Raw genomic sequence first — 72,089 nt, forward strand, 5'->3', positions numbered from 1 at the left:
ATGTATATGATGATAGTTTTCTCAAAATAAGTAAAATGCACATGAAATGACACAGAGCAGTTCTAGAAATTATGTTTATGTGCTCGTGTACTCATATATTGAGATGGCAGAGGTTGAAAACACTGCGAGCTTTAGTAGGCCTATGTGTAGTAAATGAAACCATGTCTTTGCCATTAATTTACAGGAGGGGCGGACTGGGAAAAAAATTCAGACTGGAAAATTCAAACTCATACAAACAAATTCATGGACAAAACTATTTTTTGTATGGACCTGACATAAAAAAGGTTTAAATCTTTAATTTGGGGACATGCAAAATAATTAAAAGTTCTCTCCTGAACTGCACCTTCACTTCCATTTTTCTCTTCAGTCTCTTTATTTTGCCCCTGTTATCCATCTCTCTCATGACTTTAATACTCAAGATTGAACAAAACTATACTTTACAATACAATACTCTACAATACTACAATATATTTATAGAAAAATCCTAATACTGTACACGAGTCATGTTTTTCCCTTACAAAAAATTACCATGCTTTTATTAGCCTATATAAAAGTAAAACAACCTTGTTTTTTTTTTTTTTTTTTTTTTTTTTTTGCAAATGGATTTGTATTTATTTTTAAATAAATACATTTGTAAAATAATTTTACATTTTTGGTTATCACAGTTAAACAATAGTAACCATTTTCTCTGGATTTATAGTTAAATATTAAAATGTAAATTTTCGTAAGGGTTGTGTTGTTGTCTGTCGTAGCTCCCCCTAAACCTATAAAAAACAAATCTGAATTTTTTTCAGATAAATTACTACTCTAACATTACAACAGATAATAATGATGTCCTTTATATAGTATTTTGAGTGATGACTGATGAGCAACGTGCTGCTGCTTGATTAAATAAATAAAAAAACAAAGACAAAAAAGCGTCTTTACAGATGAAACTGACCTGAAGTTGACCTGAGTTCTGCTTCTCTGCTCCAGCAGTCCACTCTATTCTCTCTCTCTCTCTCTCTCTCTCTCTCTCTCTCTCTCTCTCTCTCTCTCTCTCTCTCTCTCTCTCTCTCTCGCATTGATTACTTGGAGTCTGTTCCAAACCGTTTGGCGGAGGCGCGGAGAGCGCGCGAGTCATGACTTACAATTCATGACTTATTAGAGATTTAATTATCAAATGGCGGATTCGCAAATGATCGCTTTAGTACATTCGGCAGGCAAGTATACAATAATGATATTAAATAGTGGGGCAAAATCGGCTGCCAGGACACCGGGAATTGTCCCGGTTCTCCCGATGTCCAGTCCGCACCTGATTTCCACAGACACGCAGAATGTGCAAGTCATATATTGCATTTTTGGGGCTTTATATTCACAGACACTAGTCGATGTCATGTTTTGATTCAAGTGTACTGACCTACTTTTGATTTAGTCATCCAAAATGTGGCATATTCCGTCCGTGTTAGGCATTTCGTTTTTATGACTGGATTCTACGAACCAGACTGTATTTCCGCATCCCGGAAATTATTAGGGCGGTATGTCTCAGAATAGTCAGTGCAATTTGGGAAAGAAATCAGTTAAATCTGTATGTGGATGTGTGTAAATATTCAAATGTAATCCCCTTTGTAATCTAAAAAATTTCATAAGTAACTGTAATTTAATTACTCATTTTTTCTTAGTAACTGTAACTAATTACAGTTACAATAATTTTGTAATTAAATTACATAACGCCGTTACATGTAACTAGTTACTCCCCAACACTGGAAATAAACCTAGATGTACTATTTGATGGGGGCTGCAAAAGGGTTCTGGGAGATCTAAGCAAAGGAAACTAGTGTAAAAATGTAAGAGAAATGAATAGGTTTTTACATATCAAAGGTCTTTGAGAACTGACACAGGTCTGAGTCCTGATCCACTGGCTCTGCATTGAAGACACTTGAAATTCACAAGCCAGCTTATTAGGGGGCTGTTTTAGCACTCGCCTTCAGACATGCAACACCAAGGATGAACCACACTAGCGCTTGCATGACAGGCTACATTAGGATCTACATCTACATCACTTTTGAAGCAATTCTGCCTCATGAAATTCTGTCTCACAATCCACATCTGAACTCAAAGATAAAACAGTGTTAATTCCAGTCGACTTGACGGAAGCGAGCGAACAAGCTTCTTTATTCCAGACCCAATTTAAAAAGGCGATGGCTCTGTGGTTGAGGAACAAGTCTAACAATGAAACTTCCATGCTTACTTTCTGCAGGAAAAGAGGCTTTTTAAAGAAGACCAGACAGCAATCTTCTCTGCCCCCAGTGAGCAGTAGAGTACAGGATCAGACTTTATATAGATTGTAATTGTTTCTCCACCTTCCATCTCTTTTTTCTTTTTGGGCCGGATTCAACGGCACAAGGTCATTGCTCTTAGGCAGCTCCAAACCTGCTTTATTGTTTCCCCAGGTCACAGGGACTGACATGTATCACAGCTATTATTCCTCTCTAACAAATGGCTGTCTGCCGCTTTGATGTATGGCTCCCTTTTTGAGCCGCTTCCATAATACCCTTGACAGATTTTTTCTTCTCTTTTCGTGATGATCCATCTTCTATTTTCACTTTCTTTTCTTTTCTGTCCGCTTCCTTTTAAATCTGGAAATTTTATGATGGCATCGTGATGGATAATTGCAGTTTTGACAAAGAGTCCATTTCAGATAGCGACCGAAATGCACATTGATCTTGAGCCCGGATAATCTGTTTTGGACAAGTAAACAATCTTGTTAGACATCTCATTGCCATTAATAAGTGTAGAGATGCTATTCTGTGGGCATTACCCAGAGATGTATTGGCACATTTCTGAAGCCTGGAAACTTGGCTTTCGATGTGCTACCATTGGGTAAAATGTTCCATTCATTAAAGGGCTGTTTCACCTCTGGCTAGGATTTGAGACCAGACCAAATTGCCACCGTAAGGGACATTGTGTGGCAGGCTTTTCTAATGAGCTCCGTGCGGCGAGGTTGAGAGTGCCGTTGTCAGACTTTCGCTGCTGCAGTTGAGTCTACTCAGAGTATTACATAAGAATTAGGGCTTTATCGCCAGCTGCACTGCAGGTAACAGGGGTTTCGCATGGCTTACATGGTGGGACAAACATTTGGAATCCTGCGCCGACCATGCCAAGGTTGGGCCTCTCAGATGAAGCACTCGGACGAATTTGTTTAGCTCCCTGCGGCTAGCTTTCAGCTCATTACAGAAAGCCCAAAACCATACCTCAGCCTGTGAATTATTTATGCAGGCTGTTGCGTGGTCGTGCTTCACCGTGTGTGTGTGGGTTTTAATTAAACGGAGCCAGTCACCCTTAGAAGGGCCACTAGGACGGGCTGATCTACTAAAATGCTACACACATATCCAGGGCACAGCTGACAACAGAGGAATACCGCTGGCTGAGGGCATGCATTGCATCCTAAAAATGATCGAGATGGGTTAGTGTACGGCATATGGATGTTTAAATGTAAATGCGCTAGAACAACATCCTTCACCAGTCAAGGATCTCCATCTCAAAATATTTAAATAAGCAAATGAGAATTGCGCATAAGTCGTAAGGTTTGATAGTCACCATCATTTACTCCATCCAGAGTACTGCATTTCCTCATTAGAAGCCAACGAAAAGCCATTCGTGGAGCTAACTATATAAATAAATGTAAAAGGAGCAACAAGTGATTAAATATTTATTGCCACAGTAATTGGCAAACATCTGAGACACTCAGATGGAAAAGCACGAAGACTTGTTTTACATTCCTAAACTATCATCGGGTAAATTGTCTTAAGTCACCGCACTTGCTTGACAAATAAGGATTAATAGAAATTCACAAAGAACAACCGTTTTACCAGAGCTGAGAGCAAATCAGCAAAATGTGTTTACGCTGCATTCAGAATTGAATTATTTTAAATTGGATAAAATAAGTGAATTTCTTGTAAACTACAGTTTAGTTCTTGAGGTAACTGTAATTTTTCATTAGTAAAAGCCAAGACAAATTCTGTGTGTTGACTCAACAACAACAAAAAAAAAGTTTTAAAGTTTTAAAACTCGTTTTAAGGTTTCTAGGTCTTATGAATAGAGAAAATGATAGATAGATTGGGGTTCAATTGAATTCAAATTTCTACTCATGAATTTTCCATAGCCCTCAGTTGAAAAACGTGACTATACGATAATCCATGCCATAACAGTGAGCTCTCCGAGCTCATTTCCACACATTTAAAAGCACTGAAAGTCACCAGAGAGGTTGTAACATTTGTTTAGCACAGGATGACGCCGAAGCCCATTTGAAACTACTACAGACCTTATCACCAGTCGCTCCCTTCACTCCCACTTCACAGTCCTCTAAGCATCTTTAATTCCATCTCCAGTCCAGACAAAATATGCACACCATTACCCTACCACAGATAAGTGCTTTAGAGACACTTCCATCTAAATTATTGCTGATCATTTTTTCATAGCAAGGCATGCCATGTGGCAGAAGGGTCACTTTCAAGTGTGGATGATGAGTTTAAACGGCATGTGCCCAAAAGAGCCTGGTTTGAACCCAGCCTTCATTAAAATTCTCCTGACATCTGTCATGCTGCTCAGGGGCTGGACAGAGGGAAGGAGGCCAAAAAAGTGGCGATTATTATAAATTATCATAAATTTCCATTATGACTTTATTTACTCAATTAATATGCTTACAAAATGAGCAACAAATCTAAATCACGATAAAATTATGACACAGTTCCTAAATTTGAACTGGATGCAAATTTTGAATCTGAATAAGAAAGCGGAATTCAAATGGCATGAAATAAAAAAAAGGAATTAAAAAAATATGTAACTAATTGTATTTTTATTATACATATAGATTCATATATTGAATATTCTATATTTTAATTGTATATAATGTTATATAAATATATTTTATTTAAAATTGTTTAAATTTTTTTAACAAACATAAAATACTGTAATACATGTATATACATACATGAACACAAAATATATAGTATTAAACATATTGCAATTACATTATTTTATTTTATTAAAATACAATTAACTTTTTTTTAAATCTTTTTTTTATGTGTGAAACTTACCCTATTAACAGAATTAACTGAGAACTGAATTTCTACTGAGAACTAAGAAAACTAATTCCAATTCAGCATCATGTGAATGTGTCCAATTCACTTTAAATTGAATATTTAAATGAATGATTATTAAATTCAGACTTTTGGTCACCCCTGAAACACATCATAGCGCTACCACTCAAGTGTGTGTCGAGCGAGTCAGTGCAAGCAAACTCACCCAAGGTTAACACTCTACACCCGCAATTCCAAGCCCATAAAGGAGGGTAAATAGAGATCAGGAGTCAAATGCTCATAAGCGTGCTAAATTATCTGTGGAAATCAACACAGTCCTCATTAATTACACAAAAGCCGTTCATCATTTTACCACTCCCTTTCCGCCGCCTCCCCCGCCACGTGGCGTGATGAAGAGGCCCTCGGGATAAAGGGAGGATGCGTCTTTGCCTCTGACATTGCTGTCAAACAAGCTCTGATAATGTAGGAGAGTGACTCACATTCACCTTCAGCTCTTCTGATCTCAAACGGAGGGAGCCAAAGTCACACACATACACGAACGCAGGGATATTTGTTGCTGTCACCTTCCTCTTGATCATCGCAATAATTTTTAACGGTTAAAGGAAAACGATGCACCGCGCACTTAATTGTGTGAGCACCTGCCGATGCCCTTTTCAGTTCCCCACACTGCCTGTGACATTCCCATTGATGCTGTTTTATGCCTAGGGGATTATGACACTTCATCCATCTCATCTGTGAACTCTTTGTTATATTTCCCTGCTCGAGAGAGAGAGAGGTACACTGGAAGGAAGTATGCAAATGCTAAGGTAGATTTATAGTGTAATCTCTGACTCTAAAGATTGATCTAACATTACCGCTGCAGCAATATAAAGTTGGCTTTTGTCTCGTACTCCAGTGGAATACGCTGAAATAAGCCCCGAGACTATCCATTATTTCCCAGCAGAGGTGGATTACTCCTGGTCTGCCTCTGTTTGACATTTACAATATGCATTTTATTATTGGAACTGATCTGTGAATTAATGCTGGTATTGCAAGCCCCGCGCAAACCTTCACAATCGAGTCGAGTATCCACCCTTTCTGCAACTCCTCTGACCTTTCTTCACTGCATTATTTAACACACACAAAACCGGCACACCAGCGCATGATGCTAGCAAATGGAATTGACAGTGACACATGGCACCGGGTGGCTACTGTGGCTACCATGGCCTGGCCTCTCCTATTGCATGGTTCTCACCCTGATGAAAAGACCAGCATATCTGGTTACCAGCATTCTGGATGTTGAGTTTTGAATGCCGGTACCCATGCTTCTTACAGTAACTGGGTTAAACCAGTGGTTTTCAGTGTTTTTGTAATGCCCTACCACATACAATGCAGAAAAACTTTTATTTAAAGGGATAGTTCACCAAAAAATAAAAATTCTGTACCCCAGAACGTAATTAACATAATCAGTGTTGTTTACGTTCAGAATACGCATGCTTTCACTGAATGTAAACACAGCGTTGTTTACATTACAAACAGTAGGTGCATGCTGAACATAAACAAAGCTTATTATGTTGATTACTTTCTGGGTATTCTCAAAAATGGCGGAAGACGGTAACTTGGGGAGAAGAACTGCTGAATAAATTATGTTATTATTGTTGTTTTTTTGCGCACAAAATGTATTCTCGTAGCTTCGCAAAATTACTGTTGAACCCCTGATGTCAAATGGGCTATTTTACCAATGTCTTTACTACGTTTCTGTGCATTAATCATGGTAATATCATTATTTTCTATTGAGGATCAGAGAGGTCTCAGATTCCATCAAAAACATCTTAATTTGTGTTCCAAAGATATAAGAAGGCATTACAGGTTTGGAATGACATGAGGGTGAGAAATTAATGACAGAATTTTCATTTTTGGGTGAACTAACCCTTGAATAATAATAAAAAAAATTATATTAATTAATTTAGATTATACACTTGAATCATACATTAAATACAATGTTATCACTTATTTATTTTCTGATAATTAACAAACATTTTAATTAGTTTAAACAAAAAAAATGTTATTAACTTTTTCTAGTCGAGCTGAACTATTTTTTGGCATACTGTTTGCTTCAAAAAAAAATTTATATATAAAATATATAATAAAAAAATCTAAATATTTATATCTTAATTGATAACTTATTTTATGATTTTCTTAAATGATCTTAATTGTCTTTTAGCTTTTGTCTAATAATAATAATACAAAAAATCATTTTTTATAAAAGTATGTTATATATACATATACTACACACATGCAGATTTTTAAATACATACACACATATGCTTTTTTATGTATTTATCGGACTCTTGACGAGTTAGCTCTTACAATATCCCAAAATAAATAAATAAATAGTGATTGCAAGACCAAATGGAAAGGAATACTTCAGCTAAAATTAACTGATTTGAACCAATTAACTGATATGGCTTCCTTGGTCAGTCAATATCATGAGAAAGACCATGTTGGTGTTTCTAGTCCACCAGGCTGACCAACACCAGGCATGTCTAAATAGATTAGTCCAAATTCTTCAATCAGAGGAGAATGCATATTGAAGATCAGGTTCATCTCAGTTATATTAGTACTGTGACATCCTTTCAATAGAGGTGGAAAAATGAGGAAAGGAGCAATTCAAAAAGGCCCCTGTGGTCTATAGCAGGACAGTTTTGGCGATAAGATTTCACTTTTTATTGCTGCAGAGCAAAAAAAGCAATCAAATTCAAGGCAGGTGGTGGTACTCAATCAATGCATTACAAGGCAGCACATTTAATGTTCACAATGAAAAAAGTGTCAAACTTTTCCAAACTTGTTCTACTACTTAAGCTGTATTTACAGCATCAACCCATTCCAATTTTTTCATCTAATTCCAAAGATCAGATCTTATTGTTTTGCTGTTTACACACATGGAACAAGATAGGATTTTTCACATTTGATTCAGCCTGTAATTTCAATAGGTATCCAATATGTAATACGGTATATATCACCATCTGACATATTAAACACTTTTCCTCTTAATTTGGTCTCTTGCTATTGTTACACCAGAAACAATTGAGATCTGGTATGAAATCCTCTTTGGTAAGGTTTGTAAATGCATTTAAAACATGAAATCAATTAAATAGACTAACAGTAAATGTGTGTACAATATATAACCTAGTTAGAAAATAAAATATTCATAAAATACATTTGCATCTTAAGTATGAAAGCCCATTTCTGCCACAGAATTAAAAAAAAAAAGAAAGAAAAAAAGAAAACTGTAACTGCAACTTTTTTTTCCTCGCAATTCTGAATTGCTGAGAAGTCAAGTCACCTTTATTTATATAGCGCTTTAAACAAAATACATTGCGTCAAAGCAACTGAACAACATTCATTAGGAAAACAGTGTGTCAATAATGCAAAATGATAATTAAAGGCAGTTCATCTTTGAATTCAGTGATGTCATCTCTGTTCAGTTAAATAGTGTCTGTGCATTTATTTGCAATCAAGTCAACGATATCGTTGTAGATGAAGTGACCCCAACTAAGCAAGCCAGAGGCGACAGCGGCAAGGAACCGAAACTCCATCGGTGACAATATGGAGAAAAAAAACCTTGGGAGAAACCAGGCTCAGCTGGGGGGCCAGTTCTCCTCTGACCAGACGAAACCAGTAGTTCAATTCCAGGCTGCAGCAAAGTCAGATTGTGCAGAAGAATCATCTGTTTCCTGTGGTCTTGTCCTGGTGGTCCTCTGAGACAAGGTCTTTACAGGGGATCTGTTTCTGGGGCTCTAGTTGTCCTGGTCTCCGCTGTCTTTCAGGGATGTAGAGGTCCTTTCTAGGTGCTGATCCACCATCTGGTCTGGATACGTACTGGATCCGGGTGACTGCAGGTGACCCTCTGATCTGGATACAGACTGGATCTGGTGGCTACGGTGACCCCGGAATAAGAGAGAAACAGACAAATATTAGCGTAGATGCCATTCTTCTAATGATATAGCAAGTACATAGGGTGTTATGGGAAGTGTTCCCAGTTCCGGTTTACCTAATTAATGCAGCCTAAAAATCCTTTAACGGATTTGGATATTAAAAGCATATTACGTAGTATGTTATGTGTAAGCAAGGTTAAAGAGATGGGTCTTTAATCTAGATTTAAACTGCATGAGTGTGTCTGCCTCCCGAACAATGTTAGGTAGGTTATTCCAGAGTTTAGGGGCCAAATAGGAAAAGGATCTGCCGCCCGTAGTTGATTTTGATATTCTAGGTATTATCAAATTGCCTGAGTTTTGAGAACGTAGCGGATGTAGAGGATTATAATGTAAAAGGAGCTCGTTCAAGAGAAGAAACTGAGAAGAAAGGTCTGAATTGCATGATATAAACTCAGAATTAAAAGATATTAAAATATAAATTCAGAACTGCCAGACATAAATTCTGAATTCTGAACAAATGTCAATGTAAACAGATAGAACAAACAATTAGATGTGTTTCAAAATACTGGATCTGTGCATAAAGTCTTGCAGTGCAGATGCAGGAAATTGGTTACCAATGCAAATTCCCACCACCCAGGCAATTTGGTAATGAATTGTTTATAAAGTACAAGAAACTAATGTGATTGTTTACCTAATAAGCTTTACAACAAATCTAGCATGCAAGCTGATGCAATAGAAGGCAAACTCCACCGCTTAATTAGTCTCTTCATACCCTGTAATTCCAGAGCTTTCCAAAGAAACTTCTGCTCCCCCTACAGCCATGATTAGTTTTCTAGGCTAACCAGCATGATCATAGTCCAGTCAGTTCCTCTCAAACTTAGCTTGTGCTCAAACACCAGGCTGATGTCATCAGAAGCAACGTCCTCTCAAGCAGAGAATGCTCTATGAACATTTCGATCCATTGTAGCACATCAATTTTGAAATTCGAGTACAGAAAAACAGAACACTGTTGAAATTTAATTTCCCAGCATGTAATGCTGTTCAAATGCTGAATGCTGTAATCCTTGCAGTGGTGCAGTGTAAAAGGAATCTTATATGTAACTGCGGGTAATATTTCTGGTTACTCCCCTGAGTCCTGCCCTCTTCCAGTTGCTGAATACTTTGTGTGTAATGATTATATATAATAAACTTGGAGTCAGCCTAAGAATATAAAAGTTAGATAAAAAAAAAATTCGTTAGAGGAATCTACTGCCCACTGGTGCTCTGGAGTAACATATCAAATATACACTATCAAAAATAAACGTTCCAAATGGAGTTTTTCATGGCGATGCCATAGAAGAAGATTTTTTGTTTAACAGAAAACCTTACTGTGTATGCTTTTTTTTGTGCGTGTTATCGTGAAAATCCACAATAATTCAGTTTTTCAGTAATTGAGATTAATCGCATCCAAAATAAACATTTTTGCACATGATATATGTGTGTATAGTAGACTGTGTATATTTATTATGTATAAATAAATACAAACACATGCATGTATATATTTAAAAAAAATATTTTGTTGATATAATAAATATATTTATAATATAAAATATAAGAATTTGAATATATAAATGTATAAACGTAAATATGTTCAAAATATATACTGAATGTGTGTGTATTTATATATACATATTAAATATACACAGTGCATGTACATATATAATGTAAACAAAAACTTATTTTGGATATGATTAATCGTTTGACAGCACTAGTATATATGTGTTGATGGATGGATGTATGTATAGATAGATAGATAGATAGATAGATAGATAGATAGATAGATAGATGGTACTTTGTATGGATCCGATGGGCAAGATCAATAAATAAAAAAATAAATAAGTAAATAAATACATTTTACAACCATAATTTTCAACATTTCTAATTCACATTAATTTCCTAGAATTTAGAATTTTTATATATATATATATATATATATATATATATATATACAGTACAGACCAAAAGTTTGGAAACATTACTATTTTTAATGTTTTTGAAAGAAGTTTCTTCTGCTCATCAAGCCTGCATTTATTTGATCAAAAATACAGAAAAAATGTAATATTGTGATATTTTATGACAATTTAAAATAATTGTTTTTAAATTTATTATACTTTAAATTATCATTTAATTGTGATGAAAAGCTGAATTTTTAGGATCATTATCACATAGAAATCATTCTAATATGATGATTCATTATCAAAGTTGGAAATAGTTCTACTGCTTAATATTTTTTCAGAACATGTGATACTTTTTTAGGATACTTTGATGAATAAAAAGGAAAAAAAAAAGAAAAAAAAAGCTATGTTTTTAAAATATAAATATTTTGTAATAACAATATACACTACTGGTCAGTAATTTGGAGTCAGTATTTTTTTTCTTTCTTTTTTTAAAATAAAATCAATACTTTTATTCAACAAGGATGTGTTAAATTGATAAAAAGTGATAGTAAAGAAAATATATTAGAATTATTATTAGAATATATATTATTAGAATTTTTTTATTTTTGAATAAATTCTGTTCTTTTTAACCTTTTATTCATCAAATATATTAGACAGCAGAACAGCAGTTTCCAACACTCATAATATTTCAGAATATAAGAATGATTTCTAAATGATCATGTGATGTTACTGGATGTCACTGGATGTTACATGTGACACTGAAGGCTGGAGTAATGATGCTGAAAATTCAGCTTTGCATCACAGGAATATATATATATATATATATTTTTTTTAAGTATATTCAAATAGAAAACTATTATTTTAAGTTGTAATAATATTTCACAATATTATTTTTTTCTGTATTTTTGATCAAATAAATGCAGGCTTGATGAGCAGAAGAAACTTCTTTCAAAAACATTAAAAATAGTAATGTTTCCAAACTTTTGGTCTGTACTGTATATATATATATATATATATACAGACCAAAAGTTTGGACAAACCTTCTCATTCAAAGAGTTTTCTTTATTTTCATGACTATGAAAATTGTAGATTCACACTGAAGGCATCAAAACTATGAATTAACACATGTGGAATTATATATGGAATTATATACATAACAAAAAAGTGTGAAACAACTGAAAATACGTCATATTCTAGGTTCTTCAAAGTAGCCACCTTTTGCTTTGATTACTGCTTTGCACACTCTTGGCATTCTCTTGATGAGCTTCAAGAGGTAGTCACCTGAAATGGTCTTCCAACAGTCTTGAAGGAGTTCCCCGAGAGATGCTTAGCACTTGTTGGACCTTTTGCCTTCTGTCTGTGGTCCAGCTCACCCCTAAACCATCTCGATTGGGTTCAGGTCCGGTATATATATATATATATTGAGTTGAATTATGCATACTTTAAACAAGAAGCTATTAATGTGATTTGCTGAATAAATGGGTGCACCCAATCTACTGTGTATTTACAGATGTATCCAGGCGGCAGTTTTAATTTGAGTCATGAATGGATGAGGGCAGAAACAGAAGTGGTACAGTATATATATAGAAATCAATGTTCTGCTTGCTATTCATTGCCCTCAGGACCGCAGCTCCCTGTCCACGCCTGTGAAACCACTCAGATAGTTATCCACAAAGTGTCATCGAGGACAAAAAAAGAAGACATTTAATAATTAACAGGAGTATACACGAACAGCAAAGAAAATAAATGATAGCTGTGAAAAGGAGGACAATGAGTCGACATTAACAATCAGGTCTGTGGGTGACTAACGAGCGAGCCCCACAACGTTTTAATTAGCAGCCTACTGGACGGCAGAGTGATTAATGAACACAATTTTATTTAAGCTTTGCTCTGAATTAATACCAAATTGACATTTAATGAAAATTACTTACCACCATCAGAATTAAAGCTGTTTTCAGCCTTGAAAACAATACCCTGCAAGGTAAACGATCTCACCACCATTAAATCGGGTAAAGAAATATACTAATGCACGTTAACCATGACAAACGTTTCCGGCTGGTTCTTATTCACATTAGTTAACTTTTTGTTATTACAGCTACTTTTTTTTCTCCCTGCATATGCATGATTTTTTTGAATATGTAAATGACTACATGCCCTGAATGACAAAAAAATCAGCATAATTTTAATTGACACTGCACACACTTTTTTGCACGTGGTTTATAGAGTAATCAAACATTGCAATTTCAGAGAGGTAGAACAGACTAGAATGAGATTTAGATATTCAGATGCTGCCGTCATGTCCTGCTTCTCTGTTTCATCTTGCTGTTATTATTCAAGCTCGAGACCGTTTGAAGATAAAACACTTGATTTGTCTCGGTGGGGGTCGTTGGCGTCCTCCAGAGCATGTGGGGCTGAAATGTACCTCAACACACCTGGGCCACCTGTTGCTTCTACTGCAGTCTCAGGGAATTTTCCCTACAGTTCTCAGTTTCCATGTGAACTGATGCCTTATGGCTCGTGCTTATCATGAATCAGTCTTAGCTTATTATGAGAGTAAAGGCAGGCCAGAGGAAGCCCATGCTCTGGGGTTTTGTTCTAATCAGTAGCTTGATTACTCTTCCCAACTGTCCTACATTATGATCATAGTGTTAGTTAAAGCATGCTGTGTGCAATTTTTCGACATTAAGACACTTTCTTCAATCCCAGTCTAATATGCAGAGACAACTATAAGTCATCCGTAGATTGATTTCCCTGAAGAATCCAACACTGTGGCTCCGTAGCCCTTACAAAACACTGCGGTTTGCTTGCGTGTCAACAATCAAGCAACAAATTGACGAATGTCTTCTTATGCACCAACTGAAGCTTTTTATTTTATTATCTGGTTCAACAACTGTATAAAATAATATAGAAAATAAAATATTTGTCTGCTTTAAAAAAAATGAGTTGAAAAAAGTTTAGTATTTGTAACAGAAATATTTATGAAGCAAAAACATACATAATAGTGTAATAAAATAATATAGAACAAGTTTGTTTGTATACATATTTATATGTGTGTATATATATATGTAAATTAACACACACAATATATAGTGAACTGTCTGAGATTAAAATGTTCACCGTCATAACACTTGCCCAAAGTTTGTATGTTGCTTGTGTGATATCCATTGGCTCGCCTTCATGATTTAAAACAGAAATATTTCCAACATCCCGACATAAGAAATTACCCCCCCCCCCCATATTATATTATACGATATGATAGTATATGATAGTGTAAGATAGTATATATATGATACGATATATGATACGATACGATACTATATATTTATAAGGATATAAGTTTATGACTGTGTATATATATACATAATCATATTTAATAGAATTCTAATAGTATCATAGAAGAGTTTGTTATGTATACACTATTACAAACTTTTAACTGGAAGTGAGGAAATAAATTATTTTACCTGCTCTGAATAACAAATGAGATGCACACACAGGATTGTGGGATATCATAGGTAGAAAATGATAAATCTATGCTGCCTTCAAACACACAATGGGGAATCTCATTATGTAACCATTCAAATCTGACTTACATTGCTGTCTTCCTCCCTCTAAATCATGTCTGATAAGGAGGTTTTACCATTTCAGACAAATTCTTGTTGTTAAATCTCTCCAAACTGTCCTGTCTGTGGTGCATTCAAAAAGAGTGAATATTTTAGTGTGGATTTAACCGCTCTGTTTATGACCGCATTACACCCATTACACGCTGATGACAACACCAGGAGCAGCACTTAGCCCTCACATGTGCTTATCACCCCTCTCTCTGTAATCAATACAGATCTGTGGGGCAGAGTGGATGGAGGGAGAGGGCATCGGGAGATGGAAGCAACAAATCACGAGTGTTTATTCAGCTGCTGTGTATGTGAGAGTGTGTGCATGTGATAAAGCCTCTCGAGATGCTCGTTGATGACTGTGACCACAGGGTCATCCACACGCTCAGCTAAAGGATTGTAAACGCTCATTATATTTGCTCTGGAGAACTCTATTTGTGAGACTGACTGACAATATGAGCACATCAAACACTGGCTAGCTCATTATTTGGTCTCAACCATTTAAGACGAAAAAAGCTTGAGGTTAGAAACAAAAATAAAAAGTATAAATAGATAAATAAATATATAAAAATATTTTCCTCATCCCAAGTTATTATGCAAGGAAAGTAAGACATTCGAACGTTCTGACTTGCTGATAATGAAAAACCCACCTCAAGAACAAATAGAAATGTAATATATACAATTACATTTATGCATTTGGCAAACGCTTTTATCCAAAGACACTTTCAATGCATTCAGGCTGACATTTTTTTATTTTACCTAACATGTGTTCCCTGGGAATCAAACCCACAACCTTTTGCGCCACAACACAATGCTCTACCGCTGAGCCACAGGAACACAATTAATATTATACATTTTTTGTAGGATGCATACATGCATTAAATCAATTATAAGTGAAAATAATGACATACATAATATTAACAAATATTTATATTTAATATAAATGTTGTTTTGGAGTTTCAAAGAATCCTGAAACCTCTAAAAGTACGTGATCTGCTTACTGCCATTTAATTTTAACAGTTCTAGTTCCAGAAGATTAACAAACTGCTACACCAGCGGAAAAAAATTACGTTTTACTACAAAATATTTTTCACAATACTGAAAAAAGGAATGATTAGTAGCTAACCAAAGTGTATCCATACGTGTGAATGAGCTCTACCATTTTAAAATGTTCCAGTTGGGTAATTTCACTGAACCCATTTAGGCTCCAAGCTATTTTTTTTTTTAATTCCTTAATAAAAACACAAACAAAGGCTTTAATTAATTCCTAGCGAGGAGATGGAAAAAAAGAGGCCAGCTGGGATGCTACCTTCTCTAGTAAAATATCTAGAGACTTGATGACTTGATCTTAGCATGTTGAATGTAGCTCTCTTTCTGCCCGTCAAACCAAACCACCTTCTTTTGAACCTCAAATCTCCCCATTTTTATTAATCACTTGTGTCTTTCATCTCGCATTGTAAACATTACCCCTTTCACTGTCATTTGTGACAAAACCATGCTAGGTTTTTGTGATATGCTATTTAACAGTGAATCAGGCCACCATATGCAAAAACGCCAACATCAGTAGTGGCCCTGGGGAGATATGTTCCACAGAATAACAAATTAGCCATTGAAATAAGACAACTCAATAATACCACAGACTAATTGCATACGCCAGGCAATGCCCATTAATTCCCTCACTGTAGAATCTTTAGCTTCATTGATCATCTCCTCCATTTGTTTAAATAAATGTGAATGGAAGAGGAGAAGCGATGGTGGCTATATTAGCCTGTCCCTCGTCACTAACCTGAGGCTAGCATGGCTGCATACAAATCAACAGAAATGAGATAAACTGCTGTGTAACAGCCTATGTTGAATTTGTGCTTTTACAGAGAGGAACAGCTGAATTACGCAAGCCATGTCTGATCAATATGGGCAGTGTTTACAAGTGTTAATCGTGACTCACGTATATGTGTACATCCATGAAATTGGATGCTTAATTAGAATCTGTGCCACTAACACAGGAGGAGGAATATATAAAGAAATGCAACTGCCTCAGGTGTAATACTATCTAGATAGCTAGCTGCCTTCTTAGATAACACTGTAACTAGGGACTGATTTGGAACACTCTACATAGGCAACAACTCTTCATACCACACAAATACATGAATATCAACAGAGTTTGACGATAGCATGTTGCTATTGCTAAAGGCATAGGCTACAAATACACAACTCCCAGAAAAACGGAGTAGAATAATATCAGTTCTGAAGTATAATGCATAAGTGAACAATTTTGAGATATTTACAGACAGCAACTCTTAATAGACAAATAGAGATTCACCTCACAATTAATTTTACTAGATTTTGAGGATAGCATGTAGCATGCCACAAAACTCTAATAGGCAACTTACATAAATACTGATTAGAATAATCAATTTTTCATTACACTTACAAGTATTAAATGAAATAAAATTAATAGGTGAATAATTCTGAGTGCACTACAGTCAACAGCTCTGCATGAATAAGCTCCACATGAGAAACATACCTCATAATTGGTTTTAAAAAAAGTTTGAGGATTCATACAGTATGTGAACAATTTTGAGCTTTATACATGGATAACAACTGTGCCGCAGGAAAGATGGACCTCACAAATAATTTCAGTAGAGTTTGACAATATCATAAGCTAATAACAATTGTAAAAATAACTACGTGCCACACATGATAGCATGTTGCTACGCTAATGTCACTGTAATAAACATGAAAATGCATTACTTAAACAATGAATAGAATAATCTTTTTTTAATTTAAATAAACAGCTTTTTTTATTAGTATTGTTTTTTAATATTGTATTAGAATAATATTGTTATTTATAGTTATTAGTATAGATAATGTTATTAGTAATAGCACCTCCTAATGTAAGTTATACCAAAGTCCTTTTATGCAAGTCGTGCTACTCGGCCGCCATCTTGGCAACACCTCCGGGCAGCTATTTCAGACTAACAAGACCAGCTCCTATCTAAATGAATGGGCAGAGAGTCAGAACTGCACTTTCACTGGTCACCGGGACATAAAAACTGCATGATTAGAAACAGCAGTAAAATATGATAAAAATCGCTGACAATTTTTTATGACTTTGCCCCAAAATAAGGTTTAAAACGCTTTTTTCCCCACAGGTTATACTTTTACTACCCATGCGCAAGGGTTCCTCAACTGTGCGCATGGGTCAGTGGAACCAGACGATAGGCTTAAATGTTTCCCGGCTTGACTGTTAAAAGCAGATGATTGGCTTTCCAGCGGGAGGGGTGGGACATGTGCATACAACCGCCATCTTTGCCGTTATGGGTTTTCCTTATGTACTGTAGTTGTATTGAGGATTGAGGAAGTGGTATGTCTCTTTTAAATTGTCTCTGGTTATACTTATTAGAAGTAACTAAAAAATAGGTTAAAACAAGGTTTTTGAATAGATATGTTTTTGTACACACACACACAAACTCACACACACACACACATATATATATATATATATATATATATATATATATATATATATATATATATATATATATTTAATCAAATGAATTAATGACATTTAATTAAGAACATTTCTATTCTCTGTGCTGGATAGCCTCGCCCACAATAAAATCTCATTGGCCCAAAATCCCACTTCACACAGCTTTAAATTAAACATCAAGCATCTTCTGATAGGCTGTTATTGTGTCACATAACATAACAGTTTCACTTTCAGTGTGAGAGACAAATTGCTTGTCGTCAGAACAGTCACATCATGCCTGGTTAGGACATGGTGCAAGTCTGCTGCATTTTGTGTACATAAGTGAGAAAGAGAGAGAAGATGAGAGAGCAACACCTCTGACAGTAATTTATTTGGAGCGAGATCTGCCAGCGGCAGTAACGCCCCCCCCCTGCATGCCTGGCATCTGTGCTGCCACCCAAAATGTCAGCACACAGAAGCGGGCACTCACGGGTCATTAGGGAAAGCTGTCACAGCCCACTGTCACCCTACAGAGGGAAAGAGACAGAAAGAGCCACACTTGTTAGAGTGAGCGGCATCCAAACACAGCCTCCTCCACCTCAACTATTCATAATGGAAACAAACTCAGGGAAAACTGCGCCCACCAGACACCTGCCATAAAACATAAGGAACTGAGCACAAAGACAAACTGTTGAGGGGTGTTTCTTTCCCTACAGAGATCAATGTAGATAATGTATGTGTTTTATGATGATCCGAGTATCCTGTGCAGACAGGTAGGTGTGTAACAAATCGCATCCAAACCCAAGTGAGCTGCCTCGTTACATTCCTTCCATAGCTAAAATGAAACATTATAAGTGACAGAACTGATTGCTGTATATAGACAGTGACTTTTTACACAAATAGTACTCCACACACAAAGCACACAGGAGCACAGATTCCAACATGAGAGTTTAATGAGCAAAAGTATATATAGCACACTGAATTGTGGAGTAAAACTGATTTGTATTGTATTGAACTGCATTTAATCGCTAATTATTATTATCTTTTTTAAATTACATTAAGTACATTTATAATTATTTTTTTTTCTTGGTTCGTCCACCATATAAGATTTATTCATTGATGCCTTTTTCCCAAATAGGTAAAACAGTCTGTATTAGTTTATACTAAATACATTTATATTTATATATATTTTTATAGTCCTGCATGAATCATAAGTACTTTTGTAATGAATATTTCTTTTGCATTGCAATCTTTTTTTATTCATTAATTGGCATGGCGCACTATAGGGTTTTGGATAAAATAGTTTAATAATTAAGCTATTTTTAATTCATATGATTTTAGTGTGGTCACAGTGCAATGTAGGATTTCTCTCTTCAATATAGCCAAATAAATGAATAAATAAAAATAATCAAATAATGTATTATTCATATTAAACATTTATACATGTTTTTATAGTTCTGAATGATTCGTTACTTTTTTTAATCAATATCTATTTTGCATTGTTCAACATCTTTTTAGGTATTCATTGGCACAGTGCATGATGATTGATAATTAAACTTTTTAATCAGTACTTTTCATATTGTATTAATTAAATCAGTATACAAATCAACATTTCTCTTGTATCACCCACAAATTTGGATTTACTTATTCACTGTCACAGCACATTATGGAATTCAATTGGTCTTCAATTGGCCAAATAAAATTTTGTGTAAAATAATTTTTACCAAATAATATTTAATCGGTACTCCTCCAGTATTGAACATATTTAAAACATTTATTCTTCCACATCTTTCACCATATTGGATTTTTTTTTTTTTCATTGTCAGTTCTTTGTGGGATTGTTCTCTTCAATTTAGCAAGCAAATTAATATTGCTGTCAAAAGATTAATCGATTATCCAAAATAAAAGTTTTCATTTACGTAATATATGTCCGTGTACTATGTATATTTATTATGTATATATAAATACACACATATACATGTATATCTATATTAAAGAAAAATATATTAAATTTATATATTAAATATATTTATATATGATATCATTTATATGGATATAAATATATACAGTACATGTAAATACATGTTAATATTTTCAAACTATATGCTGTATGTGTGTGTTTTTTATATACACACAATAAATATACAGAATACAAATACTTAAATTATGTAAACAAAAACTTATTTTGGATGCCGATTAATCGTTTGACAGAACTACAAATTAATAAATATGAATAAAGGCCTGCTTATTTGTAAGCAATACATTTCAGCATCGAATGAAGTAAGTACATATAGACTAGATTTCTCTTGCATAGTCTACAATCTTGAATTTATGTTCACATTGTCACAGTCAGTTATTATCTAGTCTTCTTTTATGGCTTAAAGAAAGTACAGTACATATGAGGAAGCATAATGCTCATCTTTTGGAACAGGCTTCACACTGTGAGCATGCCAGTGATATCTTAAAATGTTGCATAAAGAGACAGCTTACTGCTCATGTGTTTTTGTGTGCATGTGTGTGAAAGTGCAGAGAAAGATATACAGTACCTGCTGAATAGGTAGAGAGAACATCTGCAGAGAGAGAGAGAGAGAAAGACAGAACGCTATGGTGCCTGGTATCCGACATGCGCGCTGACGGCCGATTTGTCGCTTCAAACGCAGAGGGCTGACCTGGGGGAGGAGACACACACAGCGCACAGTGAGACAGCAACTGAGTCTGAAAAGCTGTGACACTTCAAAGAGAAAGTCTCTCTCACACACACACACACACGCACATACACCCACAAACAAAACAAGCTGTCATCTCCTGAGAAAAGATACACACCATGCTAACCTGTTTACTGTGTGTGAGAGAGGGAGGTGAGCAACACATAGGTGCTATGCTAAGGGTGCAACTGAAATCCAACTCCATAAAATAAGTAACCCAGATTAAACGTGAATTTATCTGTGGCCTAAAAACACTCATCTTTAAAAGTGTGCATTCTCAATGACTGCAAACCTGTTCATGCTTCAGTTTCAATTTACGCTCCACTAAGCTCCACCCACACAGCTGGTAATAAATGCAAATGCATGTAACATTGGCTGCATCCGGAATCATATACTTCCCTAGTAAATAGTAAATAAATAAAAAATTGTGGGAAGAGTAGTATGTCAGAATTAATTTATATTAAATAGAGAATACAGAGTATTCATATATAGTACAGAGTACAGAGAATATATATATATATATATATATTGCCATTTTAGATTTATTTATTAAGTGTCACAGATCGTTGTGGGACTGTCCTTTTAAATTTGTCAAAAAAAAGTTAATAAAAATTTAAAAGGTAATAGTTATATTAAACAGGTAATATTATATTAAACAGTTTTGCAATGCAACCTGTAGTTTTAACGTCATCATTTTTTTTTTTTTTTTGCCTTCTCCATTATTTAATTTATTTATTTATGGATAGAGACAGGTTATAATAGATATCAGAAAATTTCATTTGCCCACATGAGAGCCACAGCTCGATGCATCAGAAAATATTGTACCTGCTAGGCCAAAGCTCCTACAAGAATCTGTAATAAAGATTCTGTTTTTCCACTTCTGGGATTTAACGGCACTATTGAGCAGGGGCGGACTGGGACCAAAAAGTGGCCCTGGACTTTCTGGCCCACAGCAGCCCACCACATCAAAACGCAAACGCCCCTGTTTTGATGTAATTTATTTATTTGATATTTAAGTATAATGTTTGAGGATTTTAACCAATAGGGCAACTGATCCTCCATTGAAAAAAAAAAAAAAAAAAAAAAAGATAACCTGCGTGCTGCAGCTGTTCATTTAGCGACTCCTAGTGAGCGATACATGTTCATCACGAGACAAACATTCTCCTAGAACTCACACTTTGCATTCAGTTAACAGATGCATGAATATGCGGTAATATAAGTTCATGATCCGATTCGTGAACAGATTATTCTCTTGAGTAAATCTTTTAAAATAATCATTTATTTTGTTTAACGAAAACATTGTGGAAACCAGTGGTTCACAAACTGGATAGATCTGAGGTGCAGGGCTCGCAAAATCGCTAGCCCGACGTCCAGGGGCTATTGTGTTTTGCAGTCGGGCTCCAAAATGTATCACTGCTCTTCCCGACGGGCTATCGTGAATAGCGATTTAAAATTCGCGTTGTTCACTCGCTTGGAGGGGTGAAATGTATCGTAGTTGATCGTTTTCACTTGTTTCTAAATCTTGCTGATTCAACTTTTTTAAACAATTTGCGCGCGTTCGAAGCTTGCGCGCACTCGTTCAAAGCACGCGCTGTGAGCAGCATTTCAGACAATGCGCGTACAAAGAATTAATTCATCTTTTGGGTATCCTAACTTCTGAATGAACAAATACCAGTGTTGGGAAGGTTACTTTGGAAATGTAATAGGTTACAGATTACAAGTTACCCTGTTTAAAATGTAATAGTAGTGTAACTTTTTCAATTACTTTATTAAAGTAATGTAACTAATTACTTTTGAGTACTTTTTGATTACTTTTGTAAATTTGTGAAAATTAAAGAATTATAAATAAAAGCATATACATCAACTGAAATACAGTTATCTAATAAGCATGTGACGTATTCTGTGTAATAAAATCCTAAACATTGGTGTTTCTTTTAAACTGCTGTCTCTTTGTATATGATGATAGTTTTCTCAAAATAAGTAAAATGCACATGAAGTGACACAGAGCAGTTTTAGGAATTATGTTTATGTGCTCATGTACTCCTATATTGAGGCAGCAGAGGTTGAAAACATTGCGAGCTTCAGTAGGCCTATGTGTAGTAAATGAAACCATGTCTTTGCCATTAATTTACAGGAGGGGCGGACTGGGAAAAAAAATCAGACTGGAAAATTCAAACTCATACAAACAAATTCATGGACAAAACTATTTTTTATCTATTTTAAATCTTTAATTTGGGGACATGCAAAATAATTAAAAGATCTCTCCTGAACTGCACCTTCACTTCCATTTTTCTCTTCAGTTTCTTTATTTTGCCCTGTTATCCATCTCTCTCATGACTTTAATACTCAAGATTGAACAAAACTATACTTTACAATACAATACTCTCTACAATACTACAGTATCTTTATAGAAAAATCCTATATATAATCCATATTTTTCCCTTACAAAAATTAACCATGCTTTTATTAGCCTATATAAAAGTAAAATAACCTTGAGTAATTTTTTTTTTTTTTGCAAATGGATTTGTATTTATTTTTAAATAAATACATTTGTAAAATAATTTTACATTTTTGGTTATCACAGTTAAACAATAGTAACCATTTTCTCTGGATTTATAGTTAAATATTAAAACGTTAATTTTCGTAAGGGTTGTGTTGTTGTCTGTCGTAGCTCCCCCTAAACCTATAAAAAAAATCTGAATTTTTTTCAGCTAAATTACTACTGTATCATTACAACAGATAATAATGATGTCCTTTATATAGTATTTTGAGTGATGACTGATGAGCAACGTGCTGCTGCTTGATTAAATAAATAAAAAACAAAGACAAAAAAGCATCTTTACAGATGAAACTGACCTGAAACACTGAACAGTAGTTTTGCTTCTCTGCTCCAGCTGTCCACTCTATTCTTTCTTTCTTTCTCTTTCTTTGATTGATTACTCTGAGTCTGATCCAAACCGTTTGGCGGAGGCGCGGAGAGCGCGCGAGTCATGACTAACACTTCATGATTTATTAGAGATTTAATTATCAAATGGCGGATTCGCGGTTATAACCCTAACCCTAACCCTAACCCATTCGGCAGGCAATTATACAACAATGATATTAAATAGTGGGGCAAAATCGTCTGCCAGGCCACCGGGAATTGTCCCGTTTCTCCCGGTGTCCAGTCCGCGCCTGGTTTCCACAGACACGCAGAATGTGCAAGTCATATATTGCATTTTTGGGGCTTAATATTCACAGACACTAGTCCATGTCATGTTTTGATTCAAGTGTACTGACTTACTTTTGATTTAGTCATCCAAAATGTGGCATATTCCGTCCGCGTTAGGCATTCCGTTTTTATGACTGGATTCTACGAACCAGACTGTGTTTCCGCATCCTGGAAATTATTAGGGCGGTATGTCTCAGAATAGTCAGTGCAATTTGGGAAAGAAATCAGTTAAATCTGTATGTGGATGTGTGTAAATATTCAAATGTAATCCCCTTTGTAATCGTAAAAAATTTCATAAGTAACTGTAATTTAATTACTCATTTTTTCGTAGTAACTGTAACTAATTACAGTTACAATAATTTTGTAATTAAATTACGTAACGCCGTTACATGTAACTAGTTACTCCCCAACACTGACAAATACACACACAATTATTTCAAAATAATTGTCTCTGCAAGTATTCTCGTAAACACAGTCGGTTATGTTTTAAGTGAACGTATACAGTGGCCTGCTGCTCAGAGAAATTCGCTGTACCAGATGAATCTGTCTCTCTCTAAATTAGACGAAAACGCGCTTGTTGGCTGCGCGATCGACTCACTCATCCATTTGCGTAGAAAAGAGATGTAATATTATGATTTCCGTCAATTAAAAAAAAAAAAAAAAAAATTATATATATATATATATATATATATATATATATATATATATATATATATTTGTGTACCGGGTGGGCCGGCCCACATTGGCTAGCGGCCCACCGGGAAAAGTCCCGGTGCTCCAGATGGCCAGTCCGCCCCTGCTATTGAGCACCACATGTAACATTTAGACATGCTTCTTTGCATGTGAACCTGCTCGGTGTGTGTGTGTGTGTGTGTGTGTGTGTGTGTGTGTGTGTGTGTGTGTATGTGTGTATGGTCAGTGTTATGCTCCACTAGTGTCTCCATTCCCTCAGGGTTCACCTGTGACTCATTCTACTGCTGTAATCACGCTGCTTGCTGCCCGCTGCCTGCTTTCTAAACTTGATTTCCACATTGCGTGTGTGTGTTTGTGTGTGTTTCCTGGACTAATGTCAGCTGATTGATGGAGTTTGTTTGGGTTTAATTACACTGTAGGTGACTGACTATGCCTGTGCACTTCACTGAAGCAGAAAACTCAACTTGGTTAGGCCAGAAATTGGATTTCCGAGAAAGAAACAACATTGAATGGGAGGTTCTCTGGACAATATCAATGTCTTTCTCTTTCTTTCCATAGTTCCGCAATGAAAACAGACTTGTAACATAATTACTATGATACAATGATCAATTCCCACCATAGAACAAAAGATGTGCTTGACCGAAACACCAGAATCTATATTGTTGAGACAATAATTATGATGTGTTCATCTTCCACATGATAAGAGAAAGATGATAACAAGTTATACCCTTCCTCTATAGATTTAGATATCGATGACACCCAGACTCTATAAAATGGCCAACAATGCATGTAAATGTATCGACTTACAAATACGCCCTCTAGGTAGGTGTCAATCATTACTTTGAGCAAAATAACCAGAACTGGAATAAGAAATGAAATTTAGAGCAGTTAACATCCGAGGAAGACTTGGAGAGTAAGATATATGTGAAGGTCAGTTCTGTGGAGAGGTTTAATAATACAGGGCAAATTCTGCAGGGAATAAACGTTCAATTGAGGCACACGGCTGCTGGACTGCTGGAGGTCTCTCATCTGTCAGCTTTCCTAAATCAATTTAATTTCTTTGCCTATTTCCACAGGGGAAAATTGCAGTGCTTAAGCGAACACAGTGTCCACAACATAAAGAATCGTCAAAGATCGGCCTTTAACACAACAGGTCTTTTTGCATATATATCAGTGTAGGAAGTGGATGCTATACAGGTTAAACCGATAAACCTGTAAAAACTTGTCAACGGGTATAAAACACTGCTTTGTAGGGAATGAGCATTCCAATCAGTTTACATTGAACCAACACATAAAAATAAAGAAGGCAGAGCAAATAGAGTATAGCTAAATCTAAGCCCTGCCCCCTTAGTGCAGTTGCTAATACTCTCAAGCTTTCTTCTAATGCTTTGTTTTGTATCCAGTAATCCACAGAAAAAAAGAAAAAAAATCAGATTGTGTGAGTTATCTCAGAAATACCAGAAACATTGTCCATGATAAGAAAGGCCCAAAAAATGCTTCTTATTACTCTCGAAAGATGAAATTTTGGATGCCAAAAAAAGGGTTCGATACTGCTATTAGATCTAGTAGCATCTTATGATTATTTTATACGGTTTACAATAAAATAAAATGAAATACAATAATAAATTAAATTCCCTACTGTGTGCTAGGCTAGTTACAGTCGTTTTTAAGTACTTTCAAATACAACAAAAAATGTAAATAAAATAAAAATGTGCATCTTGTGATTTACACAGAACATTGTTATACAAACGTCTTTGAGCACGCTGAAAATGTTTACAGTTGGTATAAAAAAAAAAATTATAAAAAAAACAAATTACTATTTAAAAGACAAATGTGGATTAAAGAAAACTATTTAAAAAAATACCTAAAAACATGTAGAATGTGAAATGATTGTCACTAATGAAATAATCAAAATTGTGACATTGATTACACAGAAGGTCAAATTTTCTTGCTTCCATTGCTGAATAACAGTTCTTGCAGCTTGAGTTTGCGTATTTCAGTTGTCATGCTGACAATAGAATTTCTAATGAATGAAAATCTATTCAATTAGAAAAATGCTAAATTAGAAGCAGTTATGTAAGATTTTGGATCCCACTGTATATTGATGCCTGCCAAAATCAAGAAAATTGTGATTGAGAAAATATCTGCTTGTATCTCCCACCACATGGCACTCATTAGGTGTAGATTGTGAGTGGTGTTCAGCTCTTGTTCTGGGTGGGGGTTTATTGCAGATGTGTCTGTATGGCAGGGCTGGGCTTTCTGGAGTGCTGAATCGTGTTGTGCTGTGGTACGGTCAGATCCGATCAGATGCAGGGGAGGTGATGAGCTCTGCAGAAAGGAAACAGGCTTTTCCAGATGGCAGGACTATGATGATCAGCTCAACTGCCACAGTCCTGCTCCAGCTTCAGCATTAGTCCGGCCTGCCACCCTGTCATTACCTTACCTCTGCCTCTCTGCTATGCCATCCCTGACCCACTCACAGTTTCTCTCTCTCTCTCTCTCTCTCTCTGCTTGCCAAACCCATCATTCTGCATTCAGTTCTTCCTTCTTTTCCACACTCCTCTGCTTAAAAAAAATACTATGGAAGTACCACGCTGCTAATGACAGTACTTTGTTGCCATGAAAACGTATTATTACCATATTCATATATCATAATAGTTACATCTGGATTAGATATTGTAGATATTTTAAAATATTATATACATGTAGTTTTATAAATAATTTTTTTTTATGAATGATCATTTATATTATTTTAACAGCACTTAAAATATTTTCTCTCACGAACATTCACGGATATAATCTTTAAAAATTTTCAAAATAATGAAAATTACATAATTTACATTTTAATATTTCTTTACAATGTACATATATATATAAATATAATACAGGCAATTCAACACCACAACAATGCAACACTGTTTGATAACTGGCTGCCAACAGAAGAACAGCTAATGCTGTGAGCTGTGCAATGCGCACTTGAAAACAAAGCCCACTAGACAGTGACCATGTGCTGATTCTGAATGTGTCTCTCAGAGACTAACAAATTAGTATACTTTAAAGGCTTGTGCACTCAACTGTTTGTGAAATGGAGCTTTGTGCTCATGTATCCTACCTCTCTCATTCGGCACAAATCCACATATTCCATAATATTTCCATATTTGTGAATGCTAAACTATTATTTATTATGTAAATTATAGGCTTTGTACTTCAGTCGCGTTCCAACGGTGACACAGAGGCTGGCACGCTGATGTTTGGTTCACTGTATTTTATTTTGATAAAGTACCGACTGTGCTGTCAAGTTAGCAATGCTGGAACTGATGTGCTTTGTGTGTGAGTGAGAGGGTGCGTGCACGTGCAGCCGTGATAACTTCAACTGTTTCCTTATACCAGCAGAATCAAGTTATTGTCTTATTAATAATGCATCACTGTATAAAGGTCTGTTTTTATCTGTGTACACTCACAATGAAGACAAAACATTGTGCTTTTGTAAAATAAAGAAAACAAACAGGATGTTGAACTGTGTGTATATAGGCTACGTTACGTTTTCCCCCCTTGTTTATCTGTAAACTAAATCAAATATATTTCAATAATTTATTCCTTCCCATTTATTCCTATGTATATATGTACTGCAGATTATATATATATATGTGTGTGTGTGTGTGTGTAACAATGTAATAATATTTAGTATTTTTTAATTTGTACTATACTGTCTGTTCAAAGTAAATGAAAACAAACAGAGCATAGTGGATTTTTTCCCCCTGTTGTACTGAAATCGTATTGAACCGTGACCCCACACTGAGGTATGTACTGAGATACATGTACTGTAGACACATCATTTATTATGCCTATTTACAGTCAAAATAACCCAAATATTAGATGGATTACAATTAAAATGAAATATCTTGTGCAACTGAAAAGAAGTCTCTGAAAAACATGGTAACAGTACTTTTGGTAAGTGTGTCTTTTCCACTCTCTTTTCCACATCTCTGATCCTTTTCTCACTTCTCTTTCTCACTTTTCTGGATCTACATTTCCTTGGGTCACCGATAGAGACTGTTAATGAATTCTGAAGCCGTGTCCACCTGACTGTCTTTGCTGTGCACTGAGAGGTGTTGGGAGGGGGGGGGGGGTGCTGCCAATACAAGTGACAGCCCTTAATGCTCACCCTGCCTGGTGTGCTTCATTATGTCCTAGCTGCTGGATCCAGCCTTTCCCCAGCACTTCTCTCTCTCTCTCTCTCTCTCTCTCTCTCTCTCTATCTCTCTCTCTCTAGTCACCTCCGTCCCCCCCCTGCCACCCGTGTCGAGACAGCCCCTGCCGCTGATGCATTTACCTCATTCGGTGGGTTTTACCCTGAGCAAAGACAGTCAGGCCGGATTTCTCCAGCTCCTATCAAAGCCACATTTCTTTGTCAGCTTTCCCCCTCAGCCTGTGGCATGTTTGGGGAGGTAAACTACTTGATGAAATTTAAAAGTATAAATGTGGATGTGAATTATCACACCTCTGCTGGGCTCGGGCTGTCACTTTGGCTGGCTTGTGATTTTCTGTGTCCCGGGGTGGGAGTGAGCAACGGGCGTTCATTATTGATGACATCCATCAGGTTGAAGGGGCATCTAGAGGGGGCTGGGGTGGGCAGGAGGGGCCTTCTGCCATGTAACCGTACTGCCTGTAGTAGAAGAGCAGAGTCATGTGGTTTGCTCAGTGACAACTAAATGCCCATTGTGCCAGGCATCAATTCTAAGTGAATGTTGGAATGGACCCGGGGGTGAAAGAATGACCTAAAAAGTTAGGGGTGGGGGAAATTATAAACCTCATTAGCAGCATTTCCAAATACAACATGGTTTTAAATGCCCAGTTTCAGAGCATGAAATATTATTTAAAAATGCAAAAAAAACTCAACTTTAAAGAAATGCCAGTTGTTCTACTATTCTGAATGTTTGAACAGCATTAAACTACATGACTGTTGATCAAAGGTGGACTTTATTATTGCGCTAGACATAGTGGGCTATGGTTCATCGCTTGAGCATACATTCAGCCCACTGCATAGATAGATAGATAGATAGATAGATAGATAGATAGATAGATAGATAGATAGATAGATAGATAGATAGATAGATAGATAGATAGATAGATAGATAGATAGATAGATAGATAGATAGATAGATAGATAGATAGATAGATAGATAGAACGACATGACAGACAGATAGATGGAGGGTTAGAATTCAGTAGATACAAAGAACAATAGATAGAACGATAGAACAATAGAACGATAGATAGATAGATAGATAGATAGATAGATAGATAGATAGATAGATAGATAGATAGATAGATAGATAGATAGATAGATAGATAGATAGATAGATAGATAGATAGATAGATAGATAGATAGATAGATAGACAGACAAACAGGACACTAGATTGATAGACGGATGGACGGACAGAGGCATGGATGGATGGATGGATGATAGAATTGATAGAATGCCAGAGTGACAGAACAATAGAGCAATGGAACAATAGATACAAAGACATAAATATAGATAGAATGATAGAAAGAACAATAGACAGACAGACAGATAGACAAACAATATTGTTTATTATTGTACAGTAACCCAAAATGTTAACTCCATTATAATGTTGCCATTTTGAATACGTGTGCTGAGCATGTTATTCAGTTTATTGTGCACAAATGTTGAGGTTGGCGCCAATTAATCAATGTCTTTCAAATTGTGAGTGATCAATGCTCGACATTTGTGATCACTTTCTCTCAGCTCCTCCTGAGTCTTTTGGGAATCACACCGAGTAAACAACACACACTATCAATGATGTTTGATTTATCTTCATTTACACCACTGACAGCTGCTCATCCTTTTCAATTGTTACACACACACATGTACGTCATGTGTGTCACAGCATGAGCTGAGACATAGCAGCGGGTTGCAGGAACATACACAAACAAACACATACACAAGGGCATGCACACACACACACTGACAGCACTGGAACGATCATGTCTAATTTTTATTAGTGAGTTGATGATCAACCAAAGCATTGTTTTCACATTGAACGGCAGGAGTCTGGTGGCGAGGGATATGCTCACTGTCCCCGGGGTGATGGAGAAAGAGAGGGGGGGGGGGTATAAGGGAGCCAGGAAATCAATGGCAACACACTGAAAGATGCGGGCTGGAGGGTAATTATTGGTCATTCTGTGTCTTCGGCATGGGATAGCAGAAATTGTGACAGATAATTAGGAGGTGGTGATTTCAGAGTAAAAAAAACACGTTCCCGCCGCCGGCTACACACTCAATGGACAGGATTAAATAAATCATTGACATAAACAAAGCAGACATGCATTGAGTGCATATGCAGCGCTGAAATGCGGCCTGCACGAAATGATTTAAATGTTATGGCAAGTCTCCATTAACATTTGAAAAGACAACACTAACTTGACTTTTTTTTTTTCAGTAGATATTATGTGGGTGTTTATTAATATTTTGAATTGGCTTTATTTTTATTTTAAATTTTTTTATTTATATTACAATTTTAGTTGATTTCTGTAATTTAGATTAGTATTAGAATTTTATTTCTAAAATAGCAAATTATGCTTTGTTTTTTATTTCAATTTTAGTGATTTTAGTACTTTAAATGTAAACTACATCTAAAGTTTCTAAGCTTCAATTTCAATTGCCAAAGATGTCAGTAATAGTGATAGTTCAATTGTTTTAGTTAGCAATCTAATCTGGTAACAGTGTTGCTCAATGTTACCAGATTGAAAAAAAAGCCTTCCGGATGCAACATACTGCCATAATCCTTTTGGAAATCTAGATTAAGGTGGTACAGTAACTGGTTTACAGCTGGTAAAACCTAGTCATTTTCCCCTATGCTTGTGTAGGTGGTTTGCTAGATTACCAGATGCTTAGATAAACCAGGAGGCCCATCCTGGTGAAGCTACAGTGGTAAGGATGGGTAGACAGCCTCAGTTAAACTTTTAGGGACATGGATGGGCACCTTAACCTGGAAAGTTTGTCTTAACCAGAAGGGAGTAAAGCAAAACCGAGTGGAAAACAGAGAGAGAACAAGTTTTTCAATGCTTTTTCCATCTCTATAGGATACAGAAGTTCTGTTAACAGTGTAACTCATATATTTCTACTCTGCAGACTTGATCTACACTGTAGTCAGGTTAGCTTCACTCTTGAGACCAGGATAGCCTTGCAGCCCTGGACAGATTTACATAATAATTTACACGTCGCGCATCTCACTTCACCAGCACGTTCGTAAATTCTGCTTTCTACCGCGGTAGATCTTACGGGGGTCATACTGCATTTCCCAACATGCAGCACTTCCATCAGAATTCTGAACAACATTTTTACACAAGAAACCAAATCTAGCCGGGCACGTTTTCCTTTAATAATGTAGTTTGCATGGTTATTGTGTTGGGAATAGCGCTGAATGGTCTTCGGTATGACTGAAGCGTCTCTCCGTCTCTCATATTTACACGTGCCGCCTCTCTTCCAGGTGATTAAGCGAGAACGGGCTGAGAGAGAAATTGATTTGAAGTGGCCTCCAAGTCAATAAAAGATGGATGCTGGGTGCCGAGCGAACCGCCTTCCCTCATTCACAGAGATAAAAAGCAGAGAGATTACTGGACATAGTGAGGAGCGTTAGCATGATGGAGCGGGAGAGGTTAGCAGCTAGCAGGGCAGCCGGCGCGAGACAGGTATCTGAGTGGCTTTAGATAAAGATTTGTGTTATATTTTAGAGTCCATATAGCTGGCTAGTCACACACCTATTAGAGAGAGAAGCTATTACAGCGCTGCACTGACAGACCCCCAGGAGAGAACCGCACTGTTCCTGGGTAATTCCAGGCAAATAGAAAAAGCCAACAGCAAAATTATTTAATGGTAGGGTGGTGGGAAGGAGGGAGACGGAATCAAAGGACGGATGGGAGAGAAAGACAGGGACAGAGGATGAAGGACTGCAATGCTAACACGGTATCTCTCACACTGTGCTAGTTAGAACTGCTTTGTCTTACATGCTTGTCTAAATTATTCTGTGCTTTTCCTTTAGATCATAGTATAAAACATTTTTTCCCAACCTTAAAAAAATGACACTAAAAAGCAAAAATGAAACTGCCACTACCTCAGAAACTGAGGTAGTGGCAGGTTTTTTGAATCTGTATTGTTGCATACATCATAAATATAAAGGAAATCTGGCACATGTCACCAGAGAAAAGTCTGTTATTTCAGTGGAAGATCCAAGTTATGATGTCTTGAATTTGTATTATATAGATATATATATATATATATATGACAAAGGCAAATACTGTAGCTGAATCAAACTAAAAATCTTTTCGCAAAAACTTTAGGGACGGCCTAGTGCCGCTGAAAATCTTAACAGAAAATTAATGGGTGATTATTTCCGCCTGAAAATCACAGCAACACAGTTGAGCACAATGCAATCAACCCGTCTTTCTGATGACATTTGAGACAAGCCCAACCTTTTCCTCAACAGTTTTTACCCTGAATGCACAAATCATCTTGACTTGTTTGGACTGCCATTTCATAGAAGATATCAAATTAGCCCAGTGGAATTTGACTTGGAAATGAAAGGCAAATGAATAAATAACAACAGGGGTGATATTTCTTACGAGGTTTTTCTGATTGCTCCAATTTGCATCAGGGAAAGTGAAATGGGCGCTGGCTAACTCGTCAGCCTCCTATTCATGTTTGAAATGCGCTTTGCCTCATCTTCCCATTAGCAGGCGGTGGAGGGGCGGAGAAGAAGTCCTTCATTTTAACTTTGAAGATAATTAAACACATAATGGATATCACTGTCACCGAGAAACTCCAAAGCTCATTTATCGGAAGCAGTATTTTGTATGCTAGCCAAATTAAAAGGCTAGAAATGTGCTTGTTACTAATTCATTCGGCCATTTAGAGGATGGGGAGTGTTGCGCTGGAGTGGGTGAGCCAATCTGTTAGACAAAAAGTGAAGCATTTCCTCCCTGATTTATGAGCTCTGTTTTCTTTTTCCTTTCTGAATGGGCAAAACAACTCCCTCTGTGATTTGACTTGATGGAAAAAGTCAGAGGTGCGTGTCTTATTCACTCTCACCGTCTCTTTTTTTCTTACATTTTATTTCGCAGGAAAACTTCGGCTTCATAAACGTTGTCACTTACTGTCTTTTTGATACGATAATGGCCAAAAACACTGCGGTGCTAATGCTAATGATAGAAATATTTACAAATACTTCATATTTAATTTGTACTATACAGAATTCAAAGCATCATTTATGCTTCAATAATAAATGATGCTGTCCATTTTATAGCTTTTACCACAACAGCATTAGCCTGTACTTCATGCTATGCATTAGCATGCCCTGTTTTTATTTACATGTCAAATTTTTTTGCTGATTTGTTTAATGTGCTTCTGAACTTGACAGGATGGGCCTCCAACACGGTAATGATCTCCATCATGGACTAGTAAAACTTTACTATCCTCATAACATGCCTTTCAGCGAGAGTAAGATAGTGTTCAGCACAGTGGTCTTAATGGTAGCGTAAAAGCTTCACATTTGTCTGTTGATGTATGGCTTGCCTCCAACTCTCTTTTACTAGTACTCTAATTTAATGTGTGAAAACTAATGGAAAAACAGTCTGTTTTTTCACCCCCTCCCCTTACCTTTGGTGAAAAAAAACTTTTCAGACTTTAACTCACAATATTTGACAAATGGATCACAAGAGGTGCGATTCAAATAGCTATTATAAGAATTTTACAATGATAGATGAACTGTTAAAAATGACAACTATATCAACTAAAATTGACAAAATCAGAAATAAAAACTGAAAAATTACAAAAATTGTAAAGACAGTCAGACATATTTAACTGTCCAAAAATGTCCAGATACTTTAACAAAAATTCAAAAATAAAATAAAACAATACCTTATAAATACCTTATACATAAGTACATATACACAGGGCAAATATATAAATACATAAATACATATATACATGAATGGACACTTAGGCCTCATTTTAAAATGCATGAGTCTTATCCATTATGTATAAATACTGTATATCAAACTAACTGGCATTTATTAAAATTTATTTGATTTTATTGTAATTAGTTTTCTTCTTCAAAAAGTAGTTAAACAATTGTAAAACTATATATATCTATTAGTGCTGTCAAACAATTAATCATGATTCATCGCAACCAAAATAAAAGTTTTTGTTTTCATAATATATATGTGTGTGTGTGTGTGTGCTGTGTATATTTATTATGTATATATAAATACAACCACATGCATGCATATATTTAAGAAATATATGTTATGTTTATATGAAATATATTTATGTATAATATAAATAATATTAATATATAAATGTATAAACGTAAATATTTCCAAAATATATGCATGTGTATTTATAGATACATAAATATACACAGTAAACATACATATATAAGGTAAACAAAAACTTATTTTGGATGTGATTAATCGTGAATAATAATTGACAGCATATATATATATATAAAACAACATCAGTAGAACTGTTCAAATTAAAAATGTAAAAAAAAAAAAGAAAAAAAAGACAATTACAAAATAATGAAATGCAGACATATTAACTGTCCAAAAGTGTTCAATACCAATAAAATAAAATAAAATATTTATTGAGAATGCTCTTTTATTCAAGGAACTGCTGAATCAAGTCTCTGGAGAGGTGGTGCCACACCATCAACTACGAAATGGCCATTACATTGTCACATGCCAGTGCATTACGCAGTTAGAGCAATGATGTTCTTGTCATCACATATCGAAGAGAACAATGTCTCGTACTGCTAATGTCAGTTGCTCCACTTGCCAATTACATGGTATGGTGGTTCACGTGTTTGACTAATATAGATGCATAGTTCTTTGAAGAAGGATTGAAACATCCCCAACTACACACTCGTACACACAGCACACCATTTTTAGACAATTATGTGCAGGTATATCAATAAATGCTATTATGATGCTGCCTGTAATTATTCATAATTATTGTGACAAATTGTTATGCAGGCATTTTTGCAGGATGGTTCAGTCAGACTCCCTCTCCTCATTGTCCTCTTAATTGCACATTGTCATTTACCCTTGACTTCTTCCATAACGTCTGTGGCGGGGTGAAGACTGCCACATGCCTTATTAGATCCTTATGAAATCATCCACACACACACACACAGAGAGAGAGAGAGAGAGAGAGAGAGAGAATGAGAACACTGATCCTCTTTCAGTCATCTGGACTTTATAATTTTAATTTATTCTAAATACATTGGGTCATCAAGAAAACATTGAATTTTGTGGGAGGAGGGGGGGGGGACCTACCACATATGCATTACACGTGCAGAGCATTACCTGCCAAATTCGTCCACACTTTTATGTAACTTAACTGAGGATTTACTGAGACATTTAATAATGTTATCAGGAGATGACACGCAATAACATGTCTATGAAACCCCTGTAAATGGGCTGTTAAGAAATGGACTTAGTCTATGTATATGGAAGGGGCTTAACATTTCTAATGGTGAGAAGCTTAGCATATCTAATTAATCAGTGTCTCAGCTCCTTGTCTCACAGAAACAGATCATACATGGCCTTTTAGGCAAAAGGAGCAACATAATGGAAATGTAATCACATCAATCAACTCATTTTCTCTTCATTTTTGCACTGTTTTAATAGGATTTAAACCTTTACATTTCAAAAGTGCTTATCCCTGATGCCCTTTATTATATTTTAAACGCTCCAGTCACTGTTAAAGGTGGAAAAAAGTGCAGGTGTTACCTTAAAAACTCGACGAGTTGATAAGTAAAGACGAGTAAAGAAACAGAAAGAGAGGGTGGGACCAAGGACTCATCCCTTTAAAATTAAAGTCTACTGAATTCTATTAATCTTTTATTTATATCACTGCTATGAACCATTATTTACTATTTGCTTTTGATAGTTAGAAACTGGTATTTAGAGGTGGGCAATTTTACAGGAACAAAATTTGGACATGATGTTTTAAATAGTGTTAGTCCTTGGTTAGTGAAATCAAATAAAATATTATCCATCAAGGACATGTTAATATGTAAAAAAAAATTACCTTTGCATTGTTAATAATAAAAAAGTAATAATAATAATAATAATAAAAAAATATATATATATATATTAAGCATCACCCGTTTTCAATATTAGTGATAATAAGAAGTGTTTATTTAGCAGCAAATCAGCATATTAGAATGATTTCTGAAGGATCATGTGACATTATTGAACATTCAGCTTTGCCATTTCAAGTATACACAAGTATTACACTTAATTTAAATAGACTTGTTATTAACATTTTTATAATATTTCGCAATATTACCATTTTCACTGTATCAAATAAACAAGCATAAAGTTCTTTCAAAAAAAAAAATCTTACTCAGCCCCAATGTTTGAATACACACACTTCTATTTCATCCCATTACTGTACATTATACAAATCTTAGCCACCCACTAGCTGTTATTATATTTGTGACTTGTGTGATTGTTTCGCTTGCATTGATTTGCTTCAAATGCTGCAGGGGTAAGCAACACAAGCCTGCTGATCCATTCATCAGGGCACCGACTGCCGACATGGAGCATCCAAAAGGTAAATATTGTTTCAGTGGCACCAATTTTAATGTGGAAGAAAAGTTCTTAATTATGTTCTGCACGGATAAATCGATCACCATCCCACAAAGCTTTCTCTCCTCCTTTGCCTCCTGTCTGGTCATTTCTCTCCGGTCCCACTTCTCTGCCCCTCCACGCCTGGAGGAGCAGGGAGATGCGAGCCTCAATGTGTCTGACTGATTACTGTAATTCATACACTTTAATTAGCTGCACAAACCATTAGCCACAATTAGACTATTACAGAATGCTTTGTGGCAGGAGCAAGCCTGAGGAGTGCGTTTATCTGCTGGAGGGAGAAAATGGAGAGAGATACAGAAGCATAGAAGGGGGAGGATGAGCTTTCAGGGGAAATTCACACAAGCATGAAAATATTAGATCGAGCACTGATGCAGGGGTGCTAGTGAATTCAGAAGAGCTAATAGTTTGAACGGCGCTTTAAATTCAAACATTAAAGCACTGGGACAGCCAATCAATTTGTTGGTTGTCTGTAAAGTGAACCTTATTGTTAAAGACAGTGGCTGTGTTCCAAAACCTAGCAAGCTGCCTTGGTGTCTAGAAAGACCACTGAGGCGGCATCCTAACTAAAATGAAACCATATAACAATTGAAAAAGCAGAGCAACTTTGTGTAGCTTAAGCACAGAGGTTCTCACTGAGACTCGAAAATTGAGTAGAGTTTGCCATTAGCATGTTGCTAAGCTAATACTGTTTACATTTGATTCAACACCAAAGTGTTAAATCTTAAATCAAATCAAAGTGTTAAAATTAAATCTTATGAAGCGAGAAACTGTGTGTTTGTAAGAAACAAATCCATCATTAAGGCGTTTTAACTTTAAAACATAACTTCTGGCCAAAATACCAGTCCACAATCCATAAAAATTCTTCCTCTAGTGAAAATGTTCATTATCTGTTGTCATCTCATACAAAAAAAAATCCACTGAAATATTTGTTTTGAACTGGTTTTTGGACTGTTTTTGCTTTTTCAGTTTTTGATCTGTGCATATTTTGTCTCAAGATAAAGATAAAACAACTCTTTTCACTGGAAGAAGTCATATTATGGATAGTTGGATGATATTTTAGCTGGAAGCAACAGTTTGGAGATTAAATTTAATACATTTCATTTTTGGCTAAACAGAGGATATTTCAGAAGAAATAGTATTCAGAATAGCTGTCCCTTAGCTCTGAATGAAACAAAAACAAAATAACGTTTATATGTAGTATTAATAATTCCTCCTTGGTTCACTGAAGATCTTTTCCTCTACCACTTTCTCTGTACACATGTCAGTGATGGCTTTCTTTTATCTATCATGTCATATTAATGGCTCTGAGCTCATATATGAGAGGCTGTTTACAGTAGAGATAATGCTGGACCACGAAGGCTTTCACTCAGACAGATATGAGGGGGAAGGGTTGAAGTGCTGGGCATTGCACCAGTGTCACTAATAAGCTCGCCAAGCGGGAGAAAGGAACATTGAACAGACGCAGAGCTGCATTCAGAAATCTGAACCTGAGGCACATGCCCCAGTGCTCTTATAAATTTAAAAAACTGATCGAGACCTTTAAAGGGCAGGGCTTGGCCTGCTGCGGAGAGAAGCTTTTTCTCTGTTTCAGGCTTGTCAGAGCTGGTGAACTCAGTCATCAAAAGTACCACCATACGTCATCTCACCGTGAAAGTATGAGTTTTCCCATGTCCCAGTGGTCTTACAGGTAAAAGAGTTAAGTGACCTTACTGTGAGGAGAAAAGTCCAAGTAAGGTTATTCTCAATCACACAATCTGTCAAATAAAGTCCCTAACTGTTATTTGCTAACAGTCTGGCCATTTTTTATATCAGTTTACTTCTAGCAAGACATTTTCACAGATGTTTCATCCCAAGTGACTTACACTTTTCACACGGACAATTATTGATGGGAAGTTTGACTCCCTTTCACAAATGGGCTTAGTAAAAGTACCAGGTTAAAAGTACCTTCTACAGTACTGTTCAAAGATGATATATATATATTTATATATATATATATATATATATACATACACACACATACACACACACTTTTATTCAGCAAGGATGTATTCAACTGAGCAAATGTGACAGTAAATACATTTGTAATGTTACAAATGATTTCCATTTCAAATATACTGCACTTGAGAACTTTCTTTTCATAAATAAATCCTGATTTTTCACATAAATATTAAGCAGCACAACTGTTTTCAACATTGATAATAATGAGAGATATTTCCTAAACCCCACATCAACATATTAGAATGATATTTAAAAATTTATGTGACACTGAAGACTAAAGTAATGGCTGCTGAAATAATGATGATAATATTAATAATAATAATAATAATAATAATAATGATAATAATAACAACAACAATGATTATAATTATTATAATTATATTGTTATTATTATTGGTAGTAGTAGTAGAATATATACTATTATTAATAATATGTATTATTGTTATTATTGTGTTATTAATAATACATTATCTTTATAATGTTTTATAATAATAATAATAATAATACATATTTTAATAATAATAATAACAACTATTATTATTATTATTATATTTCTGTATATTTTCTATACATCTGTATTGTTATATTCCTATATTAAATCTTAAAAAAAAGGTATTTGTCATGGTAAATAAAAATTTATATAAATTTCTTTCAATTTTACATTCTACTTCCTTACATTCAAACATGAATTCTTTTCTAGTTAAAGCTATTTTCTATTTTCTAGAAATTAAAACCTAAATGTATTTCTCCATTTAGTTTTGAATGCCATAAAACCCAATACCCCACATCAGCCTCACATTATTCCCAAATAATTTACACATGTATTTTCTAGAATAATAAAAAAATATATATTTAAGAAGTGGAACTGACAAAACTTGACAGAACATTGTATACAACTCTGATCTAGTTCAGACTTACTATACTTAATATTTCATAACACACCGTGTGTGATGCCTACATACAAGAAGAGTTTGAGCCGAAACACAAGTCTCAAGAAGGGCAGATTAAATATTCAGCAAGACATTTTTGGCTCTGGACTGAGTGATTTTGGTTGGTTATTACAGGCAGCACAATCTGTTGGTTGATACTGTCAGTTACCATTAGCATCACAATGGGCTAGATGAGCTCCAGTCTGTTCTTCAGCAAGAACCTTTAGTGAAATCACTGTCAGGCTGAACCACAGGGCTTCATGTGGTTCCCGATGACCATGTGCAACATTACCACAAGTTTGCTTGGCGGTTTTATCGATATGCTGACCCAGCTAGAGCTCCGGCAGATGCATCACACACGCGAGTCTGTGTCAGACAGCCTTTTACCCTCGGCACATCTACAAGGAGTGGAAGGAGGGGTCCGATTCTCCAACGCTCCATCAAACAAGCACTTCATTCCCTCCACCCTGAAGGACAGAGGTTTAATAACACAGCTAAAGGGCTGAAGCCCACTATACAGCGCAGCAGATTATATGAACGTAAAGATGCTGACGGACCAAAGAGCTGACACAGAGCCTGAGAAGATAAGTAACGTTATCTGTAAGTAAAGATAAGTAAAGGATGCCACAGAAAAGAAAAGAAGGGAATTACAAAAAATGCTTCTTGAGCAGTTTTCTAATCTGGGAGGAAAAAGAAGAAAAACATTGTAGCGCCAGTTCTGGTTGTAGTAAGTCAACATACCCTCAAGTGCTCCTAAAAACGTCTCTACGCTAATAATCGTTTGCACTCAGATGTGTACGGGTCTATCCACTATAAAGATGGTTATTTGCACCCTGACTCTCTCCCCTCTTCGACCTTGAGTGATGGTCGGAGCCGTGAGTGGGTGTATACTGTAATGTAAAGTTTCTTTCTGACTGGCTGGTTGTTAGAGATCTTCTCCGTTCAAAGCAGAGGCATCTGCAGTGGTTCTTTCTGGAACAACTTCAGTGGCTGAACGTGACTCCATCTTGCCCTGTTCTCACTTGGCTACATTGCAATTGTCTGGTTCACTAGAGCCTGTCGCTGTGTGGGAAAGGTCTGCGTTTTGATGGACAGACACTCTTGTGCATCTGGCTGATCTCCCCCAGCTGAAGCCGGCAGATCCAGCCCTCAGTTTATCTAAACTTATGAGACCATCCGCAATCTAGATACATTCTATCTATTTATCCCAAATAGATAAATCTAATGATAAATCATTGTCATTATATTGTTTCTAAAAGCACCATTTTTATGCTTCAGGAAGCAAGAAATATAAATATGGTGTAGTTATGAAAATTATGTAAAGTAAAAAAAAAAAAGAAGCAAAAGAAGCAAAATGGCAGCCGCTGCCTTTGTATAAAATGAGAGCGAGTCTGCGATACCAGAATGACATAATTAAACAATTGTACACCATTTTGAATCGAGTTTTAATATTTTATAAGCTAAACAAACACAAAGCTTCCACCAAGAAAAAAATAGTTCAAGCAAGAGTACAGCGCCAACTGCTGTTACCCGGATGAGCCTGTTATTAGCTTTTATAGGTTGTTATTGAGGGATACCTCGAGGGATAATGTCGCGACTGACCAATCAGAATCAAGTATTCCACAGAGCCGTGTAATAAATATATATAACATACTACTGTACAATAATAATAATAACAACAACAGTTAACATCATATGCCTTAAAAGCATCATATTATTGGTTACTTTAAAGACTGCTCTATGTTCTATTATGTTCTATTATTTCCAGTTATGGCTACATTGTGGCAGCAGCAGGAGAATACATTTAGTTACGAATCTACTACAATTTCACAAAAAGCCTGTTATTTAAAGTTGTTAAAGTCTGCTACAGAATCCTCTCTGAAATAAAGCTGTTTATACCAACATGGTCAGCTCAACATTTGTTTTAAGAGTTATAATTTGCAATGTTTACACTCTTTATTCACCCACCCACCGTCCCAGGAGGGTGGAGAACAAAGTTGGGCATTTCATGAATTATATTTTAGCTCTGGGCACTGTCTCAAAATGCTCTGAGCAAATATGGGTTACCTTAATGGAACAGCAGTGCACCACCTGTATAGTTTGAAATTCAGCTCCAAACCTTGATGGATAGAGTAGAGGCCAGGGAAGAACCGCGGCTTCTTGTTTCCTGAGAGCGGCTCACAGGTGGCCTCAGGCAAGGACAGGCCATACATCCTCTCCGACCCCCTCTGGAGGTGACCCTGCGACATTACCTGCTGTGTAAAAAAGCTTTATGGGATGCCAGGACAGTGTGTATCATGGCTTCAAAAAGCTGCCCGGGGGGAGAATCGTTTTGAGAAAAGCCCAGGTTTAGAGTGCTCTTTGAAACACAGAGATGGTGGAAAGGGTCTGCATTTTGCCTCACAGCTAACAAGCCACTGCAGATTTAATGCTGCTGTCACCTTAAAGAAAGTCAGCATTAAAAAAGGAACCTCTCCGTGGGATTTCAGACTTAAGAGCTGGGAAAAAGGGGCAGAAAAACACGCTTTAGGCCTGAAAAAAAATAAAACAAAGAAAAATAAAGAACAAAACAAAAAGCTGATGTCCTCCCAGCATGGCTATCACTTCCTTTATGAGCACTGAAGAAAACATGAACTCAGGAGCATCTTTTTTTTTTTTTTTTTTTTTACCAGTCTGCAGCTCGGCGGTCATTGAGAAGGGCAGATGCTTCTAAGGGGAGGATAATTGGTCATGAGCTGTCTGAAATGTGTAATTAGACAAGATGAGATACTCCCAGTTTTTTCATCCCTCTCTCTCTCTTTTATCACCCCTCCTTTTCCAGTTGCCAGTCTGAGCGCCTTAGTGTCAGCTTTGATCTCTGTTAAGGTTCTCTGAGCCCTTTCAGATAGGATCAATTTGCCGTTACACACATCACTCTTGGTTCCCCTGGCTACTTGCTTGTATGTGACAGGTGTATGTCTCAGCTTCGCTGGATAAAAATAAGATGCACAGATGTGAAGTGCATCCTCCCTTCAAAAGAATACAGAACGAACGGCTTACAAGTGAGAACTTTTACTGCACACATCAGAGATTTAGTCACATAGATGGAATTCGGATTCCCAGTGCTTCACAAACTAGTCATTTCGTCAACATTTCAGCCATGCACATATTTAATAGTCTACTATGTATGTTCTTATATCGCTGCTATAAAAGAGGATAGTATTTAAAGTAATGAAGAGTGAAGAAAATGCAAATATAAGTAGGCTACTAAAGTTGGCGAAATGTAACTTTCAAATGCTCAGACATTGAATAACTTTGTATGGGGATCAGAGTGAAGTTAAATCTGTCCATCACTGAAAGTCTAAACTGTCAAGGAAAGATACACTACTGTTTAAAAGTTTCTTTAGAAGATATTTCTGAAGGATCATGTGACACTGAAGACTGGGGTAAAGGCTGCTGAAAATTCAGCTTTGCCATCACAGGAGTAAACTACATCTTAAAATAAAAACAGTTCTTCTAGATTGTGCTAACATTTCACAATATTGCTGTATAATTTTTACTGTATTTTTGATCATAAAAACACAACAGTGTAAGAGACTTCTTTCAGAAACATTCAAACAAATCTTCAAAATGTCATAATGAAATCAAAACTGCAGGCCTTTTGTGGACAGTTATTATGGTGAAAGGAAGTAACGGACACAGAGTTAACATACGGTTTCTGAAGATTTGGATAATACTGCACAAACAGAATGGTTTTTGTCATTGTTTTGAACCACATGAAGCCCTGGGGTTCAGCCTGACAGTGATTTCACTAAAGGTTCTTGCTGAAGAACAGACTGATTTTTGATTTTTAAAAATGCACAGACAATAGTGAGTGATTCAAGCCATGTTTTATTCCCAATGTATCAGCTTCTGCCATCAGGGAGACGGTATAGAGTCCCATTGTGTAGAGCAACCGTTACAAAAAGTCATTTATTCCTGTATCAATTAATATGTTAAAAAGCAAGATGTAGTCATGTTGAATCGGATCCATTTTTTATTTTTTATTGCCTATATGGTGGAAAGAGGTGACTGTTGCTGCTGTTAATATTTTAGCTTTTTATTGGTTGTGTGTGTATATGTGTATGTATGTGTATGTTGTGAATCAATGCAGCTTGAGTCCAAGACAAATTTCCTTAAAAAGGACAATAAAGTATACAAACAAACAAACAAACAGAATGGAGCTCATCTAGCCCATTGTGATGCTAATCGTAACTGACACTATCAACCAATAGATTTTTAGTAGATTTAAGTCACAGGAATGACATTTACTAATAAGAAGCAGAGCTATTATAGTAAAATTAGCTTGAAAAACCCATTTTTTTAAATATCTCCTTTTGTGATCCACAGAAGAAGAAACATCATACACATTTAGAATGACAAGAGGGTGAGTAAATACGTAATAACAGAATTAAAACATTTTGGGGAAACTATACCTATACACTAGTTAAGAACTCTTTTGTCACGTACGTTGATACAAGGAACGAGGAGAGATCCAAGTGCAGGTATGAGTTTTTATTGAAGGGCAAATCCAAAGGGGTAAACAGTCCAGGCAGGGTCAAAACCAGGAAATCCAATAACATGAACACAAAACAAGAACACACGGAAGGAGCAGACTATGAACTGTATCTCACATAAGACAAGGACTCTGTGACAAAGACTCAGACAGACCAGGTATAAATACACAAAAGGATAATGGGGAAACTGGAGATAGGTGGGGAACAATCAATTAACACAAACAAGGAGGAAGGTGACCAAATAAGGGAACAGGAAGTGATAAGGTGACAGACACCGTGGAAAAGGAGGACACCTAGTGGAAACCCAGGGAACACAACCCAGACACTGTGACAGTACCCCCCCCCCCACCCTCTACGGAGCGGCTCCCAGACGCTCCAAGACAGACACAAAACAGAGACCAGGAGGGAGGCGGACAGGTGGCGGCTCAGGGGGTGGGATGGAGGGCCAGACTAACAGAGAGGGGAACAGGGACAGAAGTGAACACATAACAAAAAGCAAAAACAACATGAAGCCCCCCAGGGCGGAGCAGAAGACCACCACATCCTTGTGGTCGACGCCAGAGTCCTCCATGGCGGAGCGGAAGACCACCACAACCATGTAGTCGAAGCCGGAGTCCTCCAGGGCGGAGCAGAAGACCACCACAATCGTGTGGTCAAGACCGGAGTCCACCAGGGTGGAGCAGAAGACCACCATATCCGTGTGGTCAAGTCAACAGGAGGACGAGTCTGGTTGGGCAAGTCTGAAACAAAGAATCTGAACAAGTGAAGAGTAGCCTCCGTGGCCATGACAGGATCAGTCGGGCGCTCTGGGAGTTTCGCAGAGGCGAGGAACGACTCTGGTCGGTCAACCGAGATGTGACGAGGCTTTGGAAGTTCCCCAGAGGCGTGAAGAGACTCTGGTAATCCAGCTGAGACGAGGAGAGGCTCCAGTAGTTCCATGGTGTTAGGACTGGATTCCAGAAGATCAATGCTGACTTGACTCTGCTCCTTAAGATCATTGGTGACTTGCACTTGTTCTTGAAGATCATTGGTGACTTGCACTTGTTCTTGAAGATCACCGGTGACTTGACTCTGTCCCTGAAGATCACCGGTGACTTGACTTGACTCTGGAGGGTCCACGGTGACTAGCCCTGACTCTGGAGGGTCCACGGTGACTAGCCCTGACTCTGGAAGGTCATCGGTGACTAGCCCTGACTCTGGAAGGTCATCGGTGACTAGCCCTGACTCTGGAAGGTCATCGGTGACTAGCCCTGACTCTGGAAGATCAGCGGTGACTAGCCCTGACTCTGAAGGGTCCACGAACACCTGACTCGACTCTGGAGGGTCCACGGGGACCTGACTCGACTCTGGAGGGTCCACTGGGACCTGACTCGACTCTGGAGGGTCCACTGGGACCTGACTCGACTCTGGAGGGTCCACTGGGAATTGACTCGACTCTGGAGGGTCCATTGGGACCTGACTCGACTCTGGAGGGTCCACTGGGACCTGACTCGACTCTGGAGGGTCCACTGGGACCTGACTCGACTCTGGAAGGTCAACAGGAACTAGCCCTGACTCTAGATGGTCGACGGTGACTAACCCTGACTCAGGAGGGTCCATGAACACCTGACTCGACTCTGGAGGGTCAACCGGGAACTGACTTAACTCTGGAAAGTCAATGGGCACCTGACTTGACTTTGGACTGCCTGTGGAGACGTGAGACGCCTACGTTCTACGGACTCTGAGGAACGGTAGACGCCTGTCTCCTCCTCCTCCGCCCTCTATGATGGCGAGTCGGTGGCACCTTGTCTGGAGACTCAGGCGTTGAGTCGGCCATCTTGTGCTGTGGCTCTAAGCTGCTGGCCATCTTGTGCTGTGGCGCTGGTCTGGCGGCCATCTTGTGCTGTGGCTCTGGGCTGGCGGCCATCTTGTGCTGAGGTGCTGGCTCAGCAGCAATGACGTGAACCGCCTTGGGAATCTCTAGGATTTTAGATAACATCTCGAAGTAATCGAGAAAGGTGTCAGCGGCCATCTTGGGCGTTGGTGCTGAGCTGGCAGCCATCTTGCACTGTGGTGTGAGGCTGGCTTCCATCTGGCCTCGTGGTGCGGGGTTGGTGGCCATGCACCGCAGTGGCGCTGGGTTAGCGGCCATCTTGTGCTGTGGTGCTGGACCTGCGGCCATCATGGGCAGTGTCGCTGGCTTTCTCCTTCTGCCCTGGTGAGACGGCGGCTCTGGTCCCTCCCACGTGAGCCCCGAGTCGAAGGGGGGCCATGGTGGAGAGCGATGCTGAGCTTCCTCTCGCCCACCTCCTCCTCGGTGACCTCCCCTGGTCCCGCGAAACACGACCAGGCAGGTTCCCTCAAACCAATTGCTTCTCTCCCGCTCGGTGGCTGGGGAAGAAGCGTTAATCGAGATACCGCTGGATCTCAAGGTGACGGAGTCCTTCTGTCACGTACGTTGATACAAGGAACGAGGAGAGATCCAAGTGCAGGTATGAGTTTTTATTGAAGGGCAAATCCAAAGGGGTAAACAGTCCAGGCAGGGTCAAAACCAGGAAATCCAATAACATGAACACAAAACAAGAACACACGGAAGGAGCAGACTATGAACTGTATCTCACATAAGACAAGGACTCCGTGACAAAGACTCAGACAGACCAGGTATAAATACACAAAAGGATAATGGGGAAACTGGAGACAGGTGGGGAACAATCAATTAACACAAACAAGGAGGAAGGTGACCAAATAAGGGAACAGGAAGTGATAAGGTGACAGACACAGTGGAAAAGGAGGACACCTAGTGGAAACCCAGGGAACACAACCCAGACACTGTGACATCTTTTGCATCTAAAATACTACATACTGCATGCTGGCCTTTTCTACAGATTTGAAAAAAAAAATAATAATAATAAATATACCACAGAAGTGGTAATTCACCAGAGAACTTTCAGGAACCTCAGAATCAGAGCAGCGGAGGTCCACATGAACATGTTGCCAGTGCCCATTAAAGGCTGGCCTGCAGCCAGTTAGGACTTCCATTGCTATCAGAAGTCACTCAGAAAATGATCTGAAGGTCTAGTCAGGTTTTTAACCAGTTCTGTAAAAGCACTGAGATGTTTCCAGGAAGCTGCACATGGAGAACAGGACTAATGCCAAGAGCTCTCTGGAGGGATGCTGCCGGGCTCAATGACAACTCTTTAAAGCATGACTTTTGTTTTTTCCAGAGTGCTTGTAAACGCTCTATGAGGCTTTTGTTGCAAACATGTGATTTTAAAATGCTCTTTAAAGTCTAATGCTGATGGAATTCCAGCTTCTTCACTGTTTAACAAGCTTCTACTCACCTTGTGAATGTCTGAGAGAGAATAGCACCCAATAATGCAGTCTACACATGATTGGTGCCAAATGACATTAAATGTGCTGTAGCTTTGAAGAGCATGGCCCTCCAGCATGGGTTCACGTCAGCAAACACATTTTTTCAACAGCCCAAAGTGGTCTGCTCTCTTTCCTTTATGGACACACCGCTCCTGTCATATCTCCTCTCTTTTGCTCTCTCCCCCTGCGGCCTCTATCTCTACCTCTTCCCTTCCTCCATCTGTTTTCATGCTCAGCACAGTCAGGCCACGAGCTGGAACAAGTCTATCTGCAAAACCAGACTTGGATGTGGGTCTTATGGCTGGAGAAGCTTTTTCCCTGGGCCAGATAATTCCACTTTTTTTCCCAGCCCCTGCAACAGAATAATACCCCTTTGTCAAAGTAGACGAAAATCCAAGCTTTGACTCGTCAGCCTTTATTTATGACACTCATATTTCTGCCATTGTGATGCTGCTTCAACAATGAACCATCTGAGAAGACTCGGGAGGAGGCAACGGAGAGCATTCTGCATTATGCAGAATAGAGCATATTTGCAACGATTGCTTGATAGGTTTGATGCCAATATTAAAATGCATTCTCATTACCAGAGACATCAGAAGAAAAGAGAGGTGAGAGGTCGGATGATTACAAGTCTTTGTGGTGCCAAGCAGTGAACTCAACAAGGAGCTAGCTGTCAATCAAGATTGTTTGCCATGCATTCTGGTCAGTTCATCATCTGCAGCCTTGACCTTATGCAAATCTGCAAGATGAAATCTATTTATGATGATGTGGAACAACTTATTGAAATGCAGAAAGCAAATGCTCTCAACCTAAAGAATGGCATTGCTCAGCCTCACACATAAACATATCCATGTACATTGAACATGACAATAAGAGACTAATCAAAAATCCCTACAGACAGTGTCAAAATAAAGATAAACAAAAATATGTATAAAAAAAACTCACATACTCGCACACATACACACACGTGTGTATATATATATTTTTTTTTAAAGTAATGTAATAACTCTGCCTTCAGAAACATTTCTTTTTTGCTGATGCATCCAACACTGCATGCCAGGGAAAATTACTATTAACCGAAAATATTATAGCCATCCACCAGCAAACCAATAACCTCCATGAGCGAGCATTAAATTATTCGGAATTATTTTGAATTTATGCACTTGTTTTAAAGCCTTAGCAGAACTTTAAAATGTTGTTAATGTCTAGCCTTACAGTGAATCTCTCTACTAGCAAAATGGGTTATGGGTTGATGCAAGAGTATTACTACTTAATTTTGGCCACATGCTGACAGTGCAGACCTGTAAAGATGTTTACAGGGTTTATAGTGTATGAACTACAGACCAATTCAATCAAAGCATTTCACAATAAAATCCCCAGACCAAGTTATTTGGTCAACTGAGAGCTCGAAAAATGAAAGAAAAAAAGGGGCATCTGCTATAACAGTGTCCTCATAACTTGCCATGACAAAGTATTACAAAAGAATACAGAGGAATGTTTAGCCGTATATGTAAAACAGAAGTTTAGAGTCATATTCTGAATTGTTCGACAATGTGTGTAAAATAATATTAAGTTATTTATTATAAAACATATAGACGGAATTTGTGGCATGCTTTTGATTTCCAAAGAAAATTACTTTGATATGTTCTTGTCTGTTCTTAAAAGAATAGAAGGATTTACTGAAGCACTACCCATGTATCTCCAGATCTAAAACTCTGAAAGATAATGTTAAGGCCACTATTGAATTGGTTTAAAGCACACATTACTGAAGGTTAACTAAACGTTTATATCTCTTCATTCTATTAAAATATCTGTGTGTCATTCACAAGAAAATATGCCAGGAATGCATAACCAGATGTTTATGTACAGTACCTCATAGGGCGGCACGATTAATCGAAAGCAATTAATCTCGATTGTCATGCACATTTTGTCAGTAAAGCCGGTTCTGTGATTAGCAGTAAATCTCCATTACTGTACCTGCTTTCAAGTGGAGCACAAGACAGTGCTCTCTGGCCTTTGGATGGAGATTGATCAGAGATCAGAGAACTGTGCTTCACTGAAAGATACGCATGACAATCGCAGCTTCTGCTGATTAGCTTTTTATTGCCTTTGCGATTTAATTTCAATAAATTGTGCAGCCCTTGTACTTCGCAAAGTGGTTAGCACCTAAATCGCTAACCCTAACCCATATTAAGCACCCATGTTGTCCTTAAAAATAATGATGATAATGATAGTTTCAGTATATAATAACTTCTACCAAGCTATCCGAATTAGCTTATGAATTTGTGACTGAGATCAGTCTTTTATGTCAACAACAAAAGATATGGGAAGAGTTTTTATCTTTCTTAATCAAATAAGCTTATTTATTTGGCTGTCCATACAAGGAATGATTAATAGTAAATAAATGTTTGTTGATTTTGGGTCATCAGCTGAGAACCACAGATGTAGACAACTTCACAGCACAGAAAAATATTTTATATACTAAATAATTCATACATGTAATAAAAAGCTTCATATTCCAGCATTTATTTAATTCTCGCCATTAAGGAACACTCTACTGCAATGAAATCTAAACATAGTTAAGCTGCTCAACTCAAAACCATATTTAATATCCTCTCCTGATTATTCAGACTAACCGAATAACTGTTTATTTAAGCACTTCTAGCAAGGTGTAGGATGGCTGAAACTCTACTTTGGCCAGCAGTCAGTAAAGCTATTGGGTCTGTTCTACTTGACCTGCCATCCATGATGTAACACAAAGTGACTGATTGCCCCCTGATGCTGTGCCAACCGAGTCAGACATTTCAGATTTTCTTTTACCGTTAAGTCAGTGGGGGAAAGCGAAGCACAGAGGAGAGACAAAGCCACTGATGAACTGATTGACATATCCTAATGTGATATTTGAGTCCAGCCGCACATACTGTACACAGGCTTTCAGAGGGAAATACCAGAGTCACCACTCTGACCATCCACCTCGACTGCTGCAGGTTAAGAGAGATAGATTCACCTCAGGTCAGGTGGGAATGCATGTGCGTCATGAATAACAGGCTCACAGACTGGAAAAAAAGAAAATGACTTTCTAGCGGTGGTACCTCATTCGTCTACTCTCGAATCTTGTCCATTCCGCATTCTGCCCCATCTTTTCACACACAGAATCATGGATTGGCACCCATCACCTCCTCAGCCTGCTTCGCCTGAAAACACAAGATGCAAACAAGCTGTGAAAAACGGCTCGTATGCTGTAAGCCTTTTCCCTTACACATAGTAAACACTTCTGTGTGTCCACGGAAATTAGCATAGCTTCGAAAGGGCACAGCGATCCAGTTCTTTAAGCCCGGGAATACCTTTTGACATCGGACTTACCGAGCATGCATACAAAATCATTGAAAGTGCCGCAGTGAGCAGGAAACAAGGCGTATCGGCCAAACAGTATTTACAAGGTTTCACTTCCAATCATGCTTTGGCCTTTTAAAGCACATCGTGAATCAATTCTCTCCTTCAACCCAAAGAGCCACTATTAAATGATTCATGTCAGATCAAATAGAGATTTCAGGAAGAAAATGGTCAAAATCCTTCACTCAAACAGGATTTTGTTTCAGGATTTAAAATCACATTATTTGAAAGAATCTGTATATAGTTAGCAAGTTAGCTTTAGCAGTTAGCTTCTGCTGGTGTTATCACTACACTAGTTGTGTCCTGAATTATACACTACTCACTATGAACTAAAACTATGCACTATGTACTCTTATTGTTGCACAAGTGCACTTCTTACTGTTGGAATTTACATTACTCACACTAGTTATATTACAAAACCGCAAAGAATAATGTTGATAAGTATGCAAATTGGGACACAACTGAGCAGTCGGTCAGCATGGCATTTAAAGCTCAGGTAAATATCTCAATTTTCTTTACAGGATTAAAATTTTAAAAAAAAACATCCCGAGATTCTGAGGATCAATGTGCTAGCCTGGCTACAAACAACAGCCATGCTAACAGATACCATAAGGATGCTAACAGATAACTTCCTCAAAGTATATTATCTCAAACAACTTCTAACATAACATTTCATTACATTCTACAACACAACATGATGTAACTACCCAGTCACAGCGGGCTGTTAGTCGACCAGATTTTCTTGAACAAATGCAGCAGATCTGTAAAACTGTGTAAACATGCTTGAGGGCAAACTCTCTCTAAATGGCTCACACTTCGAAATCATTTGATCACCAAGGGCAGGCCGAAATCTTTACCTAAAATGTGTCAGATTAATCAGTCGACAGGATAATCTGAAAAACAGCAACAAAAAACTGCACCATATTGGAAATTTGATGAGACAAATAGCATCTGAACGATGCCATGTATTATTGTGTCATCTCCATAGTCATCTAATGGCTGTATCACATTAATAAAGTGGAGAATGTTATACTGTAACAGATGGTGAGAGTACATCAGCGGCTCAGGAGCTATTTATTAAATGCGTTATTAATTATTTTCAACATGATGAGCTTCACGGCTCCTTCTGGCATGGGTGAAGGCAGGAGTGTGCAGTTTGCTTTTATTCCAGTTAGATGATTGGCCACCTTCGCTAGAAATTGAAACCGCTCTGGTTGCTAAATCCGCATGGAAAGAACCCATGATCTAACTACATACTATTTTTAAAAATAACTAACAATTAAACTCATCTTATTTAAAAAAAAAAACAAAAAAACAAGCAGGCAATGAATATATCTGTGATTTATGGCTATGCTTGACAAACCCGACACCTCACTTCGCAGTAAAGCTAACAATCTGTGATAGAACTCTTGCTCTCCAGCTGAGCCTTTCGCTGTGGGTCTCGAGGCTTTCACCCTTCATCCCATCCCAGTGGGACGCAGGTGCAAGCTGGTAGAGGAGGATGTGGCGTGCGCACACCAGCCTTTCCCCCAAGCCTCCTCTTCCACCTCTCCTTTTCACTCCATACAGGTCCTCTGTAGGCCTGGGATGCCAGATGGAGGTGACAGTTTCCTCACCTGCCACAGGCGCCCCACCACCTGCCAACACTCACCCTGTTCCCCCACACAGGTGGCGGGGGACAGCGGAGTCGCGACTCCATGCCGCCCAGCCTGTCTCCCCTCCTCCCGTCCTCCTCCCATAACCCCCACCCATCTGGGTTCACGCTCCAGCACCCACACTGCAAAACTCTATCTCCCGCAAACACCTTGCACACTATCTCCAGTCTCATTTGGTGATTTATAGAGGCCAGGTCTCTTTGCCTTTCAGCCAAGGCGTGGCACTTGTTGGCCTCGGGACAAATTAACATGGTATTCATTTTTTATTCGGTCAAAATGAGAGGGAAAAATGTGCTTCTTGATTTAACATACCAGAGGAACCTCCATTATCTGCTGTGCTCGTGAAGGTACAGCCGCGTCCCTAAAACAAATGAGGAGGAAATGGTTCCAGTGCCTATGAGCAGATCTATTAGCATGGTGCTACAGTGCATAATGTTACTGTCATGGCCCTATTCGTGTGAAAAAAGAGTGTTCTTCAATCCATTACCAGAGTAAAATAGTTGTGGGCCTAAATCTGAATGTTTTACAAGACCATGTAAATAATATATCAGGCACAAATTGTGCTGCCAAGCCATTTTTAACTAATTATCCTAACAAGCGTATCAGAGTATTTGAAGTGCACTTCTTATTGTTGGAATTTTCAATTTGAACACTATACTAAAAACAGCAATACAATAGCATGGTGCTACAAAGCATAATGTTACTGCCATGGCCTGTTTTTTGTATGCAAAAAGAGAGTTCTTCTGTAAAAATCTGTAAAATTGTTGTAGGCTTAAATGTGGATGTTTTACAACACCCTGTAAATGATAAATCATTTAAGGTACAAATTGTGTTGCCAGGCCACTCTGAAGTAATTATCCTCCCCTATTTAGACATAAATAAAAAAAAAATAGGTCTACTAGGATGAATAGCCAAATGAATAAATATATAGCCCCACAATGCCCTTATAAACTGCGTGCTGGCATCATCCCATCATACACGCCGGAATTTATTAATGGATTTATTGAGGAGAGATTGCCAGCTTTTTATACATATATTGTGTTTGATGGAAACGTCTGAAACATGTTGACAACAAAAAGCGGTAAACAAAGCTGGACAGCTAAGTGCGTTTTAGTGAAGATGTCACATTTTCCAGAACTCTTCTTTACGGTTGAAACCTAAAAGGCTTTCATTGCAGAGCTTTGAAATGCGGATCCAATCAGAGGCGTCGTGCCCATTCGAAGTGAGGGGGCACGTGCCCCCTCAGATTTCTGAGCCAAGTGGATTTTAAATGCAGCTTCCAAACGAAAAAAAAAAAAATTGCAGAATAATATTTTTTATATATTTGATACAATCACAGCGGTGTGATTAGATCGTTCAGTGCACAGCATCAGCTGCTAAATTCAAATCTGCGTTCGCTGGCTGGCGCTGAGCCAGAGACAGACGCGTTCGTACAACGCTTCATGATAACCAATCAGAAACTATTCTGTTGCGCTTATGGATGCAATGGCCAATCAGAGACGTCCAGAAGAGTCATCACTGAAATGCAGTATTTTGTTCACTTGGTCGCTGACTGAATTATTTAGCGAATTCTCTCATCAGAAACAACAAAAAGTGCAGATGTGCGTACGAATGTGAGTAAGATATTCGTTTCATAATGTAAAGTGCTTCAGTGATTTTAATGGGAGTTTTTGAGAGTGCCTGAACTCTGGCTAGACTGAATGAAAATGTTTTTTGATAATGTAAATGTTCTTTACTCTCTGTAAAATGAAAGTGTTAAAATAAGTATCTTACAATATTGTTATTAAAATGTACATTAAATGCAAATTCAGTTGTATTAAAAATATTTTATGGCATGATATGGCACTTAAGTAAAAAGTCAGGTTTTTATGTGTAGTTAATAGATTACACTACATTTCCATATATTGATCAAATAGCAATCTATAAAGGTGCAAAACGCGTTTACCTACACATATTTGAGAAACGAGATATTTCCTGATATATTAAGCATGTTTGGAATTGTTTTGAATAGAAAGGAAAAAAAATAATAAAAAAAAGCCTATATCAGTTATACAGTGCTTTCGTAGAATGACTTATACCCCCGACCCAACCCCCCCCCCCCCCCCCCCCCCCCCCCCCAAAAAAAAATGTGCCCCCTCAAAAATCATGAATGCATGACGCCCCTGGATCCAATAGTCCTGATGGAAACAGTATTTAAAATGAATGCTTTGATTTCCTATTAATCTATATGAGACCATGACTACTGTACTTTTTTCATTTATTTCCGATCTGCCACCTTTGTAGATGCTGACGTCGCTGTCGGTTTGTTTTAACGGATCAAAGCTACTCACAAAAGGCTAGAATCTTTTGTAGGGAATCATGACGTTGTAATATTTTTAAGCAGGATTTGTGTTTTAAGGCTCTTTTTTCGTTTTCCTTCCCCATTGTGAGCAGTGTGCTGAACTATGTTTGAACCCCCCCTGTGGGAAGGCCATGGCCCAATGGATCGTTAACTGTCTCACCCACCCAGGGTGCAGCGTGGGGTGAAAAAGAACAAAATGGAGGAAAAGAGAGATAGAGAGCTTTATATCCTTTGTAAGCACCACAGTAATCCTCAGTTTTTTGACAGTAAAGACATTTATAATGTTGCAAATCTATTTTTATTTCACATAAATGCTGTACTTTTGAACTTTTTATTTATCAAAGAATCCTGAGCGAAAAATGCTTTTTCAAAAAAAAAACTTTTTGCAAAAACATTAAGCAGACAACTGTTTTCGAAATTGATAACAATAAGAAATGTTTCTTGACCACAAAATCAGTTTGTTGAGTTAAATACATTAAAAATATATTATATATATAATATAATAAATTACATTTTAAAATATATTAAAATCGTTATTTTAAATTGCACTAATATTTCACATTTCATTTTTTTTTTACTGTGTTTTGATCAAACAAATGGAGCCTTGGTGAGCATTAAGAGCTTTCATTCACAAATATACATATTAAAAAATATTCTAAACTTTTGACTATTGTGTAAACAGCTTCTTTAAATTGTATTTTAACACATTTTACAAAACTTATGAAAATTGACCAAGATCTTTATTGTTATGATGTGTGCAACCCACAATATGGAGCTTTTTGTGAGGCAAAATGTATGTAAATATGCAATATTAAAGATGCTAATAACAAACTTACTTACTTTACTGCTCTCAAAGAATCGACAATACTTGTGTTTACATGTTAGGCCACAAAGTGCCAAAATCCAGCCTTACCAGCACACCACTTTATCTTTTTTTTCTCTCTCTCTTTCAGAAGAATTATCAGATGTTTATACACAAATATGGCACTTTAATAGAACGCGATGCTTCCAGATCAACTCCGATAACACAGCAACGAATGTGTGCCAGGCTGTGACCTAAACAGATACAGATTTACCATTCGCTTCTCTTTCCCACCCATAAACATAGCATAGTTTCTTGTGTTCGTTTCTTCACAGTATACAGTTTTTCAGTAGCTCTTTCAAGTAAACACTGGCCTTGAAATATTCATGAATTACTAACAGATGTCTCTTGGCCTGGTTTACTGAGCATACTATGCTAAATAAGTAAATACAATTAGCTGTTTTACTCCGAGAGTTTCAATTCAAAGCAGTAGATCTAATTTGGTAGGCTAGTTTTGCTTCGAGCACACCTCTTAGGGCTATCAGAAAACTTTTTGCTGTTTTTTCCCTCCTCCAAACAGAACTAATGTTAGCCTCCAGCCTGCTAATGTGCTGCTAGGGAGCAGTGAAGCGCTTCCAAGCTCTCGACTATTCATGCCGTGCAACCGTGCTCATCAAAACCTAGCTTCCCAAATCAGCCAAGATTTCTGTTATTCTGAATGCCTCAGGGCCTTCAGTCATTTGCTTTGTGCATAAAATTCAGCATCTGTTTATGGATACATCACGTGCCTCTTGAATTTAACACCAATGGATTCGGTTTGGTTTTTCTAATTATTTTTCTCTTATAGGCAAATTTGCAATGTTACACACTCACTTCCGCACCTAAAAACCTGCCATCCTGGTCATTGCTATTTCTATTGATGAAAGTTTAGTGAATTTAGTACCTGGCGTACCTAGCAGCACAGAGTCTGTTGTGGTGCAACTCAAATGCCAGGCTCCAGGCCAAACTTTCCTCAAACATGACAGCTCATCCCCTGGTGAGGACAGACCTGCTGCTGCTATTCCACTTCTATTACCAGGAGAGTCACACTGCACACACGGATGAAGACATGAAAACCATTTTACGGCAGACCGGGGCCAAACATGTGTGCTGTGGCCCACTGGCTGCCATGTTGCTTTTAAACCCACAAGTGAGCGAAGCATGCATGCACGCCAAGTCCGCAGTAATAGATGCGGTCTCAAAGGAACAGGTCCTCACTGCTACACACACACACAGACAAACACACACACACACACACACACACACACACAAACTAACTGGCAGATAGAGACTGCCAATGAAATTCTCAGACTACTAATGAAATGCTTTTAATTTGGACTTTTATAGTTTATTGCAAAATTGTTCAATACCAAATATATTATTAGCAAATTATTGAAATTATAAAATGTACACACACATTTTAGGTTAAATGGGGCTGTTGATCAAATACAAATTTAAACCAATTAATCAAACAGTTTTTGTGATTAACCATGATTAATGATGTTAGATGTGAACCAGAGGATGAAGGGTACATAATTAGCATGAACATATAGCACTAACCACAGGAAGTGGAAAAACGAATGCTGCAATAATTGTCTTAATTATTTTCAACATGTTAAACAAAGAGGTCTCAAATAGACCAAATAAGTAAGGCATCGTTTTTTCCAAGCCTTAATTTTGCAACTTATTTGTCACCAAAAAAAAGTAAAATTAAAATCTAAAAGCTAGATGGCTAGATAGATAGCTGGATAGATAGATAGATAGATAGATAGATAGATAGATAGATAGATAGATAGATAGATAGATAGATAGATAGATAGATAGATAGATAGATAGATAGATAGATAGATAGATAGATAGATAGATAGATAGATAGATATTTTATTATTTTTTAATTATTTGATTTTTGGGAAAATTGTGCCTTTGATCTATTAGAGACCTATTATTGCAGCATTCATTTTTCCACTTCCTGTGGTTAGCGCAATATGTTCATTGCTGTCATACATTTATACGTGCGTGTGCATACACACACACACACACATATATATATATATAATATTATTATTATTATTACAGAATTTACAAAGAGGATATGCATTAACATTTTCATTTTCTCTATACTGAAGAGCAGAAATATAAAGCTGGGTGCCAACTTGATGTAGAACTTTCTAGTGACCTCTGTGCCCCAAGCAAAAAATAAATAAAAAATAAAAGGAAAGATGAATGGAAAAAACAGGTAAGACTCTGAGAGAAGAGAGGAAAAAAAGTGAGAGACAAGGTCTGACTGAAAATGAAGCTTCACATAAGCGAGAAAGTATGACACAGATGGTGGAGGGTGGGAGACAGAGACAGGAGGACAAAGAAGGGACCAATGAAGGCCAGGAAAGCAGTAGAAAGGAATCAAATGAAAGGAAGGTGGACTGAGAGGACTGAGGGAAGGACAGGGAGTGCTAACGGCAAAGGGAAAAGTCAGACGAAGAGGGCGAGAGAGGCTGTGAGAAGAGAAAGCGAGGCAAAGCAAGAAGGACTGGAGGGTCTTGCGGGGTAGAGCTCCCTCCATGGAACACAGTCCTTCCCTGTCAACCCCCCACACTCAGTCTTCTGCTTCACAGGTAATTAAATGGATTTCCTGTCGTGTACTCACCGAGAGAACATGACCCAGCACTCTGCAAGAGCGTGTCAAAAGGCACTCCAGTGCTGCTCTTTGTGCCATATGCATCCTTGTGTCCGAGCAAGGCCTAAGTAAACAAGAGCTGTGCTTGGACTCAGAGGGCAGGGACGCATGCCTCAACACACCGGAGCCAAACAGGAAAGGAGCCACTGAGCCCTGGCCTTTATGGACTCTACCTGTCCTACTGAGGTCTGGTCTCAGGGTATAATGGTGAGACCGGGTTCTTCTTGGGCAGTTATTGAGTAAACAGGTAATCATCTGTGCCAAATCCTTGTTAACTACAGAAGACAACCATTTAGAAAATCTAACTGTAGGCTTCAGGATTAGAAGATCTCAGGGTCAAATGTGGGTAGTTGCCAAAAGAAACATTCAAAGTAAACTTGTCTTGAAATGGCGTTATTGCTCCATTTTGCATTGCAGGCTGCATGAAACAACAGCATGAGCAATGGAGTCCAAATCTGAAACAAATCACTCTTTTAAAAAGTCGAAAACAAATGACAAATGAGTTTTATGAAGTGATCCTTTACATGAATCGTTCAAAAGGCTCATAAACTCAAAACTTACATTGATAAAGATAAAGTTTTAAAATCATTTTACATTTAAAAAGAATAGGGTAGTCCACAACTATAACATTAACGGCAAAGAACAACAATATAAATAGAATTACTTTCAGGACTATTTTTTCCAGCTGATAAACAATACAAAACATTAACGGTCAGTCAAAATCCACCTGACTTTAAAAGTGATGGAATATGTTTAAAAAAGATTTTAGATTTTATTATATATATATATATATATATATATATATATATATATATATATATATATATATATATATATATATATATATATATATAATATTTTATATATTATATATATTATAGGCCAAGCAGTTAATTAATAATAATAATAATGAAAAAAAAAATTTGAAAACAATACTGATATTTTAAAAAAAAAATTACACTATAAACATTTATACATAGTTCCCTGTATTATTTACAGCAAAATGCAAAAGCTAAAAGAACATTTAATTCATATAAGAGCTAAGATGACGACCTTCAAATCACATGCTTTCAATGTATCATTCTATAAAAGGGAAATTAAAATTCTATTTGCTTCGAGTCAAAAATATTATTAAACATTACTGAATCAACCTAATTTATATGGGTTAAATTATGTAGAAATCAGTTACCACTTTTTACAGTGTAGTTGAGCACAAATTCTTGAGATTAATATTTCTTTCAAAAACAAAATGGACACTATAACTAAAATATGTCCAAATGAAATGGAATCAAAATCAGAACTGAACCAAGAGCATTTGCATTGGCATTAACTGGGACTGTCTATTAAGAAAGTAAATAAGATAAATTCTGTTGACTTTAAATGATCATGCCACCATGTCATCCTTACAGTTTTTGATAAAACATGCATTCATAAACTTCACAAACTTCAGGTAATTCTCCTCTTGTCCCCCACTTTGCATTCTGAGCATTTGCCCAGAACATAACAGACCCACAGTCAAGCGACTGTGAGAAACAACCACAATTACAATGCCAGAGGTGGTGCTTGCAATTTCACAGCCCTAACAAGCTTACCATCAAGTAGCAATCTCAATCACTGCTCAGGTTCCTGTATTCATTAAGGGCCAGTTCCAAATTAGAGCCACTATATTGAAAGAAATGCAGAGCTGCGGCTGATTGGCCCATGCCGAGGGAGGGTCTGTGTTGCCAGATTGTGGATAAATAGAGATTGGAGGCTGCTGCACCACCCACTTGGAATTTTTATGGGGGTACAAAACGTATGCAAATGAGGACCTTGACCCGAATCAAATCCCCGACCTGTTCGTTAATTGCAAATTACAGACTGCGGCACCCCAATCAGTGGCCTTTTAGCGTAAGATTCTTGACTCATTCTTTGCTCACATTGGAAAATAAAAGAGAGGAACGTTATGCCATCAAGCATGGGATTTGTTATTCATGATGGTGGTGATTAGAAAGGGTTTGGCCCTGGCCGGTGGTCTGAAATGTTGAAGCAGGGGTGGCGGAGGCTTTTGATACTGGCAACGACCACAGACTTAAGGTCTATAGAGAAAATGGAGCCTTACAAAGGCGTGAAGCGTCTAGTCAGGGATTACAGCAAGTGTATAGAGTGGGATTTGCTATCATCATCAATCCCATAGGGGTCAAGGTTTGGCTGATTAGCATGGCCCTGTTAGCTGTTGCTAACTACACCATCTGGAGCAAAAAGCATCTTTTGCTACTGACAGCCAAATCAAGTTTAGATGTGAAGCATTTTTGCAATCAACATACAGTATATATTTTATTATATTATAGATGTTTTTCAGTGCCTTATTCATTTTGGAGGGTTCTTAAAAGCATTAAATTGGATGGATGCTCAAGCTTATAGGGATGCTAAAATCAAAGAATTCTAGCTGAATTAAAATTTATGTAAATCAGAATCAAAACGTGAGCCTGTGAATTAGAATCAATGAGGAATGTGTATTAAACTAACAGTCCATCAAAAAAAATTTATTCTGCCAACATTTATTCACACTGGAATGTCATTCCAAAGCAATAAGACTTTGGTTAATCTTCAAAACACAAATTAAGATATTTTGTAAATAAAACCTGAAAGTCTCAGTAACCAAAACCTAGAATATCCAAAAAGGCCAAAGGTGTCATAAAATGAATGTTATGTGGTTTACTTTAAGTCTTGTAAAAACATACAATCACTTTATATTATGAAGAAATTTAATTTAGGCTTTTACTCACATATAAACACACATACATAGAGTGCATCACATATGGTAAACAGAGGTTTCTTTGAAATAATCTTAATTTGTGTTTCAAATGTTATCCAAAATTTTATGGGTTTGGAGCAACATGAGCATACAATGACAGAAGTTTTATTTATGGGTGAACTATCCCTTTAAGAAAGAAAGAAAGAAAGAAAAAAAATGCATTTCTTTTTTTTAGGCTAAATACAATAAAAATAAAACACTAAAAAGCTACATGGCTCTTAGGCATCATAACATTATAATGTATGGTATGAAAAAAAATTGGGGGATTTAAGATCACATTTAACAGAGTTATTAAATTATTGTACAAAATTAACATTATGTGAGCAGTAAGTAATGGCAGGGAAATGAGAGTGTACTATTATATATCCAATACTGACAGATACAGATCAAAAAGTGGAAACAAATCTTATATTTGTCAACAACAAATATACTACTGATATATTGTGCATCACTAAGTCAATAATGACAGGTTCCTGTGTTCTTGTGGTGCCATCAGCACTGGCATGACATTCTTTTCCTGTGGTTAGAGTGATTGGTCACATTCACATGAGCAAAGATGGCATACTACAAATCCCATACTTCTAGGGCGTCCTTCTCCACAAGAAAGGGAACTTTAATGGATAGCTTTCTCCAGATATAACAGACCTCCTTGATCCATCCCTGTCACTCTTCCACCAGCAACCTGATGTCTTATTAAAGCTTGAAACCAGGAGAACACCACAATCCACTTGGTCATAAATATTACATGACAGGCTGGGAAGCGTCAGTTTGTTAAATGCAAATCGCCCTGACACTGCTTGTATATCCATCACTACTTTATCAAGTGCCTGTAGGCCTTAATGAGGCAAATGAGCTCGCATTTTTATATTTTTCCCTTTCATACCAAAGCTGTTTCTGCTTTTATGCATGTTCTAAACATTGTCTTTGTCACACCTCCCCCTTTCTCTCTCTCTGCCGCTTTCAAATCTAACAGGATGTTTCTTAAATGATTTTCTTTTGAGGTTTCACATTAGAGAATGTTCCCTGTGGCACTGTTTTCCACAGATACTAAGAAAGCTTTCTTAAAACAGTTCACGAGTACAAAGTTTCCAAGTTGTGCACCCAGCTAGCACCCATGCTCATGAATTCCCAGTCGCACACACACCCACTCATACACAAACACACTCTTGAGACGGCAGAGCTGTGAATGAAGCGATATTGTAACCTTAACCCATACAGCACTTCCCCTCTGTGAGTCCAGCCAATGAATTATCCTCTCAAGTAAATCCTGTTTAGAGGATAATCCTTTTCCCATCATCTGGACAGACACTTTCCGTAATGAAATGCCCTGAGGGTGTCCCTGTCAGTCGCCTCTTTGCCCCACTCTGTCACATCCCCCATCAGAAGACGGTGGAGCTCTCTACACACTTTCACACACACTTCTATTTCCACTACACATGCACACACACTCTTACCTCAGTCGTATTATGGGCACAATTGCCCCAGAGCCTTTCCTATTGTATAACAGCACCATCCACTCACTTCCTCTGGTTTACATCCTCCTTACTCTTGGAGAAGAACAGGCCTTTAGATTTAAACAAGCAGTACACACCCCAAAATAAAAATTCTTCTAAAACGTCATCAAATATTAAATAAACCTTGTGGCACTGAAGCTTTCAAAGAAGACACAAAAGTACCAGTAATAAAAGTAAATAAATAAATGGTAACAAAAAAATAAAAGCTTTGACTGCCAACACTTTATCATAAAGAAATAAAATCAAGTAATAAATTATATAACAATAAATTTAAAAGATAGCATTTTAATTTGTACAGTTCAATGTAAAGTTCAAAAACATTTCATTAACCGTTTAAAAGAAAAAAAACCTACTGAAGCACTAACATCTGTTTTGTATCTTTAAAATACACATTTTCAATCAAACATAGGCGGTAAAGCCATATGGTCAACCAAAGTTTATCACCAATTTTTCCACAAGCTGAGGTACAGTATATGGACGCTAAACAGTGTCATACACACAAATACAAAAGACGTAACTCAAAGACACTAAAATAATCCAATAAACATTTGTTTAACAACTTTTTAATTTAACAAAATTTATGATGTAACATAAAACCATAATGAACAAAATGTAAAAACATAGTTTCTTAAATATATGTGAAATGTCACACAGAGAATTCTGGGAATGTCAGTTTATGCTGTAAATTGTTAGATGACTTTTTTTTCTAAGTTTTCTTTTAGCATTAAAATAATTCTTTCTTTTTTTTTTTACAATTACAATTGGACTTTTTTTTTTTTTACAGTGTACCTTAAAAGTAACGCATATGACTTTTATATTATATTCTATGTCTTCTGAAGCCATACAATAGCTTTGGTGGTTAAAGGGTTAGTTCGCCCAATTTGCAAAATTATGTCATTAATAACTTACCCTCATGTTGTTACAAACCCGTAAGACGTTTATTTTTGGAACACAGTTTAAGATATTTTAGATTTAGTCCGAGAGCTCTCAGTCCCTCCATTGAAGCTGTGTGTACGGTATACTGTCCATGTCCAGAAAGGTAATAAAAACATCTTCAAAGTAGTCCATGTGACATCAGAGGGTCAGTTAGAATTTTTTGAAGCATCGAAAATACAGTTTGGTCCAAAAATAGCAAAAACTACGACTTTATTAAGCATTGTATCAGCATTATTCAGTACATGAATTACTCCGGGATATTGGTTTGTTTTAGCTCAGAGGGAGTGTCAGCCACATTAAAAAAGTTAACAGCTCAAGTCATTTGTGGATTAATGCGTAATGGAGACGCGAACCGTTTAAAACGATGCAGTTTGATTTGGTGAACTGTTTCAAAAAGATCTGGCTACATCGAATGATTCGTTCGCGAACCGGATATGACAAACTGCTTTGTTTTGAACTGTCTTACAACAGACACGGAAGAGAAGACAATGCTGAATAAAGTCGTAGTTTTTGCTATTTTTGGACCAAAATGTATTTTCGATGCTTCAACAAATTCTAACTGACCCTCTGATGTCACATGGACTACTTTGATGATGTTTTTCTTACATTTCTGGACATGGACAGTATACCGTTCACACAGTTTCAATGGAGGGACTGAGAGCTCTCGGACTAAATCTAAAATATCTTAAACTGTGTTTCGAAAATAAATGGAGGTCTTACTGCTTTGGAACGACATGAGGGTGAGTTATTAATGACATAATTTTCATTTTTTGGTTAACTATCCCTTTAAATCATAATGGGTAAAACCCCACCTAATGTTTCACTGTAAAATGTTTCTCATTATAAAAGTAAAATTGTGAATGCTTAAATGTTAAAATAAAACAAAATGTCAAGGTTAAATGCATAAGATGAGGCTTTACAGTTTACATTCATATATTCTATCATATAGTCTTAAAAATAAAGCTTCTTTTTTGGCATCTGTGGTTCGATGAAGAACCTTTAGCATCCTTTAACATCCATTCACAGAAGGTCCGTATAGTGGAAAACCGTTTTTCAGATTATTAAAATGTTCTAGTAAAAATTCCCTGAAAGACTGTTTTGGGAACCCAAAATGGTTCTTCACTGGCATCGCTGTGGAACTCCACTTTTGGAGCCATTATTTTTTAAAAGTGTTGATGCTCAACTGCATTGCTTAGTTTTCACAATCTGTTCTAGTGCCCAGTGTGACAGACTCAAAAATATCATTGTGACAGTGTTTCCAGGAAATGTGATCTAGAGATGAGAGAGTAAATATTTCTCCAAATGTCTTGCAACAATGAAACAAGCTGTACTCTGACAATGGCAGGGTGACATTATGAGACTTGCTGTGGGCAAAAGTGCAGAGAGGAGGCCTATCTGTGTCTGTGTGTGGACTGGGGTGGCCACAGGGTGTCGGATCTGAGATTTGATGGTGTGATAAAAAGCCCAGGGTGAAGGCTGCTGCCATTTCAATCTGCCATAACATCATCTGGCCAGTCGCTTTCCTGCTGCACTGAAAGCCTGTAAAGGCTTTACACAGCCTCAGATTTTCACTCTCACTCCCACTGAGAGAATCACCACATGCTCTTATGTTCTCACATTATATGTCTATATATATATATATGTGCATATCTATATCTACCTCTATAGATAAATCAACAATTGTATTTATATCTCTATTTTATTAAACAATGCATTAACTAACATTCACAATGAGCAATAGCTTACAATATATCTTACAATTAATTTTTGTTATTTATTAAATAAATTCATTGTCATTGTATTCATTGTCAGTTCTCGTTAGCTTAGTTCTCGTTAGCTTAGTTCAGCCAAATAAAACTAACAGATACAAATTTTAATTTTAATAATGTATAAGTAAATGTTGAAAATTAAATTAAGATTAGTTAATTTTTAAGTATTTTTTATTGTTAGTTCATGTTAAGTAATGTAGTCAACTAACGTTAACAAGTGAAACCTCGCTGTAAATTGTCATTTAGATATAAAGATACAAAATATTTAGAAACATTTAAAAATGTGCTATATTACTTTGAAAATAAATACTATTGAATGTATGTATTTGTATTATATAACAAAATATTTAAAATATTTCATATAGTGGTGATATAGGTGCATGTGTCAGTGTGTGTCTGCGGCATAAGTAAACTTTTTGGGACCACTGTATATAGAGATACATATAGTTATAGACATCATATTTATAAATATTATATAAGACATATATAAAGAAATAGTACAATAATTTTAAAACAAAATAAATATCAAAATATTATTTACAATAAAAAATTATTTTGAAACTTTAAAGCCTTTATAATATTTAATTATATAAATTCAAAACATTAATTTATTTTTATGGCTTGGATGGCTTAAGTGGTTAAGGACAAGCACTTTGTAGATTCAAGTTCAGATTTTGGATATATTATATAAAATGATATTAAATTCTTAAAATTTTTCTTTAAAACTGTACTTAAAAAATATAAATAAATGCTTTATATGAACACACACACAAAGACGAACACTTTCCTCTTTTCTGCTCTTTGCCCTTTGACACTGCTGTCTGCTATCTTGGCATAACACAATTCAGCTCAGGCATCTTAAGACAGTATCCGCAATTTTAATCTTCTTCACAAAGACAAGGTAAATATCACGGCAGAGGATTTGCCTCAATGAGACAGTAACCTGTCAGGTAGCTTTGGTGTCCCCTAACCCTGGTCTACTGCTCAAACCAAACTCATCTCCCTCAGTGCCCCTAATTTCGCTGGGTCGGGGGCCGATAGTGATGGGTGCCATCAGGAGGACAGCTGAGACTACAGTGACGTTCAGGACATGAGGAAGAAGTCTAGTCAGAAGCCAGACACAGAGTCCGACTTAGAGTGAACAAGAACCAGTATGAGAAACAGAAACCTTGAGAAAGGAAGAAAATTAAAGAATGGGATAGAAACAGACAGACAGAGTGACTGTCAGGCCCTCAGGCTGCTCCATGCTTTACTATAGTCTTCTCCTGGATTAGATGACTTTTATTCGTCGTGGTCCCCCGTGCATTGAGTTTGGCAGCCGGCGCTGTCTCACCTGTCATCTCTGCTAGTCACTGCTCAGATCTCTCCTGATCAGCTAATGTCAGTCGAATAACCACGGAAATCTCGCTGTCGACGTATGCTAATATCATAGGCTAAAACCAGTTCTACAGAATCGGGCCACGATTCATGTGTCAGTAGAGAAAGTATAAGGAGGAGACAGACCACTTGTAGAAAAATTAATGAGAGAAACTGCAACACTTTTTATGTGGCAGCTGTAGGAATGGAAGACCCACCTTTTAGTTTAAAGAACCAATCAGCTTACTGGCAGCATTTTTTTTTCCAGAACTGCACTGGATGGGGAGAAAAATATTAATATTAATAATAATATTATATAATATCAATTAGGAGTGTAATAGTACACAAACATGATGGTTCAGTATACTGTATACCTCAGTTTTGACGTCACATTTCAGAATGGCTTTGGTGCAGAAAAAAAAAAAAAACACAGCGTTATTTTGCATTAAAACGCCGTTGAACTAAGGCGTTTATACAGCAATCTGTCACTCCACATCAGAGAGTGTCAAACTGCCATTTTTTGTTTGAATTTCCTGAAAAATAATTTACATAATTTGAAAGATGAGAAAATGTTTAACGCATAACGCCACCCAGATGTTCACACAAAGAAGGCGTACCTTTTATTCTCATTGTAGTATTGTTGTTGCCACCGCACCATGATGTATAGATGCTGTGTGTTTCACTGTGAAAGCAAAACTACTTTGTTTGGCCTTTCAAAAGAGGACCATATCGGCTTCATCATGCCTGGAGCTGATCCGTGCTGGTCGCTGATGAAATACATCAACTTTGCACCGTGGATCGCCGGATTGGCTTTCACCGTGGACAAATAGAAGAGAAACAATAATGTACAGTATGTGGAAAATAATGTGTTTTTTAACCTTAAACCGCATAAACACATTTCATTACACCAAATCCAGATATTTTAAATTACTGCAATACAATTTCACTGAATTTATTTCTTTCTTTTCTTTTTTTCTTTCTTTTTTTTTTTTTTACTGTTTTATTGAGCAAATGGAGACTTGGTGAGCATAAATGTCTTCATTCAAATATATTTATGTATAAATTTTATATATAAAATTGTTATTATTCCAAATATTTGACCAGATGTGTGTATGTTTATATATTTGTTTTATTTATTTATTTATTTATTTATTTATTTATTTACTTTTTATCAGGATTATCTAGTTTTGATCTAGAAAGAAAAAAGTTTCACTCTAGATAGAGTCACTATTGTAGTTTATGGTTAAAAAAAATGTATACATGCCAGATTCTGTTTATGTCAGAGGACTTACAAATGCAAGCTCAGATTTTAGTTCTGGATATCAGGCTTGCAGTGATGGTGTCAGAGCAAGTGCTTATGCTGGTTGAAGGCACGCAAACCCCAAAATAAAATTAGTTGCTTGGAGCTGTATTGAATGATAAAATTAATCTCTTAGCTTCGTCTTTGGTACGAACCAAAAAAATAATAATTATATTGTTTGCTCCATTAGTGCCAATTTTTGAACTGATTTGACAGATGGAAATCATATAAATAGAAGATCCATCAAGTATGTTTTTCCCCATTGTACAAAGTAATCAGATGGGACTACTGGCAGTATTTCCCCAGAGTGAGACTGTGCCCCCTAGTGGAAGAACACCTGCCCCATTTGTACAATATGTAACCATGTCTTCTGTTCTGTATACAGCCCCTAAAACCCTTGGCAAATCATTACGCCGTTTTTTTTTTTTTTTGTTTGTTTGTATGTTTTTTTGTTTTTTTTTCCAAAGCATGACGAGCTCAAAGTGTGCTGCAATGCTGATGGCCATTAAATGCGTGCCATTGAACTTGGGTTGTCCTCGGGCCAAGCCCTGGGCTGCGTTGATGACATTCTGCTGGGTAATTGTGAACACGACCATCACAAGGATATGTCTGCAGTGGTAATGATTACAGCAACCACGCTGATGATGTCCTGAGTACTACCCTCAACCAGTGGGAAGTAGGTCGCTATGGCAATCTCCGAACATTTGGTCTCTATGGCAATGTTAGAACTCCAGGGAGTCAGGCTGGAGTCCGGAAAGGCTCTTTTGTTAGACGCGTTTGCTTGGGGAACAACATTAGAGGTGTTTGATCACGGCGAGTTTATAATGTATTCCAGCTGATTATGTTTCCAAGTCCCCTCAGTACTTAACCTGTGAATGTATCTGCTCTTAATTAGCATGTGGCATTCCTGACGACAACGGGCCTCTGTTTGTGCTTTGATACGACAGCCAGGATGACACCAAAGTCAAGACCCCCCTTCCCATCCCTCCAGAATGCTAATCCTTGAGATTTGCTATATTTTCTTTTAATTGGCATCATTAGCAAAATAGTCGACCTGAGATCCAGACAGAAAATCAGGAACAGTAATGCCAAAATGGTGGTAAAGGAGAACACCCAGACCTTTAATTAGCTAAACAGCCATTTAAGACAAACGAGAATCAAAGCTGGTCAGTTTCCACCCTGATCCCCAGCCTCATATTACACCACAGTTATTAACCCTTATGGCCGCTCGCAGACAGACAATATCAGCTGGTTAAAGGTTTAATGGCTTTGTTTAATAATACAGCAGAGTGTGAACTGAAAATTAAATAACCTAAAATTTGCCTTAAGAGGATGCTGTGATGATATTAACGTTAGATTTGGACCAAATTTTACTCTGTTTGTTTTTATATTCCATTTGTTCTCATAAAAAAATTAAAAATAAAGTTAAAAAAATGAGTCTTTATTAATAGTATTTGCTAATGCAAGCATCACTGTTACTATTGCTTTTACTTATTACTAGAATGCATTATAAAACAAATCAAATAATTATAAAAACACTTAACTACTGTACCAACTATTAATAAAAGAATATAAGGAGTTTCTTGAGGCAAAATTTGTAGTTTGTTGATAGCAAGAATTGCAACTTAAAATAAAGACAAGACCTTTTAAGACAAGATATTTTATAAAATATCTTGAGAATGTATTTCAGAGGAAAAATTTAGAAAATTGACACTATGAATTTACACTATTGAAGTTTATTTATCTTTTTCCACTGGCAAACTGGTTTGCTCAACACACTCATGTAAACTATTTTATGTTTTGGCAAATTGGTGGCTAATTCATATTAATATGTACATTCTCATTTATATGTTTTTATACAATCTGCTTTCAGCCCAGTAACAGTTATGTTTGTGACATTCATGCTTCCTCTTTGTTTTCTAAGCAACAAAAAATATTAATAATAATAACAAAAGTATGGTTTCATATGCTTTAATGTTTTAATTATTTTAATAAGTTTTTAAATCATTTTAAAATTTGAATTCTTTGCGTTTATTTTTGTGATTATTTTAATTCCTTTTATATAAAGCACTTTGAATTACCATTTTGTATGAAATGTGCTATATAAATAGCACCTTGCCATGTGTATGTTTCACATTGTACAAATTCACACAAAATAACCACCTCAAACTTTGTTTTGAGAAGTTGTTAAAAAAATAAAATAAAAAATATTTTGGTGTTTTCTCCCTCATGTTCCCATATTTGGTCGTTCTTGGTCTTGTTGTGTCATTATTAGTTGATCTTCCTCAAATGTCTGTCCCTCATTAACACCCCTACTTTTTAGTCAAGTCTGTTCATTCTGTCTTTGTCCGGTATTGTGAATGCTACCTCGTGTGTGTTCCTGCCCTCAATGGAGAGTACCTGTCATGGAATTATTTAAGTGTGTTTGAACTTATTTGTCTTCATCATCCTGCCTCTTCCCACAAACAGTATCATGACAGAATACCGGACAAAGAAGTGACAGAGAAGTATGTTTCCGTATTTTGTATATTTTTGTTTTGCCTGATGTTCTTATTTCTGATTATGGTTGACCCAGAGCCCAGCCTACAACCACTCTGCTTCACAGAGCTAAATTATTTGCCCCGCACTGACGAAGAGCCAGAGCCCACTGCAGACAACGAGACATCGCCCGAGGAGGGCAACAGAGCTGAGGATCACCCGGAGCCAGAGCCTCAATCGATGTCAGTCCAGGTCCGCGAGCCGACTGTTAGACACAGGCTTTGTCTTGTCCTGCCATCATCTTCTGTCTGTCCCATCAAGAACATGGAGGCTGTGATTGAATCTTCTGTCTATCCTGAAATGACCACGGAGGTCGTATTTGAACAGTTATGTCAGTCTGGAAATTTTCGTCTGCCCTAAACTATCTGCCTTTACTATACTGACCATGGTGTTTGTTCCCCTGTCGCTGGTGAGCACAGTTCTAGAAGTGGCTTTATGGTGTAAATGAGTAGCACACATTGTCCCTAAGTCCTCTGAACATCCTGAACTCCCGCCCAGCCTCCCTCTCCCACCACCTCTGCACCAATCCTCACCATTGCCTCAGCTGTCTCCAGGCAGCCCCTCTACTCACCCTCAGCCCACCATCTGTGCGGTGGGATCATTGCGAGTCTGTCAGTCTCCATCGGTGTCGTGGCTGGAGGATCCCTCATCTTTGCCTCCAGCCTCTGAGTCCTGGACTCCGCCAAAGGCCTTTGACCAAGCAGTTCCTCCATGGCTCCTAGCTACCTCATCTTCACTGTGGGATGATCTAGGAAAACAGCTGATGTTCTCCTCTACAGCATAATATGGCGATGATGGCTGTAGTGATTTATACAGGGCTAATAACCTACTTCTCAGAGGAGCATACGCTAAGATCCCTCT

General features: G+C 37.1%; 1 long non-coding RNA gene across 1 annotated transcript; it reads right to left on the bottom strand.

The window, feature by feature from the left end:
* Positions 1–18,216: 18,216 nt before the first annotated feature.
* LOC132116669 (uncharacterized) lies at positions 18,217–20,684 on the bottom strand. Its single transcript, XR_009425672.1, has 2 exons — positions 20,559–20,684; positions 18,217–18,539 (listed from the first exon to the last, which is right to left on the bottom strand). It is a non-coding gene; the product is annotated as an uncharacterized LOC132116669 (long non-coding RNA).
* Between the last annotated feature and the right edge of the window lie 51,405 nt (positions 20,685–72,089).

This window comes from Carassius carassius, chromosome 36 (assembly GCF_963082965.1).
Source record: "Carassius carassius chromosome 36, fCarCar2.1, whole genome shotgun sequence".
Lineage (NCBI taxonomy): Eukaryota > Metazoa > Chordata > Actinopteri > Cypriniformes > Cyprinidae > Carassius > Carassius carassius.